This window comes from Ixodes scapularis, unplaced genomic scaffold, assembly GCF_016920785.2.
Source record: "Ixodes scapularis isolate PalLabHiFi unplaced genomic scaffold, ASM1692078v2 PGA_scaffold2__306_contigs__length_199485367, whole genome shotgun sequence".
In the NCBI taxonomy this organism is placed as follows: Eukaryota; Metazoa; Arthropoda; class Arachnida; order Ixodida; family Ixodidae; genus Ixodes; species Ixodes scapularis.
Window position 1 is genome coordinate 33,250,890 of NW_024609857.1, and position 72,089 is coordinate 33,322,978.

Consider the following 72,089-nt stretch of genomic DNA (forward strand, 5'->3'; position numbering starts at 1 on the left):
AGGAACGTTGCCGGCGAAGACCCATTAGTCGATCAAGCTGCAGCAGCAAAGACCGGGTCGCGCGCCAGCCGGGGCTGTACATACGGCTCTCTCCTTCGCGCTTTCCGCGACAGACAACGCGGGAACAAAGGCGGGAAGGCGTTAGTGAAGAACGACGAGCAATCGAAGAAACATTGATCAAGCCGCCGGCTGTGCTGGCAGACGCCGGCGTGGTGCACGGCTGACGCTCAGCGCTGTCCGACTATCTGCTGAGCCTGCGGTTTTTTCCCCCCGGGTCTCGGAGGCGGGGGGGTTCAGTCTACCCCCCCTGGCCTCGTTGTCACTTTCGCGACGCCTTGCTCGCTGTCTCCGCTGACGCACGCGAGGCGTATCCAGAGGCGCAGTCACATATTGGTCATATACACAAAAGACACAGTGCTCCCTGCCGACATCATGAGAGAAGTCTCTGCGCCTCAACCATGTGTTTGAAGCATGTTTGAAGCATGCATACGTATGCTTCGGTCGCGTCTGCGGACTGCCTTTTGCATGATGCATTAGCAGTGTTACCGTGCGCCTGAATGGGACCTTTTCTCAAAAGTGCACGCTACACCTAGTAACTTCTCCAATTATTGGAGCTCGCCATTCTTTCGGCTCACGCCCTTGGAGCAGGTGTTGGACACGAGAATAGCTTCGGCGCTTGGTCAGCGTTCGATGTGCGCTCGGATCCAATCACGTACACTTTCGTGCCCGAAAAACGGCGACCGCCCCCGCTGCTTAATTGTTTTTTTTTTTTTAAGCGACGGCGGTTATGCAGTGTGACGATCGCATTTTGTAGTTCGTAGATGATATATATTTCGCAAGAAAGGTGCAGCTAGCTCGAGCCTTCCCCAACATAAAAAGACAATGTAAGGCTCTCAGAACGATCGCATTTAACAAAACTAAAGTTACGCGTCACAGATCTAACTTCATATGCTATAGTTTGGCGTCGCTAAAGCAGATGGCAGCAATGTTAAATGACGCCAGCCTCCCATTCAACCCCCCCTCCCCCTCCCAAATAGGTCGTTAAAGTTGCGGATATTATAAGCCTTCTGATTTCGTCGAAACTTCCTAAAATGAGCTTGCGCAACACATCTGAACGCTATTCCTTCCTGAATGGAGCTTTAGGTGCCACGTTTAGATAAAAAAAAAAAAAAAAAACTCGTAAATAAGCGCAAAAAAAAAAAAAAAAAACGCAGCTACAAGAAAGTAGACAAACAAAGGCGCTTACCTACTTTCTTGTCCCAATGTTTTTCTTTTTTGTTTTTTTTTGTTTGTTTTTTTGTTTTTGCGCTCATTTGGGTGATTATAACGCAACTAGCCCACATTTTCACTTTAGATAAGGGAAAAATGGTTTCAAAATTTGAAACACCGGTTAACGTAATTACTAGGGTATATATTACGCATGATAAGATCACGTAATACGTGTACGCAGCGCAATGAAGTGAGTGCCAACACAACGATGATATATAATTCCGTTCTATTGACACAGTGCAGGACCGATTTACAAACTCTGCCTCCTCAAGTGGTGCCTTCGATTTGACCGTACTAAAACGTTTTGACGACAATCCTTCATGTCCTTGAAAAAGACGATGGAAACCGGCGATCGATTGTTCGTGTTAACTGTGTTGCACTATACGTACTGTCGATACATATAAAAAGAACTAAGGAAATGTTTTCCGGTACGACGATACAACAAACTTAGCTTCTTCATTTTTATCCTTCAGATGTTTCATGAAGCCACCGAAGAGAAAACGGTTGGGACATATACTTAAGGGATACCCGCGACAAACTTCATAAAGCCTGATTAGTCGCAAATCGAAATAAGTCATATAGGCCTCTCATAAGCGCTCGCTGCGCAAATGATGAACACGATAAACATACTTGCGACTAACGAACGTTACTGATGACTATGAACCTGCTAAGCCTATAACAAAACTCATAAAACTGAAAAAAAAATATGTCGTACCTATCTTACATTCCAACAAGATAAAGAGTCGTGAAATGAACTCAATGGCGCTCGTGAGCAGAAAAAATGAACACTAGGCAAAAGAATCGTTTTTTCCCTATCCCGTAGGACTTTAGCATCCGCTAAGAAAAACAACTAAAAGAAAACTATACTCCCTGCTTTAAATCTATTTACGCAGCCTTCTTTCTTTATTTCTTTTTATTTTAAGATACGAGAAAGAAGAAAGAACTGTGCACTGACAACGAAGCGCGAGTTCAACTCGTTACGCAAAACCGGGAAACTTTCGCTGCTTTTGGCGAAGGCGCGAGCTTCGAGCAGCGAGAAGACGTCGAAGAACGCCCGACCCCAAAAACAACACGGGACCGGCGCTGCGCGCGCAGACTGTTTAGTCATCTCACGTTGCACCTCTTCCAAACGTGCCTCCCCTAAAAGGCGCAGCGGGAATGAATTCGCTCGTCTTCTCAACTAGTATCGCGAGAGCTAAGAAACGAAGCAAAGGGCGCCAAATCAGATTCAGTCACGTCAAAAAAAAATGTTTTCGCAGATTAAAAAAAAAAAAAAAAAAAAAGAGTAACGAAAGATAGAAGGAAGAAAGTGCGCGTCAAATTTAAGACTTCCAAACGACGCAAAATCGGCGAACAAACTTTTCGAGCATACGCTGAACAAACTTTTCGAGCATACGCTGTTTACACGCATCCCCGCTCAAATTCGTATTGTCATTTGTTACACCTATAGCAAACTAAAATTTAAAAAAAAAAAAAAAAATTGCAAGAAAACTGACATAAGGCGGACGAAGGATGCATAAAAGCGACCCAAAAAACGAAAATAATTCGCGGCGTAATTTTAGTTTTGGGAGAGGGACTAGAAGCTCCCATCTGCCGCGCGTGTATATATATATATGAACTCTGTTTTTGCGGTTCTTCGCCAGGACTCTATACTCCGTTAACCTTAACCATGGACCGCAAAAAACGCTACGCGCTATTAGAGCCAATACAAAGGAGGCAAGAGTGTCACGTGGCTTTCGGGAAGGAGGCGCAACGATGCGCGGGCCGCTTAGTCACGTGACGCATTTGCGGTGCAGGATTCGATGGGATGTTGTTCGTAGCGTCAGCAGCGATCCATCGTATGCGGTCGAACGGAAAATAGGGGGCTAACACCGCCGCCGCCGCCGCCGCCGCAGCAGCAGCGCTTGGCCGAAGAAATATGTCTTTCGCAGTTCTTCGAGACACGCCCAGTCCAAGACGCCCTTTTCATTAGCGATGATTACGGTGCGCGGAGAAGAACGCAGCATCGTTTGAACGGTGGAGGGCTGTGCAGGGCCGCAGCATGCAATCGCGTAGACACGTAGTGGAAGCGTATGTCAATTGCGTTGGAACAAGTTGGAACAAGCGAAACAGAAGAACCGCGCACGTATTCCGGTAGCGGTTTGGAAATATGAGAAGAAATAGAAATAGTGACAATTTAATAATTGTTAAAAAGAATAAAAAAAAAAAAACGTTTCGTCGTCTGGAGAAGGAGAGAGGGAGAGAGACGGTGTAGTCGGCAACCGCGCGCTCGTTTTTCAATTCGGGCACATGGTCATTTTGCTCGCTGGAAAGAATAACCTCGCGGATTCTTGCCACTTCGGTTTGCTTCAGAAACAGTTCTTCGAAAGCGTACTTCTACGAAGTCACGCAGAAACACAAGAACAGGTTTCTTTTTTCTTTTGCTTCTGTTAGTTTGTTTTCGAAGGAACCATCGGGTTGAAATAGCCCGCGCATGTTACGTTGTGTGATATTTCGTATGTTATTTTTGCTGTCAAAGGATAACTAATCGGTTTCGACTAAAGTGGAAGCAAAGAGAGCCGATAAGTGAGGTTATTTATGGTCGGGATCCGAGCAGAGCCAACAGGCCCGACCGAGTCTATGCGGAAGCGGGAGTTACACATTTCCGGCCAACGCTTCCAACTGCTCGATCGATTGACACCTCTGGATGCAAGTTAAACGGGTGTCATCTAACTGCAGCTTTGTGCACTTATCTATACTTGGAATGTAGCCAGACTCAATGCTTAGACTTATGCTATACATTACACTCCAAGGTAACCGCACCCTTTCAATGTTCTCCGAGACAGAAATCGACAGTTTAATTTTCAATCAAACTGTTCTTACTAAAAAAAAAAAAAAAAAAAAGAAAACGTTTTGGGTTTTGGTTTGAAATGCAAGAGCTTAATTTAAATATAAAAAAAGTGCTACGGGAAATGATGCTCGATTTTTAAGTGTCAAGCACATGAGTTCTGTTGTCTCCAATCCTGCATGGAGAGATGGCAGGTGGTTCAGGTTAATGTATTTATTCAGTAACAATAGGAAGTTATCGGTAATCGTTTTCGCGATCGCGAAACCGTTCAGGGCACGAGCTTTAATACACGCTTTGGAGGAGCAGCGCGATCACTAGATGTCGTCTGCAAAGACACAATGTGCTAAAACTTCGTATATTAGGGCACACTCTACGCAGCAAGCCGTATCACTACACTCCGTGTCACTAGTTGCGTGCAGTACACGCGAAGGGAACGCCAGGCGAGGGGAGAAAGGGCAAGCACTAGGAAGGCTGGGGACGAGGAGAGAAAATTCCTCTCCTCTCTAACGTTCTTAGTACTCTCTTATCTCCCCTCGCCTTCCATTGCCCTCCTCTCTCATTCCGCCTTCGCACTGCTCGCCCTCTCTGTCTTCGCCTCGCGCTGCCTTCGACTGCACTGCACGCAACTTTTGACGCGGAGTATAGTAAGAATCGGGTAAGCGTTACACACCATGGTCCTCGGTCACTTGTATTATCGCGCAGGCCTGTTTAAATTTTTGTATTTTGTTTATTTTTTCTAAAATTGCATTCCGCTACAGAAAATGGTAGGTTTCCCTGTAGATTAGAGAACGTATTGCACCAGCATGCTTCGCGTGGCTTATCACACGAGTTCTTATAAATATATTTAACACGGCGGCATATCTAACGCGGCCGGCGACGATCAAGAATTTATTGCCATCACCGTGGAAACAATCACTCGCCCTGTCAGAACATTCACGTTTACACTATTCAAGAATGTAACGATCGGTACACGCGCGGCCTGGCGTTACACTTCGCAGCTATCGGGGACAGACTCGCCACTCCAAACTAAAATTCAAAAGTTGAAAATAACCTTCGCGAGGCTCAATCATACGCCTCCTCGCGTATATACGCAGAACTGTAACGTATCGACGAGTTTCTGGAAAGTTGAAACTGCAAAGCGATTTTCTATAGCGTTGTCCCGAATAGACTACCTCAAATCACGCACCCAGAATCCGCCCGACGCTCGGGCTAGATGGAACTTACCCCCAGAAGCGATTTCAAAAAGCGCACCTTACAATAGCGATACGCACGATCGCAGGCTTCCGTGTGCGCGAGTTTTCAATGCCGACCTCTCGATCAAAATAAATCCGGATCATGGTGTTTGGTAAACCTCAGTGAACACGCATGCGCTGTGAGAAAGCGTGGTGTTATAGTTTCGCGGCGCAGACAGTCCGTTTCACGGCGCCCAAATGTTGTCTCAATTGAAGGTCGGCGTCAATCTGTTTCGCGCAGAGTCGAAACAATAGAACTTGCCCTGTTCGTAAGAAACGCCGCGTTGGAGTCTCATGCCTCCCTGTGTCGAAAGTGCTTTCGCAGCGTACTTAAAAGACGATACGTCTAGTTTGAACAATGAAGTTGCCCGAGTGTTGCGAGACGCGAGTCGTCAGGTTGCCGCTACGACGACAAATGGAACGGAAGACAGCGAGCGCGCATGATGCTCGCTACGTGACTCCCTCGTCGTGGGAATAAGAACGTTTTGGCGAGATAAACAGTACCAATTCTCCATCCGTTTTTATTTTCTTTTTTTTTTCAGTACATGGGCAAGCGATAATCAGGTAAATGCAAACTGAACGACGTGTTTGAGCCCCCGAGTAATCGTCGCACTTCGGACCACACCAAACCGTTCACAAAAAAAAAAAAATAAATAAATAAATAAAAATACGTCAGCAGTGATTTTCATTTGTATCATCATCTCCGTTTATTTCTTACACTTAACGTTTGACTAAGGTTATCGAAAGGCGTGCATTTTCTGACGGAGAACTACGTGTTGCTCCGCGTTTGGAAGGGGGTGCAAAGTATAGGGAAGTTGATGTCACGAGGCTTGGTCAAGGAGGTGACGTCACGTACGTCAAAATAAAGGAGCCAACCAAGCAGCACCAAAAGTGCACCGTCACTGCATTTATTGTGTATCACCGCCTCAAGCACTCAATCACAAAAGAAAAAAGGATCACGGCGCATTCACTGTTTCTGATTTCCGGTGACATCACAATGAATCCCGTGACGATCCACTTTGGGCGCTGTTTGATTATTTCCGTCGTAGCGTCGGCTGCGCTAGAACTTGTGAAGCGGAGTTCATTTATTTATTTATTTATGAATATTGTGGACCCGGAGTCAGGTTGTTAGAGGAGTGATGATAACAAAACCATACAAGATACCAACATATATGACGAAATATACGCTCTTCAATCAGACACACACAAAAAAAAAAAATTAACATTGTGAGCGCAGTAACAACACACGAAGCAAAAAGAGCAATATTCGGGACTGCTCAGGAAAACGTTAACGTAAAATTTAATTACGAAAAAAAAAGATCTAAGTGCCAAAACATCAAATCATGCAAAAAAAAAAATAAACTAATAACCTTAGAAACACGACATCAGCACCAACTCGGTGCTACGATCGAAATAACAGTTCGGCATAGAAAGATGTTAAGACTCCGTCGACGGGTTGAGCAAATTCTTCGTAAAACCATCAACGCCATCACAATGGACACACGCTCTTTGGTAGGTTGTTCCAGTCTCGCTCTGGAAGTAATGAGTACTTGAAAATGTCATTCTTCGCCATTTCTACCGCCAGTTGCGGGCAGTGTCCTTTCCTTGGACGTTCTAGAATTGGCGGGGGGGATAAGATGTTAAGATGGTTAATGCTATACAAGTAATTTTTTAGCATAAAAATAAATTTTAATCTTGTAGTTTTCCACCTGCTGAAGAGGAGTGACAGATCGGAGATCACCCAGCATAGTTTAAAGGGAGGTGGTTCTCTTATACTAATATGAACCTCGCTGCCATGCTTTGAACTTTTTGTATTTTATAAATTTGCTATTGTCTAAAATGGTCCCATAGAAGTGAAGCACATTCCAAAGTAGGTCTTATTAGAGTTTCATTTGTAAGTAGTTTCGTTGCGAAGGGTGCCAACTTAAAGATGGCCTGAGGAGGTTTCCGAGATCAGCCTAAATATGGCGATATCTCACTCTGCGGGCTCTAAGCATCCTAGAAATCCCTAAATCATGACGATGCACGGCCAATTTCCCTATTCAAAAAGCAATCGAAGATCGAACACACCAAGGTTATCTCCGGTGATGGAAGAAGCGTTGTTCCGGCAGCCAGGACGACGTGTGACCAAGGAAAACGCGACATTTCGTCGAGATTTCGAAAGCTGTTATTACAAAATGTGTATGCTTTTGTATGTGATAAAAGCAAGTAAGAGTATTCGGAAATAATATCTCCGAGAAGAGGGAACATAATACTGCAATAATTGTCTCAAAAAGAACGCACTATGCGATTTTTTTTTTTTTTATTTATTTATTATTTTTTTTTTTTTTTTGCGGGAGTGATGTTTTTGGGTTGTCGGCGCTCGAGCGGGCGCCGCTCGCTAGGTTGAGTCGTAATCCGGGCTGTATGGGCAACGAGCCGCGCGCATTTGAGAAATCACTCCGCGGTTCCACCGGTCGGAGGCACGAGTATCCCTCGCTCGCTATTGGCTGACAGCGGTCCTGGTTTCGGAACATGCTCCTCCCCTTACCTGAGATGACCTCGGTGTGTTACGATCTTTGATGGCTTTTTTTTTTTTTTTTTTTCAATAGGGAAATCGGCCGCGTATTGTCATGATTTAGAGATTTCTACAATGCCTAGGGCGAGCAGAGCGAGTTAAAGGGGCCCTCCGGAGCGTTCTGCGATGGTTCATTTATGATGGTAACTCAATCTACAGGCCCTAAGGATCCTAAAAACCATAAAATTACGGTCATGCGCGGCGAATTTCCCTATTAAAATTGCTATCGAAATCCCCGGCACGCTCCCCTTTCTGAGATGACCCCTGAAAACGGGAGGGGCATCTCTTTACGCGTCAGCCACTAGCAAGCGAAGGATTCCGGCGTCACTGCGCGTCACCAACGCGGCCGACCGCCGACCCGCGGAGGAATCTCTCGAACACACGCGGACCGTCGTCAAGGAGCCCGGACTTGGTGCTCGGCAGTCGTCGTTCGTCGCACCGCACCGTCGCGCTGCTACTGCAATACGCAGTCGCATTCCCCAGATGACAAGGAAAAGTTTGACTCGTTGACGTGGAAGGATCGCAAAGCTGGCTTCGGAGTCGGGATCCACGGGAAGAAGGAACATGTGTCCCGCAAACGCACGCCTGCAGACGCCCCGGGAAGCAGACGAGCCGACGCGCCGACGCATCACACCCTAGCAACAAGCTTGCGGGGAGAAAACATAGTTCGCTGGTTTTGGAGCGATAATTGCGGGCTATGTTTCCCGCACCACAATCAGTTTACGTTTTTCTCAAACTATAATTTACAACAAGCTTAAAAAGTGTTGCAATAATAACGCTCGCATTCACCGCGAGATGCAGCATTTCCATTGGTCAAGTTTTAGCGATGGGCAGGGAATGGGGGATTGTCTTCCGAGCTAGCCGCTACACCCACTAAACTCTTAGCATACACTAGCCTTGTTAGACCAACACTAGAATATGCAAACATCGTTTGGTTTCCTTACATGAAGAATAATATAGCTAAGCTTGAAAATATACAGCGCAAAGCAGTAAGATTTATTTTGAACAAATACAGGCGCACCGACTCACCCACTGAACTTCTTAAAAAGTGTGGTCTTCTTACACTAGCCAACAGGGCAAAGCGACTTAGGCTTAAGTTCTTGTACTCTTTGCTGCATGATGCTTTCAAAATTGACAAATCCAAGTACGTCTCTTTTTCAAATACTAGACAGTCCAGGCACAAACATGGTAAAACCTTGACTGAATACTGCTTTAAAAATGACTGCTTCCGCTACTCTTTTTTTCCTTTAGCTACCAGAGAATGGAATCAACTAGATCCTGTCATTACTAACAGCACCTCCATCAAATCATTTCTATCTCGATTGGATGTTTTATTGCACAGTGATGTGTAATTATGAATGACTTTAATTGCATTTTTTTTCACGTGTGATTGAACAGTGGTTGTTTAATTTGGCTTTGGAAATGTATGTTAACCCATGTGTATTAATCTTAAAGGTATTTCTACTCCAATTTATATCCCAGTGTTCATTGTACAATTTACTTGCATTTTTTGTTGTAGATTTGATGAAATGTGAACGAGTGTGTACTTACTTTTGTGTGCTCGTTCCTGCGAAAATCCCTAAGGGATTGGCAGTATTTTCAAATAAATAAATAAATGAATAAATAAAATAGTCCCGATATATTTCTACTGCCATCTGCTTAATAAACGGTTTTGTAATCTAAAACATTGTATATAACAGCATAAACAGACGATCGCAGAAAGCTCCGGAGGGCCCCTTTAACGCCATATTTATGCGATCTCAGAAACCTCCTCAGGGCACCTTTAAGGTTGCGTTTTAAAAGCCATAGTTTGTTTTGAAATGTAGTGTGTCGCATCAATGTTCAACAAGTTCCTTTTTTTTTTTTTTTTTGACGCAGAATTACGGTTTTTTTTTTCTTTTTTTTTTGCTTTTGGAAGAGGGTGAGAAGTTGCGAGTCGATATCACGAAGACTTTGTCACGGAAGTAACGTCTCTCTCCCGTATAAGTCAGGAGACGTCCGCTCACGTGACGTCAATTGATTCACATGACCTGACGTCACGTGAGATTTGCACCAATTCAGTTTCCCCACTAAATTTTGCGAGGAAATTAATGTCAAGTGGCCATACGTAACGTGATCCATACACAAATTCGTTTTTCCCGCTAAATTTGGCGGGTCACGTGTCAGCAAAATTTTCGCAAACTTTAGCTGGAAAACTGAGCGACGTCAGGTTACGCCCTCTCATATCTCCCCCTTCCTCCTCCTCATTTCTAGTGTCACCCAAATGTAGTTCTACGGAAATTTATCCAGCATACTGCACCTATGCACCCACTTTTTTTTTTTTTTTTTTTCTGCATATCCTTCATTTATCTTTCACGTACTCCTTCAAATCCAAACTCCCCTTCCCCCGTGCAGAGTTACGCTCTGAGGAATTTGGAGCACCTGCTTTTCCCCAGAGCGAGTGCCAATCACTACAATCTGCGTTGGGACCACGGCGAACGATGAGGCAGAAGATGTGCCTAGAGTCCCTAGACCTCCCCCTCAAAAAGACACCGTCTCCATTGCAGTGATTGGCTCTTCCCCCAAATGGTTTGCGAGAAAATAGACGCACCCGATTTCTCATACCCTAGTTCCACTAGCGCTGTCAACTGGCATTACGTCAACGAGCATTAGCATTTCCCAACTGTCATTGGGCTCAACTAAATTGTCCGGTGTTACGCGGTACATAGGCCTAACAACACCAGCTGAGATCGCGTCAAGGGACACAGTTGAAACCGAAACGATAGCAAAACTGGTGTCTCATCACCTTTTTTTTTTCTTTCATTTTTAAGTGATGCAATTGAACTATATACACTTTTTATTCATTATAAGAATTAAAAAAATTGCTTTTCTTCTTTTTTAGAGTAAAGAAACAACAATGAGAACCAGGCACGTAGCCAGGATTTTGATTTGAGGGGGGGCTGCCCATGACTACATGCTGTATGAGGGGGAGGTAGGAGAGGAGGCCCCAGCAAAATGGAAGTTTTCAAGAAGGCCCGGGCCCCATGTCCCCGGCCTTCTTGATACTGTAAAAAAGTTTGCGAGCCCTTAATTTTCGCGAATTTCACGAATTGAAAAATTCGCGACATTTAAGGGCACGCAAAAGTTTTGGTATTTAAATGTTTCAATGCCGGTGTCTGGATTACGCAAAATTTAGTGGCCGCGATTTTGACCTCCGTGTCTGATTTGCGAAAAATAGGGGTCGCGAAAATAAAGGGTTTTACAGTAGCCACTTGAATGTCATGGAACTATTGTCAAAAGTGAGAAACACTGCCTATCCTATTGAAGGCTGAACAATTTCCGATATGCCGTTTACACACATTGTAGACATCCTAGAAAAAGTCAAAATTAGTTCCTTAAATTTTTTTAAGTGTTGGTTTTAGTTGGACGAATGGCAAATGTAATTGGTCTATCCAGTGGCAAAGCGATGGATCGCTTTAAATGTTCTCCACTGTTCAGTCGAGGCTATAAAGGACTCACGATTCGATTCGACATAATTTTCTCACACCGCTACAATTCTTACTTCCGTATATGTGCTTAAAAAAAGTTACAATTACGCTACCAATTAACTCGCTTAGGCGCTGTCGTAAAATTTTCGAATGACCTCTAAACTTTCACGACAATTTTGGAACCGGTGACGAAGACAAAGCCGCTTCTCTTTGACGACTTAATCGCCTCCGTAACTTAACTACCCGCGCGCACAAATCTTTGTGAGGAATGCAAGGACGACCGATATAATAGGTCGCTTGCTAAAAATAATTATCAGCTTGGATTTTTTTTCTTTAATATCGTAATGTGAGGTCTCCTTTCCTTACCTTGAGACCCCAAGCGTTCTGCGCATAAAATTGTTTGAAAAACGAGATGAGGAAAGGTAAAGGCGGCTAGCTTCAGGGAAGAACAAAAAGTGAAACATAAACAAAATATGTACACAAAAAGTGTGTTTTGTAACATTTCGGTTCCTCGGTCTCGAGAGTTGGTTTTGTCATCCCATTTTCAATCTAGATACCAAAACAGTAGGGGTTATGATTATAATTTCCGGGTTACCTAAATTATAAAGCAGACAATTACAAGGAGGAAGATATTTCTTTTATTGCTTAAGCCGAACACAACCTATTCGGTAGTAGCCACATCCAGTCATTACTCTGAAAAACAAAACAAAACAAATAGGCTTAATTTTCCCGGCGCTTATCTACCGCTATCTACCTTATCTACACCATTCATGAGAACCCGCTAAAAAAAACTAAAAATTACATTAGAAAAAAAAAAAGAAAAAGAAAACAAAACAAAAAACAGCAGGCTCGGGAGCCACGTCGAGCCATATAGCCGTTACACAATTAACAGCAGTCGCACGATTTGTTGCACGTTCGCCTCAACTCTGACGCCGCTTCTTAAACACCTCGAGTTATATGGCCCTTTGCTCCCACACACCCAAACGCGCCCGACCTCCCAAGACGAGGCAATTCCGAGATGGTTTTGTTGTAGGGTGCCCGGATTTCGGAGTGTTTCCAACTCCTCGATTGGTGGCACGTGATTTATGGGCCTCGTTCGCCACACGAGCTGCGAGAAGGTGACGAAAGAAGCGTGGATCGTCCACAGGGGTTTCCGTCACTCTCTTCCTCGCCACGCGACGACCCAGCGCATGCGCACTTCCGTCCAGACATCTACTTAACGCGTTACAGGTATAACCTACATTACTCGTACCTAGTTACTTTTTTTTATCCGTAACGTAGTAACGATCTATGTTACAAGAAAATAGCTCGCTCCTTTGAAATCGCAGTGAGCAGTAACGTACGTAGCCTCTCTATGAGTGAGCTACGAGTAGCGGCATTAAGTTACTCTTTCAGTAATGTGTAAACGTCTGCTTGCGACCAGTCAGAGTCAGACTCGTCCGCCATTAATTCGCTCTCCGTGGTTCGAGTTGGTCCCTCTCTTAGATCGAGGCTCTCTCAAGTTCGTTGTCTTCTAGTTTCCGTCTTCCCGTCGCTCCGCCGCTAACGTAATCCGACCCAACTTTCCGTGCGCTTCGGAAACGGAACTTCAAAGGCGTCGCACAGCCTTTGTGCCGGTCGTGGCTTTCCCGCGAGGCCTTTTTCGGTGAAGGCCCCCCCAAATGAGAGCGGCCTTCCCACGCCCATTACGACAGCCGAGAGATCACGAACGGTCCTGGGCAAGGCGTGAAGAAGAATGGCGCTCACGCTCGTAATTAACGGCATTTTTTTTTTCCCCCGACAACAAAAGCGGCGCGGCCAAACTTGGAGGAGACAATGGCGGCGGCTCGTAGTCACGTAAGCCTATACGGAGTGCAACTGTGGGAGAGGAGGAGATGGGCGTCTCTGCGCTTCTTGCGCGGAGGGTGCGGTGACGTCGGAGCGGAGACTGCTGATTCGAAGGATATATTGGTAGACACAAAAGGCTATCTGCCTTCGTCTCTAGCCGCTGTCTCGCTCTAATCAGAGCGAACAGGTCCGCCGTCTGCTCCTCGTGCAGATTGATGCCTCAACGTCTGGCGTTCGGACGCTTACGTCGTCTGCTAGTCGTAACAAGGACTGTCTTACATTTTCTACTGCTTTTTTTTTTAAATTCGCCTCATCGTTATGAATGGGAACATAACCTTCGACGAAGGGGAAAGCAGATACCTCGAAGGCCATGTTTTTTTTTTTTTGTTTTTTTTTGTTTTTTTTTGATTAATAATTACTAGACGCATCCGACGTACCAGGACCACGCTTTCCTGGAACCACCTTCCAGCGTCTGTGGGAACTTTATTTGATTACGCCACCTTTAAAACTGCCCTAATAACGTCACTATTTTAGTGTTTCAGGAACCCAAATTCACAATATCGCCTGCTCCGGACCAAGGAAAAGCTGCGAGGACGGTCTTTTTTTTTTTTTTTGACACACGTGACTACTTTCTTTCACCCCGCCTCATCTTGTCCTCTCCCCTCTGACAGCGGGCTATTAAACCATTGCCTGCCCTCCCACGCTTTGTGCCTGCCGCGCTCCAGATTGGGTTGAAGAGGAGCCGAAGCTGTTCGCGGCTTCAGAGGAGAAGACGCCGCGAAGCAGCAAATGCTTTAATTGTGAGAATCGGGGAGCTCACTCCTGTCGAAACGGGCAGCGAAAGCTTTCGCGGCCTGGCGGCGAAAATTCGAAACAGAGGAACGGCGCTGAATTGCGCACCATTGGAGTCACGAATACGAGCCGGCAGATATATAATCGTGCATCGCGAACACGTAGCTTCGCACACCCGGGTTCCTTGGCCAGATACACCAATTACGAGTCGAGGATTTTCCCGAGTCAAGGGCAGCCTTTCTGTCTATTGGGCCAATCAATCACTTAGAAATTGTCGCGGCACTATGAATGTACTCACAAAAATGTGCAACACACGCAAAAAAAAAAAAAAAAAAAAAAACGAGTTCACTTTGGAAGGATATGTGAGCATTTGAGAAAACTACCACGACTTTCTCTTTTTTTTTTCGTTGCTGCATTAAAAGTATAAGACGTTAATAGTTTCCGCAGGAAACTTGCAAAATTTAACAAAACTATATTGGTGGTTGCTTGCGGTAAATGCGTTCGTGTGACTGTTTCTTGTGTTTTTGGCTTTTGTTTTTTAGCATGCAACAATTTTCGCATATAAACCCGATTTTCTGCTCGTCTTGTGTGACACGATGCAAACGCACACACACACAAACACGCAAAATCGGTAATATATATATTTTTGTCACATCTAAGAGGGTGTGATTCTAAAATTCCAAATAGTAAAATGTACGCATTTTCGCCACGCCAACTTGATCAACAATATTTCATACGCCTCGACACTAACCAGTCGGTCTGAAATCCAACAGCGCTCTTTCCGATGTTGTGTGCGTGATTACGGCGCCCGGATCGGGCGTATTCGACTGGTATGATTAGCGTCCTATTCCACCCATGCACCGAATGCGCTCCCAGAGGAGCAACACATTACGTCACGGGAGCAGGTGTGTTACGCTGCCGGAGGTCGCTACACTAACAGTTGCAGAAATGCTGACAAAAGAAAAAAAAAAGGGAGTAATCGCGGAAGTCGCCATCATCTCTGCGTCCCGACTCGTGGCTGTCGAAGCCTCCATGAACTGTCCGACTACAAAAGCGACCTACCGCAGAACAGGCGTCAGCCCACATCTAGCTCCGCCGCTGTGCCACCACCATGAATCGCGGCAGGCAGAAGCATGACACTTCTAGACTACATCAGGGGGAAATCGAGGGACCGCTTTTGAGGGAGCGATGAACACACCCGTCGGGCTACGCTTTCCAGACATGTATAGCATGTTATGATATACCCTCTATGTGTCGCGCAGTCTATACCTGCAACGTCCGTCCGATCCATTGACTCGATTCCGTCTGAAAAGACTGAAGCTCAGCACGGGATCCCGCGCCGTGGATCTGCGGGCACGCCGCGGGAGACGCCCAACCTCTTGCTCGTCTCGCTGATCGCCAACTCGACGCGTTGTCTCGTGTGCCAACAAGTAACAACCGCCGTTTGATGCACTGCCCCCGCGTACGCCCATAAGTCTCGCCGTGAACGTTCGCGTCGAGCGCGTCCACGCCCCGGGGGCCGCGCCCCAACGTTTTGTTTTCGTCTTTGGGGCGAGCTGTTAGGTCGGCGGGCGTTGTGTCAGAAAGGGCGAGGAGCTCCCGATTAATGAGAGCGGAAGGGGTCGGCCCGGCGCAAGTGGTCCTCCGCAGACACCTCCCCAACGCTAATGCGTGGAATGGAACTCGGCAAGCTTGAGCGTAAGTTATTTTTCTCTTTTTTTTTTTTTTTCTCGTCTGGGGTAGCATAGACGTGTTAGAGCCTGTCACACACGGTCGGGGCTGAGGAAGCAGGCTGAGTCTAATGCTAAAGTTAAACGCAGGCTTAATAAGAAGTTAAGAACAATACGTGGTCAGTCATAAGTTGATATACCTTCCTGTACCTTCTTTCATCATATATGGGAGAGCGCAGACAAAGACTAGAATACGTGCAAACATGGACACACAAACTGAAATCGCAGTCACAGCGTATTCCGTGCGCTTGATTGGTTTAGCCGACAATGGCGCACGCATAGAAAGATAGGGAAAATCGCAACGTTGCTCCTTTGATGCTTGCTGCTTAATAAAATCTATTCGCTCGTAGCGTCGATTGTGCTCTGTCCCGTGGAGTATATACAATTTTCCAGCGGTCACCACCCGGATGATAAATGTCGAGTTGCTGTGCTGTTAATCGGGGTCTATTGGTTTATATCTGGGCAGTCAATTGCGTGGACGCATTGTGCGCGTCTGTATTTTCGGGGAGCGTTTATCGGAGAACCAATCATTCCAATCTAGCAAAGTACAGTGATTGGCGTTTCACGGGCTCAGTTCGTGCTTACCGTCACATCGCAGGCTCTGCTTTTTTTTTTTTTTTTTTTATTTCCGAAAGTATATTTTCGACCTCTTCATTCGACAATCTCCCCCGTGGATCGCTGTGATTGGCTCTCTTAATGCTTGGTGTGACAGACCACTGCCACCCAGAAGATAAGGCCTGCGCGCATGACGTCATCGTTAGTGGACTGGCGACACGCCCAAAAAGCGGCAAACACGCTCAAGCTTTACGAAAGACGACGCAAAGCGGCAGGCGCTGCGTCCGTCTTGGCGTCGCCGCGTGCCAGCGTCGCGCTCTCTGTGAGACGCTGCGAGACGCGTTGGCGGCGACGCCTGAAACGCGTGCTAGGCGGAGCTGCGTGGATCCACTACTGATGACGTCAGAGGGGGAAGACGCAGGCCTTTGTGTTTTGGGTGATATTGGATAGCGTCACTGACAGCTTTAAGAAACGCACGGCGTGGTTCATTGACCCTTCTTGCCTCTTGGTTTGGTCTTTGGCCTTCTTATCGACAGATATGCAGAAGTACCGATGTTTGACGGAGTAAACGCCCTTAACTGAAGGAAAGAGTCGTGAAGTTTCCGTAAGTATACTATTTCGTAGTTCTGCTAAGGTACGGATCCCAGCTCACTATATAGTACGCCCGTCTTTTACGATGGGAATAAACGAAACGCATAATCAAAAGCAATATTATGGCGGCGAAACGTTTGCTTGTAGACGCAACGACGATTAAAAATGACGTCAGTGGAACTGGCTCTGGTTGGGCTTTAGGATTCAGTTGTCGACGGCAGCCTGCGCTGAATTGTTACGTTGACAGGGCAGTCGATCTCTCTACCGATCGAGTAGAAGCCGCTTTCTGTGAAACCCACGCGAGATATTCCGGGATACAGAATGACAGCAGTGACTGTTCCACCCTTGAATCATTTATTCGCTGATTGTCTATACTCGTTGTCACACCAAGAAGAAAACAAAAAAGAAAAAAAAAGGAAAAAAAAAAGGAGAGAAGAAAGGAAGTTATGCGCATTATTCATTCGCTGCACAAAGTAGTTCTTACAAAGATTGAATTGTCGGAGGAAGAAACTGTGTTTTGGGCGTCTGAAACGTGTACGTCTGGATAAAACAACGGCAGGCTAATCTCGAATTCGACCCCATCATACTTTAATTAAATTCACCACACAAACAAAAAAATCAATAATGTTCCGGGCATATTTTTTTATTGCTGATGAGGTGAACAAGAGTATAGTTAGCTTGGCCACTCGTGCCCTGCCGAGCGTTTTTGTATTTTTCTCACCTCTAATTTCTTATTTTATTTTCCCACCTTTCTTTCCTTCTCTCTTTCTCTTTCTCTCTCTCACTCTCTAACTTTGTTTATTAAATTTCAAATGGAGAAATAAAAATCAAAGTCTGCGTGTAAGGTTTCCGCAATCTTAAGAAACGGGAAAACAACTACATAAATTTTTCCCACGAAGCGACTCCTCTCAATATATGTAGCCCACTCGATTTCATATAAAGACCAATGTAAGCCGCTGACCCTGATGTCTATTTCACTGCGTCATTGTAACGCGAGATCGTGAAAGTTTCATTATTTTTTGTGAGTGTGTATAGTCATGACTATTGTTATTTTTCTCATTATCACTTTTTTGGCCATATCTTAATCGACTGCAATCCACTTTCACTTGTACGTGTTTATTTTGATCTTTTTTTTTTTTTTTGTTAAATAAAATCTGGAGCGTTTCTTTTTAATTTCCCTTTATGTAATGCATTCTTTGGATGCCCTTGAGGTAAATAAAATAAAATTATGAAATAAATTGCGCAAGCAAGAAAAACAAAAACATAAAAGATACCAACGGGACACAACACATTCCACCGAAACAATGCGGTGTTCCTCACGGATTACTCTATATTGTCTACGTACAAAAGAAGAAAAAAAATCGCTCACTCGTACAATTGCTCACCGTTTTACCCACATACACTGCGGCTGCTGCTAAAAAGAAAGAAAAAAAGAAAGAAATGAATGCCCAATCTAGGAGTTTCCCAGAAATCCCGGCGACACGAAGGAAAGAGAGAGAGATCCACGACACCGACCGCCACGCCGATTTAGCCGCACAAATCCTCCCGGAAGATTGCTGCGACTCCCGCTGAAGAACCAGCAACGCACCGAGTGTTGCAACACGGGAGCCTAAAGCCCCACACGGGCTTCTTTTCCTACCCGCGAGCCGCCACCCCGTCGGAGAGAGGAAACATAGAAGTAAGTATACGAGCAAAAAGAAAGCAGTCTCTAATTCTGTCTGGGGTCGTTTCGCTGGCCGGGCTCCTCGATTCCTAATCCAATACACTCGGGCGGCACTCGGCGTGGGCTCCCGGAACAAATGAAGCCGTAGCAATAATTAAACAGATGGTTAGAGGGACGGCAAAGCACGGCTGTTCGTCCATGCCCCCGATGGGAACCCTTTCGTTTGATTGAGGCGTAACGCCCCCGCACAGCTATCTGCTGGCTGCTGTGTGTCAGGTAGCCGTCGCATCTGCAGGGTTCCCGAGCGCTGCGTGTAACAATGGGAAACGTGGTGTTTCCGTTGATACGCTAATAAAAATAAATGTTCGGCCGTCTTTGTGTCTTCTCTTTGTGTGGTGCTCAACAAGACGCAACGGTCTAAGGCATGACAAAAAAAGGGGAATAAAGAAAGTAATTATCTTGGCCGTACTTTGTGGATCACGCGTGAACATAATGCAAGCTGAGTCGCGGTGACTTCGAGAGAGTGGTCTTTTCGTATAGATAGATCGTACGCTGCGCAGAGCCGTATATTGAGAGAGTTTGGTCAATGGAAGGGGAGGAGAAGAGGCATGGCGTGCCCAAGACGCAGATAGAAGGCGTGACGTGCTCTCTTAGAAGCCGAAAATAATTCCCTAGCGGTGGTGGCGAGAAACAATTTTAATAAGCGCGTAAGAGTTACATGGAGTAACTCTTCATGATTGAAACTATAGTGCACGTGATGTTTCGACTATGATCATGCAAAAAGATTTAAGAATCGAATGTGCCGCTCGAACTCTCTTTTGCTCGGTCGCAGTCTGACCGCTTGGACGGTACCTTCCCGACCCTCGGCGCCAGGCGTACGGATCACGTCGATCGCTATCCTAGAATTTGATTTTGCATGACCTTGACCGAAAAATTACGTGCACCTTATTTTCAGTCAGCGAGAGTTACTCCAACGAGCTCATTATTTTGTTTCTCGCGACCACCGCCAGGGCATTATTCGCGGCTTCTGGCTGGCCACATTCGAATCTGTGAAGACGCCCTGGAACACGACCAGCCCGCTCCCGGCCAATGGCGCTTCCTCATTTTACTCCTATACTAGAGTCCCTGGAATACTGGCTAGTCTGCCGTCCGCGCTCCTCTCCCTATGGGGCGAGGTGTCGCGCCGATGATGACGGCGTAGAGGGCGCTGCGGAGAATCGGCGTGCTGTCAAACCGGTCGCGCCAGCCACGCCGGCCACGCTCCACGCGTAGTTTTGCAGGTAGAATGGCTGATATGGCTGGCGTTTTTGGTCACTTCGTAGATCTCAACGCATGATGTCGGGGAGAAAGCGACAGTCCCGCGACAGCACTTGCTTCGTGCCTGGCTGCAGGAGTGGATACCGCTCGTGCAAAGAAAAGTTTTCGCTGTTTAGAACTCCACAAAACTCCGCGAGGCTGCAAGAGTGGGCGTGCAAAATCAAGCGTGATGACAGAACCCTCGGCGAAGCCAGCGTCGTGTGTGAGAGACACTTTGAGCCCCAGTTCATCGAACGAACCTTCAAGAACGTCGTTCAAGGGCAAGTCATTGAGCTACCACGTAGTGTGCCGCAGCTGACGAAGGACGCTGTGCCGAGCGTGTTTCCGGACGCGCCCAAGTACTTCTCGAAGCCAGTGCCTAAAAAAAGAAAGGAACGTAACCTGTGTGATCAGGTGCCACTGCCACTTGTCAAGAGGCACTGCGTGGATGTAGAAATGCAACCTGATGCTGACCTGCCCATTAGTGATGCTTCTCGGGACACTGCTCTCATTCGCGAGTGCCTTGATCTGCTGCCTGCACCTCCGTGGACTAAGATCAACCTCGACGGCAACACAGATCAAATAACCTTTGCTCATTGCCATTTGAGTGAGGAAGGTGCTCTAGGTGTTTTGCACGTGAGCCGTCGCATTGTGCTTGATTTTGCTGCGCCACAGGGCTCAACTCCAAAAGCAACAGTCTATCTTCGTGGAAAGGAAATCAAAAATCAAAGTATAAGCAGCGCAAATGACGTCAAAGTCTTGTTGCACGAGATCGGAAGCATGAAGCTGTGCCCTGGCTATGGTCTGAAACCTATGACAAAAACTTTTGTTTGTTTCAATGGGTGCTACTTTTCAGCAAAATGCTCTCTGATTTCTGAATCGCCCTGCTTGGCGTGCAAGTATATGCGTAAACTGAGCCAAAATGCAGCCTCCAGGAAGAAAAGAATCATCAAAGCAAAAAAATCAGCTTCGAAGAGCCGTGCTTTACGGGTACTGAAGAGGAAATTGGCAAAAGCACAGAGTGCTGTTGAGAGCATGAAAAACGAGAACGAGCAGCTGTCGAAAACAGACTTTCAACAAAGGATGAGTGCTCTGCCTTCGAAACAGCAGCTTGCTGTTACAGCTTGCTTTGAAGCTGCCAGACGTAAGTCGGCAAAGGGCATGCAGTACACGAACGAGTGGCTTCTTGAATGCATATTAATGCGCATGAAGAGTCCGAGACTCTATGAACACATTAGACGACACAAGATACTTGCCCTGCCTGGACGGACGTGCCTGCAAAAGCGGATTCTTGGTTTCAAAGGCGGCTTCGGTTTTAACCAAAAAAATATTTGAAGCCCTTTCTGAGAAGACGAAATGTATGGACAAGTTTGCATGCCATGGAGGCATTGTGTTTGATGAGATGAAGATTTCAGAGCACTTGGATGTCAAGTCAACTGGTGAGAACCTGTTCTTAAGTTGTGGCTCTTCACTGCTATAGTGTTTGTCTCTGCTGTGTACTTTATATGCACATTTGTTTTGCATTTCTAGGCGACTTAGAGGGATTCGTTGACCTCGCACAGTTTACTCCAGAATCACAGAAGGGGCAAGTTTGCGATCATGGGATGGTTGTTCTGTTCCAACCTTTCCAAGGTAAGCGATTCCATTCTGCTATTGCATTTATTGTGCTGCATTGCAGGCGTGAAACAAAACTTTTATTTATTGTCTTTTGGCTTCTTTCCTTAGGTCAGTGGACACAGGTCCTTGGTGTGTTTGCTTCACGTGGAAATGTTAAAGCTGACACCTTGGCCAAAATCATTGTCGAGGCAACAATCCTATGTGAAAAAGCCGGTCTTTTTGTAGACTTTGTCACCTGCGATGGAGCGAGCTGCAACAGGTCAATGTGGAGGATCTTTGGCATACGAGGTAATTCTAGGGATCAAATGCACTATTTTCTGCCTTCACCAGTCACTACAGTGCAGCTAAAGTTGGTTTCTATTAATTTAGGTACAGCGAAAGGAACAAGGTGCAAGACCCCACACCCTGTGAGACAAGCGCACCATCTCCACTTCCTGTCCGATTTTCCCCACTTGCTAAAAAATGTGAGGAACGCCTTCATAGCAAAGGGCTTCAACACTCCAGAGGGTCGCGCACATATTCGCCCTATCCAAGAAGCTTGGAAAATTGACAGCAAGACTGTTTCTTTGAAAGTAATGCCTTCCATTACTCGGGTTCATGTGAGCCCCAACTCTTTCGAAAAAATGAGGGTTGCGCCAGCTTTTCAGTTATTTGGTGACGAAGTCGTCAAAGGACTTTTTCTTTACCGCACGAAGCTGGAAGCTGCATGTGGCTCAATAGAACCAACAGAAAGTTTTGTCAAGAGGATAAACAAAGTTATCAGGGTAATGTCCTCGCGATTCCCAAAGGCAGCCTTGTACGCTAGCTCGCCAAACTACCAGTTTCTTAAAAAGTTCCTGGAGTACCTGAGAAAGTGGGAAAGCCACGCGAAATCTACTGTGGGTGGCTTTCTGAGTTCTAGCACAGCAGAAGGGCTACATGTGACAATTGAAAGCACGCTACATCTGCTTGACTACATCAACACAATCGGGTTTAAATATATAATGACAGCGAATTTGAGCCAGGACAGGCTTGAGAACCTGTTTGGCGTCGTTCGACAGTCATCTGGTGCAAACGATCACCCTACTGCTGCCCAGTTCTTAATCACAGTCAATGCACTCGCATTTTACAATCTAGCCAGGCCACCCAAGTCAGGCAACTGCTCTCCAGAACTGATCAGCTCTCTCATTTCAAACGTTGGATCAGAGTTGCACAAGGAGCGAGCGATAGACATTTTGGACGGGCTGATCGACAAAGGAAAACTTAATGACGCAGAAGAAGCACTCAGCTCTTGCACGCCGTCAGACCACAGTGCTTACGTAACAGAAAAAAGCAATGACTTGCTTATTTACTACATTGCTGGATATGTAGTCAGAAAGACAGTGAACAAGACTTCATGTGAGGTTTGTGTATCCTTCCTGCAAACTGACCAGTACACCGCCATGGAAGAGGATCAGGCTTCGTCATTTACAGCCCACTTCGACAATGGAGGTCTGATGTACCCATCTGGCCCCTTTAGAAACCTTATAACTCTCCTTGAAGATAGTTTCACAACTTATTTCAGCTTACACAAGCTCCACTCCAGGAGCATTAAGGACTTCTTTTCCTTCTTGGTGAAAGTGGAGTTTCCCACATTAGGTTGTCTAGCACATGAACACACCATAACAACAGGTGTAATAAAGTATTATGTACTTCTGCGTTTTCGATTTTACACGAAGGCGCTCAACAATGACAGGATGGCGAAACAGGAGCGTATGAAGCTACTGAAAGAAAGGAGGCTGAAGTAAGATGAAAGCGTGTATTATAAGTAGGGTTCTGCGTTTTCGGAGTTTATTCATTTTTTTTCCCTCGAAAGTGGGAGTGTTTTTGTTTTATTTTTCGGGGCTTAATTTTCTTTTACCGATTTGGTGTTTTTTTGTGTAAATTGGTTAAGTCATAACCAATTTACACAAAAAACACCGAATCTACAAAAAAAAAAAAAAATACCCCCCTCCCAAAAAAGAAAAAGATATTTTGAGATAAAAAAAAAATTAACTCCGAAAAGGCAAAACCCTAATTATAAGCAAGTGTTTTGTTTGTTGTTGTTTTTTTTCCTGAAGCTACAAATAAGCTGCTTTAATGGTGACTCTGTGTTCGTTGTGGTATGTAGTCTGGAAAAAAGAACAGCCACTGTGTGTCTGTAATAAACCGTTAGAAGCTATGGTGTGTTTTTACTGGGATATTTTTACGAGAACCTGTTATGTTGCACAGATAACAGTAATGCCAGTGCTGTTAAGTGCACTGTACAACTATAATTGATCTCATCATAATGGCAAAAAGTTTTCCACTAGAGCGGCGGCAACGCAGGCCACTTTTACTCAGTCAAATGCAAACGCGCGCAAAACTAAAAACTCGCTGCTCCTCAGCTGCGCCCGTCGAACCCGTCGGTAGCACGCCGACTGCTTGCAGCGCCACCGCATCTTTCATCCCGGAAAAGACGCGCCGCGGCCGGCGGACGGCAGACTAGCCAGTATTCCAGGGACTCTACCTATACTTCCCAATTGTGGGGATTGTGATCCCTCAACATTCTGTCGCGTCAGCGTTTTGGCGCGCCGTGGCGGCCGCGCCGACGTAGCGAGAGGTGGCGCTGCTTACCACTGTGAGTGGCTTCCTCCTCTCCCCGTTGGGGCGATTTCCGTAACGGACCCCCGCAGAAAGGAGATCGACGTGTCGCTCCTTGATTGGCCACTTCGCCCCCGCCGTTATCTTAAAACCAGCGGACAGCAGTCTCGCTTCTCTCTTCTTCCTGGGATTCGGCGGCGGCGACAACGGGGAACCTTCCGGCGCACCGGTGAGCGTTTAGCCCGTCCTTTGTACATTTGTGAGCGACCGTTCGGCCGTGGGCGATCTCCACACCGACGGCGTTCACCAGCTTATAGCCGCTGTGTTGTTGTTATTTTGTTTCATTGTAAATAAACAGTTTATCACCGTTACCAACGTGACTGGTGTCTGTTTGCGCTCAACGAGCAGCATGCCACGCGAGTGCGAACCCGCTTCGCGGTAGAGCGTCTCGCCGCGAACGTGGTACTCCCAAAGGCAGTGGCCCTAAGGTGAACCACACAATAAATGGCCAAACTCTCTCAATATGTGGCTCAGACGCTGCGGTATGCCGGTCCTGCGGGCGCGTGCACTCGGTTGGCGATCAAACTTCAAAGTGACGCGTCACGAGCCCCGGAAACTCGAGGCTCATATATATATATACGGACTACAAAAAAAAGTATAATATTTGGCACTTTCGAATGCTTGCAGGGACTGCACCAAATTGACGGTCGCTTGTTGCTGCCGCATAACAGTGTTTAAATGCCGGATACACACTGCTCATACATACGTGACACAAAATACTCGGCGTGCGCTGCAGATATGACGTCACAGTTATCTGCGGACACGCCCGTGCACGTGACCAATGTTAGAGGACCGTCCTAGAGGGAGAAAAAGACACACGTCTTGGTATCGGTGTGAGTGTGACTGGCATTAAGAGCCCCCCACGTGTGGACTCCTCGGTCCTCCAGTGGAGTGTTGTACCAGGCAGGCGTCATAGATACGCTGTTGTAACCTGCAAACATCCGGAATTTTTTTTTTTTTTTTTAGTTTCTGTTGATTGTTTAGGGCGGTTCGCATATCGAGTCAACCGTTAATGAAACCACTCGGTGTTCCTTGTGTAGATGGGGTACAGATTTTCTCACCATTTGCGCCCCCAAAAAGGGTCGAGAAACGTGGCTATATATTTGAGCCTGGACTATCTCTGTGTATACACGAGACGGGGAATGAGTTTGTGTCTGAATTTGGTGAGCCAAGTATCTTTTGTTGAGTGCAATGTCCCACAGCCGCGCGACATAGAAATAGGGAGTTTTAGGATAGGGGGCCAAAGCTTGGGGGCCCCAACGAAACAGGGGCTTACCACTGCGCATGTGCAGAACATAAACTCCGTTTGGGGTTTTGGGTGGGTGCTCACCCCCAACGCAGAATTCGAGAAATAGCCTGGGCCCCCTATTGCTTGGGGCCGGGTTCCGTTGGCAAACATGGCGTCGCCCTTTCCGCTCGCTTCGGAACAAATTCGTCATGGTCGCTGCAGTATTAGCCCATTTCAATGCCAATGAATAGTGCAACCGGCTTTCGCTTTGCTTTATCTGGCTCAAGTCACAAAGAATGAGCGGTAAGCTCACTCCATTTCCAAGATCGTCCCTGATTCTGGCCGTTCCTAAGCCTAAACAGACAGGGCAACTGTTGACATGGCAACGTATTGAAACTCAGTGGCTCCGAGTGGATTTCGTTTGTGGCAAAATACCTGCAGCTTGAAAACAAGTATTTCGAGGCTTCAAAGTCGCTCCAGCTCAGATCTAAATAGAGCAGCTGCTCGCGCAGTATGCTCGCTCGCGTTCGGCTCAGTTTCGGCATAGTTGAAGGCCTGAATCTTCGGCGACAGACGGTCAAAGCACACACGAACGCCCAATAAATCGGAGAACGAGCGCCAAATTAGAACGCGCTGCGGATTGGATTGTTTTAGCTGAATACAGCCAACAACATTAAAGGAGCGACGCAACAATTTTTGTACTTTGCGCAAATACCGCTTAAAACGGATCCATAACGCTAATGACCTATGAAACACACGTTCGTTCTTTACCCCACCCAACAGAAGTCCCAGAAAAAAATTTAAAGGGAAGCTGAAACACTTCTTGAAAAAAACGAGTTAGAGGTGAATTCTGGCGTATTTTTATCCCGTGAATCTGAATATCACTTTTGTTTTCCCTGAAGATGCAACTAAAAGCGAGAAAAAGCGAAAAAACATTCGACCAATCGTGACGTCATACTAGGATCTTCGGGCCGCCAAGCGCGTGTCGCTCGTGTGGGCAGCGCGTGCAACGGCAAGCTTGCCAGGTATATTTCCCCGCACTGACACCAGTCGTGACGGCTCTTTCTGACCTTTCTGAAAATAGCAAGAGTGCGCGTGCATAGCTTTGACAGGCGCTGATGATGCGCGAGAGCAGAGATTCCGAAAGCTCCTAGTGTGACGTCACGCCCCGGGAAGGAGGGGCTTCGGCGGTACTTTAAAAATTAATTTCTGAAGCCTCCGTGCACCAAACTGAAAAATAATCTTGATATTCTTGATCCTGGAGGTAGAATGAAGGCCATTGAAATGTTTTTTTCTCAAATAGAGAACCGCTTCAGTTTCCCTTTAAGAAAAACGAGCAGCGTTCACCCCCTCAACTCGCAGCCAGAACAAGCGGCCACGTGATCTGAAGCCGATTATATGCCGCCAGTGTTGATCATAGCCACGCGCTGGGGTTGGCAAAGCGCAGGACACGCGCTGAGTTCCAGACATTGTTATGGCTCGGCTGTTGTCGTCGTTGCAGCGATTGGACAAGGGTCACAACCCGAATGCTTTTCGAGCTAGCAATTGTCACGAGCCCAAGTCGAGTGCCCACGCAATGCTCGGGTCCAATCTATGAACCTCATTCAAATATCGTCACTTGGGTGTACTGCGATCCCCGAGTTACGTCATCAAATTTTGCAAAGGAGAGATTGAATGAAAATGATCGCTTTTGTCCTTGAAATTACACCGCAACAAAGGAGTTTCTTGGCCAATGGCGTTGCGTCTGAGTATCCTTGAGTCCCAGGTGTGCCAGTAAGTTCGTATAGAGAAAAAAACATTCCAATTGAATATCGTTGCATAGCTCCTTTAACACTGATTTCAGATTGTCTCTTTTTTTAGCCGGCTTGAGATTTACCTTACCTATTATTCGTAAACAAAAAGTACGTGCTAAGCTCCTATTTTTTTTACGTTTATTGATATTTTTCTTTTGTGATTATTACGCTCGTTAGCCTCATTGGCCCTGCAAGCGGGAAACGTAAGCGCGCTGCGCCGCGTTAAGAAACCTTCTATAAGCCGTTTACAACAACCTTGTTGCGTTTGGGCCCCCCAATTTCTTAGGGGAACTCAAGTGTTGGGGCCCGCTATTGGGGAGGAGGACAGACCGTGACGCCCCAAGCGGTTAACCTAACAACTACACGGATGGGGACAACAAATACAATGACGCAGCGTTCGGCCGACATAACCGAACGCGGCGTCAGCGTTCGGCTGGAGTTCGTGTTCTCCGGCGAGGGGGAGGAGGGGCTGTTTTGTTTCCACTATGGCCTGCATGAACAATGCAGCATGCACGATCCCAGCTCAGCACAAAAGCCGAAGTGGGTCAAGCTCGCATTCTCTGAGGAGAGATCCGGCACTTAACGTCGCTTCGTCGATTGTTAGTATTTTTTACATTAAACTGCGCCCCGCGCTCTATTGTAGAAGATGACAGGGCCGTGCCCATAAGGCCTGTCGGCATGTGCACAGGCCTTGTGTTGAGTAAACACCAAGCGTGGGGAAAACAAACGGGTCAGAGCGCCCCCTATAGTTCGATCTCCTGCCCAATTCTTAAACTCGCCAATGTCGTCCGCGTACGGGTTGGCAAAATTCGTGCAAGTTATCAGTGCGATGCTTCTAAAACTTTGGGTCCGTGGACGAAGGTGTTTCTACTTAACCATAATTTGCGCGAATCCTTAGAATAATATTTTTTTTTACTGCGCGATCTAGTTTCTTGTTTCAAACGAAAAAAAAAATTAAAAAAATAAACTACTGTTTTGCAAAACAAAAAGAAAAAAAAAACTTGAGTAAAGAACAGATTACGAACAACGCCGCGTCGGTCCATCTCAGTCGCTGAAATTTCTCTTCGCGTAGTTATATCATAATTTATTTTCGGACTTTATTACAACGGCTACGTATCCTCACATTCTGTCACTTGTCTATTCCTTTCGCGGCAAGACGAAAAAGAAATCATAGTCGGAGCATGTTTATCGCAAACAGATTTCTCGAGTATTTGGGGCACGGTACGTGCACAGCCCTGATACCTTTATTGTCGCTTCCTATTCTGGACGACAGCAGTATTGTCCTAATATGTCGATGATGATTGTGGCATCAGATAAGGCCATTGTGGCTCGCCAGTCTTACTCTTACTTCCGGTGGGGTTGTGATAAATAGGTTGACTAAGCATTTTGCTATCGTTTTAATTTTACAGTGCGCGCACAGTTTGTAGCATTAGGAAGGCAGTGCCAACATCTTCATCGGTTTACATATATTAGGGAAAACGAAGAAAAAACATATTTCGAAGTAGAGTTTCATAAAGTAACCCCAACAAGAAGTGATATAGGTTAACCTAAAAAAATGGCGCTCACACAGTGGACATTTTTTTATCATTTTACGATTTTTTTTATATCTGTTTAAGCATATTTGCGCAGAAAGAAATAAGGTTTTCCATGCACGAGACGAAGACAAAATTAACGAAGTAAGAATTACACGTTCTATACAACAAAATAGATCACCGAGTGTTTTAATATATAAAAAGAACATTAAAATAAAGGCATAATTGAGAGATCAACGTTAAAATTTCAAAAAGCGATAAAAAAATAAGAAAAAAAAAAACTTCGCTACGCTCCGCGGGACCAGTTTTCAACTTTGATAAATTACCTGCCACGTGCGCTGCTTTGAATCTCAGTCTAAAACGCGGAATATCTCGCACGCATGAGCGTAATACGCGACAGGACACATTTTCCTACCTTGTTCGAGAAAAATTACTGGAATTAACGTAATCATAATTGAGTGGGCGAAATCGTCCGTTCAGCCCTAATTCGTCCACATTTTACAATTTCTCGCTTGCACAAAAAAAAAAAAAAAAAATAATAATAATAATAAAACGATGCACACAAGGGCGAAACAAAAAAAAAGACTATTAATAAATTAATAATCCACGTGTATTTCTTGGTGCATGGCCGAGCGGCTTATGAAATTAGCATCGTACGGTACTTGAACATATACCGTATAATTTTATAACGCCTCACATAAAGGAGAAGTAATAAACCAATTTTGCGGCAAATTTCATCCGACCAGATGCACCAAGTTAAAGCGGAAATTTGAACGTTGCGAAAATACCAAAGTGGCCGAACAGACATCTAAAAAGCGCGAAGATGCAGCCTGATATGCGGTTCAACGACTTCGCAGATACAGAGCGGCATTTTTGCGAGCGCAGTGTGCTACTGCGAACTGGGGTTCTCAATTCATGACGCACTCATGTTTTCTGGCTTCTTTAAACTCGCATCAAAAACTTATTTCGTCCAGGACATTCATTCACCGGTTTCTTTTTTTTTTTTTCTTTTTTTTTTTTTTACCTTAGAGGTTTTATTTAAAGTGCTGATTCCGTCTTAACTAAGTATTTAAAGGTGAAACCTTGGCGGTTTTTGCTGTTTTAAAATTTATGTCACATGTCGCTTAACACCTTACTCTAACCAATGCGATAGAAATTTTATCTATCTACTTCTAAAGTCACGAAGTTGATTACCAGCGACGTTCTCGTTCCTCTCAAAGTCAACGGGCTAGCCGCGTTTAGCATTGTTCAGTAGCGGCGTTCCGACAGAAAAGCCTGGCGCCTTAGCTCGACACTTACCTGGATATTCACGGGACCAGTTTTGGACATTCCGCCGACTGAGTGTCCCTTCAGGCTAGCGAGAACACGGAGAGGGAGGACGACACATCTGCGTGATTGGCGGCGTGTCGGCAGCCCTTGCGGCTGGGCCCGGCGTGGCCTTTCCTCGGTTCACGCCAAACGCCGTCTACGCCCTCGAAGAAAATCGCCGGGCATCCCCCAAAAACTGATGAGCCCACAATAATCGAAACTGTGTGAAAAAAAAGACAAAAAAAAATCAATTTATTTCGTGCTCTTTGTTTGAGAAAACGAAAAACACAGAGTAAGTTTTTTTTTTTTTTTTTTGTCTTTTTTTTTTTTTTGATCGTGAATTCGGGTAGAAAATTATTTTTATCTTCAGTTGATTGGGTCGAGGACACATGAGCAACGCTATATTTAAACTGATAAGTTCCTTGAGAGGGAAGAAGGGAGGAAGTGGCCGAGTGGGTTCACCTCCTTGGTTCGATCCCCACCACCCCCGCCCGCTACGATTTGAAGGGGTTTGTTCCGGCACGCGTTCGTGTAATCACTACAGCGTGAGGCACGTTAAAAATCCCAGGTTAACGGTTGTACTACACTGGCTAAATTGCTCATCTACAGCTGAGAGACCGATTACCCGTTGAGGCGTCTCCATCAAGGCTGTATTAAACATACAAAGCAAGCCTCTTTTTTTTTTTAAGAGGGATGAGGCGCGGTGTATCCTTCGCCACTTTTACTTGCTGCAGTTATCAGACATATCGCAGAAGTGGAGGAATACACCAACATGAAGGGTAAACTTAAGGTGAAACTTAAATGTAAGCTGCAGGGGCGACGTTTGCAACCCACAGCAAGGCGAGAGGATTATATCTCAAAAGGTCACTTCAACGCCAAGCAAATCTCTGTTTAGCGCAGCTGTGACTATTCTGAACGAGCAAATGAGGTCGTTCGAACACAGACTTTTTTTTTTTCGCCACCCTAGTCTGAGTATAATTTGCCAATTTACCCCACAGTGTAAGAGGAATAAGTAAAAAAATAAGAGAGAGAAAAAAAAACAGGCGATCAACGCATAAACTTGGCACTAATAGACAAAAAACGATATCCCGTACTCACGCGTTCCCAAATTTCTATACGACTTTCTAAACGACTTCCGACAGCCAACAAACACAAAAAAGTAAACACACACACACACACACACACACACACACACACATTCGGTGCCGCGTCAGCGCCTAGCTCGGAGCAGAAAAAGGACACGCTATATACAAACCGCTTAATCCCAAAGTTTCCCCGTAAAAATATTTAAAAAAGGAGGCATTTTACGGGGCCCTACGTATACACACACGTATATAATCGTATATACGACCGCTTTGCGGTGCAACCAGAGCCGTAGCCACCGCGGTCGCTGGCATTATTTATTTTTTTCGGGCTAGATCGTTTTATTCGACGTGGATTGTGCGACGTGCGGGCGCAAAGTAGATACAAGGACAGAGGGCCGCGTTACACATTCGCGGTGCTTGCCCCGCATGCGTTCGAACGGGAGCCTCAAAGTGGGAAGAACGTATACAGGCGGGGAACGCATTTGGCCCGGTGTAGGCGCCCGTTTATGGAGCCATAAACGGTGCACGGCTCATTCAACGCTGCGCCCAAGTATCGCCCGGTCGCTTGTCCTTTTCGCGTAACCTAGGCATATAACAGATAAGCGTCGACCGAGAAAATAATCGTAATAATAAAAAAAAAGAAATAGAGCGGCTATACCTGGTGGTTGCAATAACGGTGGAGCTGTTACTGAGCAAGAATTTATGTTAATAGCGGTCGTGGAGGTTTTTGGATAGCATCGATATTAAATTTTTTTTTCTCTTTAACTACCCGGTTAAAGCGTGGCGCAATGTCTTTTATTATATAATATGTAGTGGCATACCGATTCGCTGTCTCGTCAGTGTTTCACCACGGAAAAGCAAAACTGCGATATTGGATCGCAGGCGCAATGCTTTCGTTTTTGTTGTGTGTGTGTGTGTGTGTGCGTGTGCGTGTTTGAAAAAGTAGAGCAATCAAACTGTGGTAGTTATGAACTACTTTCTTTTTTTGTCACTGCCAAATTACAGTGTGACGCGCTCGAATGAAAACAAAAGAAGAAACGATGGAGAAAGAACGCAATAAAAGTAGGGCCACCGAGTCACTAAGACACCCTAGCAACTTTAATCGAGCTACGCGTAGGAAAGTCCCGTAGTTGACCTCGCATTCCTGAGAGCTCTCATTCTTAATGAATTATAATCTGGGCGTCCGATATCCCAAAACAAAGCAAGCGGTAGAGCGAACTTGAAACATCGAGCGGCCTTCTCATTCCAGCCTCACTTGGAATGTAACCCGACTCTTGTTCCCACGCGTGTCGCCGTCCGTGAGCCGGCGATTACGCAACTCGGAATCCGGCAATTACATCCGAGGAAAACAACACGGGAGCATGAAACGGAATCTCAGGAAAAGATAGAGAGACCGGTTGCGCTCCAACACGTACACAACTCAATCCAGATACGTACCAAGTGCAGTCGTGAAAGTCTGCTCCGCGGCAGTTAAGCCGGCGCAACAGACACATATCTCAACGGAGTCGTACCAGGAACGTTAAAGCGGGAGCGAATTTCTTGCCCCAGCGGAAAGTAAGTTTCCTGGAAGTTGGCGCAAGCGGTGCTTTTGGACCCAGAAAAAAAAAGAACGACAACAAGAACAATGGAGGTCTCCTCTACAATCTGACCGGGTCATAACAATTGAGAAACGATTTGACCTCGCCCCACCCTCCCCGCACTTGAAAACAGAGACTCTTTCGAGCCCGCTTCGCGGCTGGTTCGCTTCTCCGGGAACGGCAATTAGAGAAAAACGGTTTCCCAGAGCCCAACTCACACACACACACACACACATGTACAAACTAAGGCTTAGGGCGCACGCGCGCGCGCGCGCCGGCGCATACTCGACGCGGAGACAATTAAAGGGTCATCCATTATCAGTCCCGAAGCTCGCCACACAGACGGCGTTTCCGTCAAAGGCGGACATTAGCCGAGACGGGGAACATAATGGTCGCGCACGCATTCCAAATCGACCAGAACAGAAGAACCCCATCACCGGACAGTCTCAATTATCAAAATCCGTTTCCATCACTTCTTCCACCTCCTCATCCTCTGCCCATCCCTCCTTCCCCTCGTCGAGAACGAGACGGGAAAATGAGACCGTACCATCCTCCCCTTCCTTTCCTTACCCCTCCTCCTCCAGTCGGCGCGTTCTAACTGGTGTGACCGTTCCCTCTCCTCTAAACTCTGATCTCTGCCGGGGAGCCCGTTATGAACGGTACGGCAGTAACATCGAGTAAAACAATCGAAAGAACGCCGAGCTCTACGAACGTGATCCTCTCCGACTGAGTACTATAATTAGCCGCCCACCCTGTTCGCGTTTTCAGGGACGTCAAACGGCAGTTCGGGCCCCCGTTGCTAAACGCACTCAAAGAGCGAAAGTCGAAACGCACATTTCACGTTCTGGAATGTTCCTCGCTTGCACAAGCGGCAGCACCTGGTAAAGCTATCAGTGGCAGCAACAACGGTGGAGGGGGGGGGGGGGGGGGTCTATGACGTGAAAGGCATAGTAAGGGCCCCGGGTGCCGGATGGTCTAGCTACGCCACTGAAAGCTTTTCATTACATATATTATCCAGTCTTCTACCTGATCACTGTGCTAGTTTAAGTGAAACAACGCCCGTGTAAACGATTGATGACACCCAAACTTTATGAAAAACACGGTTGCTGCTGCTTTACAAAACTGCAGGCTCTGATTGATTCATACCCTACATAATATTAAAAGTTAAAAGAAAAAAATACGGAATTTAGTTTATAGTTACTGCGGCTTATTTTGTTCCCGCTTCTTGCTTTCTGATTCGTTCTTCTGCGTTCTCGTCGGCGAACGGCGTAATCTCATTGCCTGAGGATCGATGATGCAAGGAACTCGCCACGCCCCAGGTTACTTTGGCTGTCAGAGACTAGAGCCACGGGGACGCAAAAGGAAATCTGACGGACACTGAAAGGAGCGTAAGGCTCGTCTCGTTCGCCGCAGAGCGTCGATCGCGTCGCCCACTGCCGATGGCGAGCTGCGCGCAAAAACGGACCAAGGCGCACCTCTTCGCCAAGTTCGCAGGGAACGAAGCAGTAACAAGAATGCTGCGGCAACCAGGAGGAAATCGAGAGAAAGCGCAAGAAACGAAACAATGCCCACGAGAACGGAAGCCGCGGCCCCTGTTATTATGTTAGTTGCTCTCTCGCTCTCTCTCTCTCTCTCTCTCTCTCTCTCTCGCTCTACGTCCAGCCCAGAAGACTTTCGATCGAAATGGCAGACAAAGACAGGCCCGTTCTCTCCCTCGAAGCTCGCACCAGTAGCAAGCCAGGTGAATTCGTTGCTGCGGGGAAAAAGAAAAAAAAAAAAAAAAATAACTCAGTGGGTTTTGCAGGGAGGTTTGTCTGGGCTCCGGCCCGCTGAAACATGCCGACAGGGCGAAGAAAGACAGGAAAGGAACTTCGCCGGGCCATGAATTACGGAAGAATCGTTCTGTTATTTACCGTGCTCAACTCGAGAGAGGGGCGGGGTATAAACGCCTATGAGACTAAGACAGTAAAAAAATATTAGTAAGACGGTTTCAAAAGCATACCGCTTCCTACATCTGCACTGTCCTTCGCTCTTGAGCAACTTATTTAGCGAGTTTTGGAAGGCAGACGAAGTTATGGAGTTGCGTACGCCATCGTGGGAGGCACGGACACATGACTGCTCTATAGTGTTTGAAATCGTTTTTCTAGCCTCAGTATATCGCTGCAAACAAACGTAAAGCGAACGTGCATGGAGTCGAGCTTCCGCGAACAACTCGCGAGGGGAAGGATGCGCATCTTATGACGCGTTTACACTTGCGGACTCGCGGACGAATCCGCTCTGCAGCGGCGAGCGGATCTTGGAGTCGGGTGACGAAATCGAATCGTCGATGGCGGAAAATCTAAATATGGGTCCCGGACCAATCTGATTTTCCGCCACCGAAGATCGAATGTCGCCACCCGGCTCCAGAAACCGCTCATCGCCGGCGCGGATTCGCGGGCGGATCCGCGCAGGCGGAAAGCGGATTTCGGAGCCGGGTGGCGAAATCGACTGGTCAATTGCGGAAAATCGGGAAATGGGTCCCGATCTGATTCAGATTTTTCGCCGGTGATAAGTCGATTTCGCTAAACGGCTCCAAAATCCACTTTCCGCTTGCGCGGATCCGCACGTGAATCCGCAAGTGTAAACGCGCCGTTAGGCATCGCAAACCGCGGCACGGGAAAATATTAGTCGCAGCAGTAATGCTGCATTCAAACTAACGTTCGCATCGCAACCGCGAAGCGGATCCTCTCGTTTTCATCCTCAAATGCACGTAAAACTGCACTGAATCTTTAAGCAACCGCGTTCGCAACCGCTTCGCAAATTCGGTTCGACTGCCAGTGCGAATGAGGCATAAGGAAGATTCCGTGTCTTGCGTAGTGCAAATCTCTACACGAGAAACGACTAGTCTCGGCAGTAATGATCATTCGAAAAGGGCGGGAGGAGAGATGGGGCCTTTATTTATTTGAATAACGTCTCTTTCTATTGTTCTTCTCTTTTTTTTTTTTTTTTTTTTTTATGCGGCGGGGGGAATATTGTGCCGGCCTTGCGGCACGTTTCTCGCAGAAGTTCAACGCCGAGTCGGGATAATTTTATTTTTATAGAAACAATTTAAGGCGGCAAGGAAATGTAGAGCTTCTAAGCTGTTAGAGGAATAATTCATTGTTTAAGTACATGCTTTGCTTCGTTTTCTGGATAGTAATTTATACGAAGATGCACGACTGCGAAGAGCGGTATTTGTAATAAAAAGCGAAGCAAAAAAAGGTAAAGGTACGTGCCGGGGAGTTACATCACCAAGTTCATTTTAATCGATTTTATTTTTTGGAGCAGGAATTAGGGCTTCGCTCGATAGCCTCGCAACCCCTACTTTGGAGAAAGCGGAATTTTTACAAGTAATGCATTGGAATTTTATGCTGCAGAATTCCGCTTTATTCCTATTTATTTTCGGATTGTTCCGTTGACTGGTTCCTAGGAGAGTGGTTACTTTTTAAAACAAACAAACAACAACATTGGATAGAGAAGGAGAATGAAAAAAAAAAAAGACGTTTACAAATCTTTGTAATGTGAAATTAGAGCGCAGCCCTTGAGGAGGAGGAGGGGAGGGTACGGAGGGAAGGGTCAACACCTCCTAAAAGAGGAAGCCGTAGCGTTCTTCTCGTGACGTCACGAAGGAAGGCCATCGGGGGCACGCGTCGAAGCGAAGGCAACGCGTGTGGATTGACCGTCGTAACGCGCTTTTAGTCGCACACGCGTGTTTTATTAGCTAAAGTGAAAGCTGCACATAGCAAGGGATCTAGAAAACACTTTATTACACGGGCAAAATATAACACCGCTAAATAAGCGGTATGAAATGGCACGAGGTAGGCGTATAAGAGAAAACATTGAGTAACGATATTATTGCTGGAGGAATGCATATTTCACGCAGAAATACTTCGACAAAATGGCGAGACACGCAGTGATTGGATACAGCAAAACAGATCACAGTTAAAAATCAGAAAGACGTAGTCAACGCGGACACGGCTAAAAGGGTCACTTACGATCATGTAAGCGATGTTATTGCGTGCAGTCACTGAAGTCTCGCATCATACCTCAGCGACGTGGCAAAAGTAATACAATTTCGATCGAATGACATTATGGGGTCGACAGACCAGCTTGCGGCGCTCGTATAATCACTCAAGACCGCGAGCTGATTAAGTCCCATATCATTAATTGAAAATACATTAACTTTTCCGTGTAACAGGGGTACCAAACTTACTCTTTAGTCAACTAATTTACTTCTCCCTATAGGCTCGAGGTGCCTTAGAACAAAATATAACTTATTTTGTGTACAATTATACTATTACCTTAATACAGTTTAAGACTCTAGTATAAACCCGGTAAAGGCAACAAAATAACATTAGTATAAATAAACACATAAGCACAAACAACGCACTGTGTATAATCACACAAACTTGTTATTCCCCTTCCGGTGAAAACTAGAAAATTGCCACGCATATTTACAAATGCCGACTCAACCGCACACGGATAACGACGAACAAGATGGCATTCTTTCACGAAAAACAAAACCGAAAGAACAACCCGACTGCAGCACTTTACTCGCGTCCCACATGACCAAGAAAGCCCGTAAATAAATTGTTTCTCACCTGTCGATTGTATCCATACGTCCCACAATATCTGACATGAAAACATTTGAACACGAACTCCAAGAAGTCTCTCTCTCTGTCGAGAGAGAGGTCATCGACCAGTGTCATCGTTGACTAGTTGTCACACACGTCACTCAAACCGTAGCAGGACTTGTTTCGCGAATCAATGATAGTATCAAACGAACACACACACACACAAAAAAAAAAAAAAAAAAAGCTACTTGACACTGCAGTGACGACCAAGAAACGGCGGGAAGATTGATCAAAAGAACCACACACACACGCACGAGCAGCGGCAGAAGTGTGGTAAGCTTAAAGCGCGAAACACATGTACGACGAAACCGTCCGATCCGACGTGCGGACTGCCGGAATGACCTTGGGGGGAGAGGGTTTTCGTAGCATCGGAGAGCGTTGAAAACCCTCGCCTCCGGCCGTCGTATTGCGCGGTCGGACGTCGGATCGGACGGTTTCGTCGTACATGTGTTTCGCCCTTAACGTCGTCGACCCATCTCTTGCTCTTGTGTACTCCCTGCAGCGATGACTGGATTTTTTTCCGTTCCCTTCCCTTCTAAAAGTCTCAGCGTTCCTTTTAAGACAGTCAGCAGCTCACACACAACGTAAATTTACCGGAATTGGAGCCCGTACGAGGGAAGAAAACGTAGCAGCGGACCGGTCCATTCGAAAAGTGTGGGGAGCTGCGGTACTGCACGCAGTCCCGCGGTTACGGGGATAATCATAAATATAAAATTGATACTTTTAACCTTGATAGCGCGTTATATATTACGTTTATATTATATGTATATAATAATTTGTACAAGACTGCGCTTTTAAAACATACATTAATGTCGGATGAACGCTCACGAACACCACTGCGCCACTCGACAAGAAACGTTTTTTTTTCACGTCGACGCCAGAAATTGTCTCACGTAATTGCGCCATGGACTTCCTTCTCCGACATTGTGACGTAACCACTCAGAGCGCTAAGGCCTTCTCTTCTAGGAGGTGCTGGAAGGGTATGGAAGGGTGTGCCCGTCCTTCTCCTCCGTACCCTCTCCTTCTTCCCTCCTCGTCTCCTATCCTCCCCCTCCTCCACCAATTCAGTTTTTCCGCTAAATTTATCGGGGAAAATGACGTCACATGACTTGGTGTCACGTCACCTATGAACAAATTCAGTTTCTCCGCTAAATTTTTCCGCTAAATCTAGCAGAGAAACTGAATTTGTCAGCTAAATCTAGCTAAAAAGCTGAATTTCCCCGATAAATTTAGCGGGGAATTGAATTGGTGTTGAGGTCACGTAGCGGTGAATTGAATTGGCGTTGAGGTCACGTGACGTCAATTTTCCCGCTAAATTTAGCGCGGTTACTCCGACGCCGCTCAACCCGGAAACGGGCGCCTAAGAGCTGCGCTCCAAAATGCACGAGCGGAGGCTCGTTGCTTTGGAAAATGCTTACAGTGCCTGCGCTCGTGGAAACAAAGCCCTTTCGCAAAACTAAGCTGTCGCACAGTGCTGTAGGCGTTACCGATAAAAAGTATAACCAAATACGCTACTCGTTACTTGTAAATGAAAGGAACGCTTTAGCGATCTGCGTCACCTCAATATAAAAGGAACGCGTTACCGTTACCGATAAAAAGTACGGCAAGTTACTTTTGTGTTACTTTATTTAATTCTGAACTAAAACGTTTTACTGTTTTGACGATACAGGTGTGTCATATTTCAAGAAGCATTATTTTCATGCAGACAGTGAATATAATTACTTTATATTTTTTGCGGTTTCACCGAAGTACTCCCAAGAAAAAACGCAAAAAAGAAGAAATTAAAGACGTTTACAATTCTCTGTAATGCCCAATTAGAGCGCAGCTCTAGGGAAGGAGAGGAGGGTATGCCCCTCCTCCCCCACCGTACCCTCCCCTCCTTCTCGTTTGCTGCCCTCCCATATAGCGGAACATTTTCGCTAAATTTTCCGCTAAATTTAGCGGAAATTTCCCTGCTAACTTTAGCGGGGAAACTGAATTGGTGTTGAAGTCACGTAAGGCCAACTTCCTCTCTAAATTCAGCGGGGGAACTTCACCCGCTATATTTAGCGGGGAAATTTTCCCACTAAATTTAGCAAAAATATAAATTTAACGGAAAAATATTAGCGCGGAAATTTTCTATAATGCAACGCGCGCAGTTACGCCGACGTCGCTCAACCCGGAACCAGGCGCCTAAGAGCGGCGCTCTAAAACACAAAAACTATAACATTTACATGTCCTGGTGCCTAAAAACCCGAAAAACATTGGATATTGGGAAGAAGTAACAAGTAACGTAACCACATTACACGTTACGTGAAATAAGTAACGTAAGTACGTTACTCGTTACTGTTTTGAAAAACGTAACGAGTACGTTACCACGTTACCGGAAAAAGTAACGCGTTGCCGGTAACGCCATTACTTGTAACGCGTTACCCGCAACACTGCTCGGAACTCCATTGCTCTTTTGCTACCAGAATTTTTTTTTATTTATTTATAAAGTGGATAAAAGGCCTTTGCACACTAGTAACCCTTCGTTCCAGCATTCGCAAATCTAACGGCGTGCGTTTGATCCCCTTTTCTTTCTAAGTTTCCCATTTCGGTCGCCAGGTGCTGCTAGGTTGCGCTGCGCACTGACGGACGGTAGCTTCTTTTCACTTCTCTCCTTTACACCTTTTTCCGCTGGGTGGCGTCGACTCCTCTGGTGTTGCGAACACGTCGTTTCTTCAGCTTCACTCGGTAAAAAACTGGAAGGTATACGGCGGCCCATGCAGTCAATCAGAGGGACGGAGGGAAGCTCATATGAACGCTCTCCACCGCATGAGTGCACTCCAGGAATGAGATGTCAAAAGTGCCTCGCACCGGCGCTCTGATTATCTCGATGGGGCCGTTGCTCTCGCCATTTATGCTGAAACTCGTACAGTAACGAGGTGCGTCACAAATGTCCACGAGACGTGTTGCTAGGCCTTTTCTAAAGCCGCAGGATCGCATTGTTCGTATACTTAAAGTTACACTGCAATAATTTTTATTAACTGCACAGATGGGACACATATTTCTTTTTTCGTAATTTTCTCACGAAAATAAAAAAAAAATTCGCGCAATGTTTACGCTCTTAGACGCGATTTAGGTGGAGGTCACGGTCATCTCTAAGCCCCACCCACAAATCAGTTGCCACGTCCATTACAACCGGATTGGCTTGGCTGCTCGTGCGAACACGCTAACAAGCCTGGTGTCTCGCTTCCCCGTCATCTGGCGCGTCTAGTCTGGCGTCTGGCAACGCCTGCTATAGTTATGCGAACGGACGCGCGGCAGCCTCCGGCATCGTCTGCTATTTCACCACCGTCTATCGTCGCCTGCCATGCCCGATCGATGCGGACATGAACGCTGCCCGTCGGCGTCCGTTTTCACCTTCGTCCGTGTGCTATATTCCGCTCCCGTCTACAAACTTCTACGACGCTCGCGAGATTCGACTCTAAAAGCGGCGTTCTATAGCGTTTCATCATACGCGGGCGACGGTCCAATACAAGCGTCTGTCAGCGTCTATCGATATGCGGTAAAAACCGACCAAGAGGACTTGAAAGCAAGCAACAAAATAAATATGCTGTCACTTCAGCTTTTATGTTCTTTTACTTTTTTCGCATGGCATCTGCGAGCAAGGTGAGAGAACGTCGTGACGCACAATTAAAACGTGACGTAAACTTATTCGCTTCGGCAGGCCAGGTGGGTTGCAAACCTTGAGAGCCACTTGCCTTTCAAAGCGAAATGACGGGAACTTACCTAGACTATAGATACGAGCCGAGCGCCCGATTGCCGCTTTTACGGGAACCAACATCTTTATTAAGCATCAACACGCGCAAAGAAAGAAATCAAGCCAGATCGATCAAAACGCTATGTATGCTTAGGCCAGTCCCCTTTAAGAAAACAATCATCTGCACAGCGCTTCCGAGGGTGCCTACGTGCGACAGTTGTTTGCTGCAAACCATGTCGGTTGATGAGATCTTGCTCTAAACACCTCTGCGAACTCAAAACGACCCGTACTCATAAAAATTGACGAGCTCAACGAGCTACTCTCATTCAGCACCACGCAACGGCGCTCCGCAGACGCTGGCAGCCATGTTTGTTATGGTTCCAAACCAAAGCGAAAGAAGCAATCTCAGAATACGTTTGAAAACAATAATGACTATCTTGATAATTTACCTCTTAAGCATAAAAGTATAGTCGATCAAAATACTATTACGGCACGGAGATACAAATTTATAACCAACCTTTCACACGCCAACCATCTCTCCAGCCAATGAGAGATGTAAGTACCTTGCAAGCACGGGGCGGGGCTTAGCGAGCTGCGACATCCACATTCGGCACTTAAATTGCGTCTAGTAACGTAAATATTGCTAAAGAGATTTTTTTGTGAACCTTTTTTGATATACGTGTAAAGTATAAAAAAAAAACTTTTTTTTTTTTTTTTTATTGCAGTGTCGGCATATTGACACACTCATTTAATCGTTTTGGTTCTTACTTCTTTCGAACCCAAAAGCCTGAAAAGCAGTCGCTTGGCGATTTCCATATAAAACTAGAACCTCATTATAAATATAAATATTAAAACTACAAGCTGGGCGTATTTAAGCAATAATAAATAAACACGCCCGCTGCCTTCAATAAAACGTTTAAGAGATAGCGTTCATCGCGGGTTCACCTGGCCCAGTGATTAGAGTCACAAAATAGTCAGACAAGAAATGCATTGCATTCAGTTTGACGCTGCGGTGGCTGCCCTGATTTACGCCTACCGTCCTAAACAAACAAACAAACACAAAATCGCATCAAAGTCAAAGCGCCCGGTGCCACAGCGCGGTTCGCCGAGAATGCCGAGCTCCGAGCCGCCGAGTCTTTCTGCTGACCGACTCGATAACGCACGGCCGCCGGCCGCCATTCGGGCCGCAAAAGTTGCGGCAGTTATACCCGGCCGCGAATCGCAACAAAACGTCGCAAAACTTGGCTCGGGGTAAATCCGCGGCGGGCTCGCGGGAGATTTACGGACAGCGGCGGCGAGATCCACGCTGGGAGCGAGGAGCGGGAGAACTGCACAAGAACGCGAGATGAAAACAAAATTCAAAAGTGAAAAACTGCAATACCCTATACCAAACTGCGAAGGTCATAAATCAAGGCCAATCCCGATGAAACAGAAAGACACATCAGCGGTTCTCCCCCTCCCGAAACTACCAGCTTTCGCGAAATTTCGGACACAGCGCCTCCTTGCAGAGCGTAGCAGTTTCAAATGGATGGATCCAGCTGGATCGAGCCAAACCGTTAGCTCGGCCGTCCGACTCGAGCCGAGTCAATGGAAGCTGGAATCGACGGAAGCCAAATCTTAGAATGGAAGTGGGGGAGGCTCTCTTTGATGGCTTCTTTAGTGCGTCCCCGTCGTCGTAGCCGGCGTTCGTTATGGGCGAGCTCTGCGCGCATCGTTCTGCTGATACCAGAAGTTCTGTCCGCTACCACATAGATTCTCCTTAGATGCGTGATCCTTACAAGCGGTTTTATCTCACGTGGAAACGCATAAAAATCAGTTTTTTTATATCTTTTGTTGCTGGCTTTTATGAGCGTGCATACTAGTCTTCACAAATTCAGACCACTAGAAATTCGTAAATTCTGCTGACTCATTTTATCAACCCGCCTGTATATTGTAATGTTTTTTTTTTGTCGCAGGGTGAACAATAAAAATCAACATTTTAGATCGCGATTTAATTCATAAGTTGTATCGTGATTTAAATCGGGCAAGTATTAGTATGATAATATAAATCAAACTTTTTCCGCAAAATATAATCCCGAAAATACTTTTTTCATATATATATATATATATATATATATATATATATATATATATATATATATATATATATTTACTGGCCGAGCCCTGGAGCAATTCTCCCCGCGAGCTCCAGCATGAGACACACACCGCCCGTGCAGGCGGTGCGCTGTTGTAGATGGTAATGATAGTGTGGATGTTGATGGTGATGAAGTTGCGCTGTTACAATATCCTCCCCGTAGAGGAAGATGGAGGCCTCCTGGCCGACCTTTAGGTTGGTGATGAAGTTGCGCCATGGTCGGAGCGCTGGACGAAGGGCTTCATCCGGGATACATGAACGTTTTGTAGCGCCCGGCAGCGCCGATCGGTTGACGGCGTTAGCGGGGTCACGGAGTAATTGACTGGAGATGTTTGATGAAGGACAGTATATGGTCCGAGATATTTGTGGAGAAGTTTCTCGGAGAGCCCTGGCGTGCGTACGGGTGTCCAAACCAAGACAAGGTCACCTGGATGGTATGTTACGGAAGTGCGATCTTGGTCGTAACGCTGCTTTTGTTGTTGTCGGTTGTCATTGGTGCGAAGGCGAGCAAGTTGACGGCATTCTTCGGCTCGGCAAACTGTTTCTGCTACGAAGGAGTTTTGAAAGTTGCTGTCAGTGTACGGAAAAAGGCTGTCTATGGTGCAGGACACTTCCCGACCGTAAACAAGAAAGAACGGAGAGAATCCCGTTGTCAATTGGATAGAAGTGTTGTAGGCGAAGCTGAGGAAGGGAAGAATGAAGTGCCAATTCTTATGGTCGTTGGAGATATACATGCTAAGCATTTGTGATAGGGTTCGATTGAACCGTTCGGTAAGACCGTTTGTTTGCGGGTGGTACGTGGATGTGAATTGGTGAATAACCCTAGAAGCAGCAAGAACCTCTTTTACGAGAGCGGACAAAAACGCGGTGCCACGGTCGCTGAGGAGATATCGTGGCGCACCATGGCGTAAAACTATGTTGGTAAGAAAAAACTGTGCAATTTCTTGTGCAGTACCTGAGATGAGAGGAGCCATCTCGACATACCTCGTGAGGTGGTCTATGGCTACCACGATCCACCGGTGGCCAGCCGAACTCTTCGGTAGTGGTCCATAAAGGTCGATACCGACTCGGTCGAAAGGCCTCTCGGGACAAGGTAGGGGCATCAACTGTCCATCTGACGCGTGTCGCGACGGTTTGCGGTGTTGGCAAGGAACGCACGATTGCACATACTTCTCGGTCGTCCGATACATGCCTGGCCAGAAGTAACGGGACCGGAGGCGGGCGTAGGTCTTGTAAGTGCCCAGGTGACCCGCTGTGGGATGGTCATGGAAAGTTGCGAGGACGGTATGTCGTAACTGTTTCGGGATTACAAGTAGGTGCCGGGCTACGTTTGTCAGGTAGAAAATGACGTTAGAGAGCTTTAGATGGTCGTCCCAGCGGTTGTGACGACTAGCTCGCTCGAAGGAACCAATCCAGTCGCTCACGTCGTCGGCTCCGACACCAGCGAAAACGCTGGGGTCGCGTTGGCGGGACGTCACAGTCAAGGCAGGTACCGGTGGAGTGCCGGTTGTCTGAGTTGCGCTGGTAGTCATCGTTGCGCTGTCCGAGGAAACCACGGGGTTGGATTTGGCAGCGGTGACGGTTATGTTGCGGTGACGAAGCTCCAGGATTTCAAATGAGGAGAGGGGCGGGAAGACCGTTGCCGACCTCCACCATGTGTAAGAAAGACAAAGTGGAGATAAAAAAGACCGGCTTTACTGGCCGAGCCCTGGAGCAATTCTCCCCGCGAGCTCCAGCATGAGACACACACCGCCCGTGCAGGCGGTGCGCTGTTGTAGATGGTAATGATAGTGTGGATGTTGATGGTGATGAAGTTGCGCTGTTACAATATATATATATATATATATATATATATATATATATATATATACTTTTTTTACTTTAAATTAAATAATTATTAAACAAGAAATATTTATATAAGGACAAACACGAAAAAAAAAATTGGCTGCATGATTTGGTCATTTTGCTCATCCAGATCAAAACGGGCAGGGGGGAAGGGGGGGGGGGGGGGGGGAGGAGGAGGTTCGAGCCCCACACCCTGCCCGTTTGGATCTGGATGAGCATCGCTTGCGGTAGTGCATCACTATTGCGTTAAAGGGATGCTGAACCGAAATCTGGATTCCACAAAACACGGTGGCAAAAGCGTGCAACGGGATGCTGCTAGAAACACCAAAACATCACTCATTCAGCGATATCTCGAACGGATGACCATATTTTTCTAAAACAAGGAGGCGCATTTGACAGATATGTCGACGTCTTGTTTCTCCGAGAAGAGTCGAGGAGAGGGAACGGCCTCGCGGTCTTCTCCGCCTCGCCGCCTTGAGGGGGCGAAGCGAAGAGAGGAAGACACGAGATGTGTTGGACGGCCACGCGCCTCGTCGGCCTAGTTCCATCTGGGCTTTTTTTCCCAAAAATACGGCCGTCCATTTGAGATATCGTCTTACGAGTAGTGTTGTAGGGATGGTAGCGTCGCGCCTACAGCTCCTGCATTGTTTTCTGAAATCCAAATTTCGGTTCACGATATCTCTAAAGACCCCAGGTTAACAGTCGTACTGCACTGGCAGTATTGCTCATCTACAGTGTAAACCAGTGTAGCCCGATCCTGCAGACTGGCCTTACGCTGTATAAACACTAGACGTTTAATTTGACTTTTTGCTAGACGCGTTTAAATGCGGTAGCTTTATAGGGTGGGCGGTGCTCGTAGTTCAGGTGGTACCTAGGGCAGGGTTCTGTATAGAAACCGATTACGTCAAACCATTGCCTCTTTGTGACGCTGCGCGCGTTTCCCTTCGACGCCAACCGGATAGAAAGCCTTTGCGCGAATGTTTTAAGTCACCAAGGGAGGAAAGCGCGCTCTCCTGACCTTTCCACTCCTCGTTAAGCGCGCTCTTTCTACACCACCTGTTTCTGCTCCTTCCGTTCCTGCATGCTGGGCTCGTTGGTTAGACAGCAGCGCACTCGGCTTCCACGCCGGTGACCAGGGTCCAACCCCTAACATCAATTGCCGTTTTTTTTTTGTTTTTTTTTTTTAAGATTGTTTAGCGGTTACGGAGCAGGATTTAGCAGGAGCGTCCCATTCCTGCTAAATCCTGAAGTTGGTTGGCCCTATAGACGCTTTACACACGCGCCATATTACAGCCGCCATTGCTGACTTTCTCTTGTCTTACCTAGATGCCGAGCTACTGAAACGGTAGTTGACGATCCTCTACAAAGTCCGATGCTTTAGAAAAGGACAAAGTTGATTCTAATGTGGCAATAACCTGGCCTGCTATGGTAATGATGAAGTGAAATAAACGAAATACGAGGAAACAAAAACTGACGGTCAGTTATGGCGGCGTCCATGCACAGCTGCTGCAAAGCGTCTATAAAGCTGCCGCTTTAAAAGTACTGTTCTCAGCAAATCGAAGCGTTCAACTCGATTTCTTCCACTTCGTTCGCCAGCTATGTAACGTCTTATTGCGACAAAATTTGCACGCAAAAGAAACAAAAAAAATTTAGAAAAGCAATGTCGTTTAACAACGAGTCAGAACAGAAATCAGAACACACCGAGAAAAAAATTCGCATCTCGATTCAGACACGACAAGAAGACCAACAATGACAGGCACCTACAATGTTGGACAGTATGGTAGCCCTTATTGCTGGTGACGACGACTCAATCAAACCAATTCTAAAAATCACGAGCCGCATGCCTGAAAACAAGCGAACTAGCCAAGATTTACGAGTTTGACGATTCAGCAAATATTTCTTTTTCTATCTTTCGCGAATTTTCTCACACTTCACTTTTCCTGCCAGTTACGACAACGTTAAGAAATGACGAGAAAGTAACACTCTCAATATAAAGTAACGCATCTCTTTAGGTTCCCTAGTGAATAATGCCCTCATGTTTTATAAGCGAATAACAAGTAAATTTGCCTATTTTGTTTTTATTTAAAATGAAAGCACCTACCGATTTTTTCTTCTTCTTTTCTTTTAGGGCAGTGTATTTGCATTACGACATCCTGAGATACCACCGAGCCTCTTTGTTGAATAGCCGTGTAGAAAACAGGCGGCGACCGTGAATCTGACGTGCTTCGACTTCAAGTGTGATGGCGTCGTTCTGAACCACGCCCGAAAGGTGCAACAATTATATCTGTAGAAAAAAAAAAAAAAAAAAAGATAACGTACTGCCGAACCGTATACCTTAGTTCACGAAAGCTATCTCGGATCACACCTTGGAGTGCTTCCTGCTTCTGAAATTCCCTGACCTGCTACGCCTCTCAGACAAACGAGGAGGCCGGGGTCCCCTCCCCTTTTTTTCTTCCGTATTAATTCGGTTACAAGCGCACGTCGATCATTTTGCAATCGATGAATCACGAGAAAAAGGCTGCTTCATGATAGAACGTCTCCTCCCAACGTCAAGGCTTCCTGACGCTCCGATGCTTCGCTTTCGTCATTTTGTGCCGAGTTTGGAGAAGCGAGCTTCCAACTGAAACTTAATGAAGCGGTGAATAACGCTTTAGCGCGGATTATACAATACTTGCTTTTACTTTTAAGTCCGGACGCGGCCGAAGCCACGAGCTGATGGGGCCAATCAAACGGTGTCAAAAGCGCTTAAGTTACGTATACAAAAACATGCCGAACACCATGGGGTTGCGGTTCGGACGCTATTTAATTGGTTTTATCAGCTTGTAGTGTAGGCTGCGTTCGGACATGGAGGGCCCATGAAATGATTTTTATAAATTCGCTAAATACTACTTAGAATCACTCTCTAGCGCTAATAAAGAACAAAACTTGCCTACGTCTCTTTTTTAGCCGTAGCAGTGTCCAAAACAACTAGAGGCCGCGTGGCATGGTGCCTATCCTATGCCGCCAACGTTAATCACATATAACGCGCTGGGGTTGGCAAAGTAGAAAACGCGCGCCTGGCTCCGAGCATTGTTAGAGTTCGGCCGTCCGCATCACCGCAGTGGTTGGACACAAGCTGAAAGAAATAGTCCCCTGCTATCCTCGCAATTTCTCCGCGACAAAGAAGCTTCTGAACCAGCGGCGGCCTGTGCGAGTATGCTTGGGCCAGACTATAGGACCCGTACGTCTCTGCAAAGTCATGAACATTCCAACTAGATATCGTTTTATGAGTACAGACTCGCCCAATCGAGCGCACAGAGTTGCGCACCAACACAGAAGCACAAGGAAACAAAACTCAACGGCGAGACCAGCGCACGATACACAAGAATGGGGCGCCCGCAGCACCCGCGCGAGGGCAGGGACAGCAGCGTATAGTGCGCGTGCGCACCGGTCGTTTTGTCTGGTTTTACCGCTAGAAGGCAGGAGCGTCGTGTTTTTTTTTTCTTTTGTTTCGTGTTTCTGCATGTTTTAAACATATTTCTCTCTATTTTCCATCTTTCTCGCTAAAATCTAAAAAAAAAGCACGCTCTTTTGGAAGAATAACGATTCTTTACGAAGTTAAACACGTAATTTAGCTTCCATAAAATATATATATATTTTTTTTAAATCCTGACAGCTCTGGCCGACATTGCCCATCACAATATGGTTACCGGCGACGTCTCCGGCCACTCGTTTTCAACACACTGTGTCGCCACTGGACGTCGAGCTGTTTTTGACTGATCGAATTGAAATATATCATGCGCTAATATTTCGTGGTATACCACTTGTTCCCCGAGTAGCCCGAACCCCTAATGAGGTAATAACAAAAATAGGGCAGAAGCTGAAATGTCACGAGAGGGCCCCTTCCTCGAGTCGCAACTATCGAGCGATATTCGATTATTCGTTAGACGTTTTCTGTAGCCTTGACCCGGGCGAGTAGTTAAAGAAACGGTCAAAGAAACGTACAAAGAACACAATGGGTTAACAACTATATAGGCACAATTTATACAGGGTGTCACACAAAAATATTTACAGAGATTTTTTTTTTTTTTTTTTTACCGCAAAAATAAGTTAGGCATTTCCGAACGCTCACTCAAAGGTAGTGCTAGAGGTCACAACTAGATGGCAGATTTTCAGCCCGATGCGATACCTTATTCAAAAGTTATAAGTGATTTTCTGAAAATTTCAATGGGAAAATGGCGGCCAACAGAGTTTTCGAATACATGGGGCTCTATGGCACTAGAAACCGAAAACAGGCGAAAATGGGCTCCATTTTTTCATTGAAATATTCAGAAAATCCCTTATAACTTTTGAATAAGGTATCGGATCGGGCTTAAACTTTGGCATCTGGTTGTGACCTCTGGCGCTACCTCTGGGCGGAGAATGAGCGTTCGACGATGACTAGTTTATTTTTGCGGTAAAAAAAAACTGTAAATTTTGTTGTGTGACAACCTGTACTTGCTGAAAGCAGTATTGGGAAGGAGATTGAACCGTCGCGCCTTTAGTAGCTAAATTGACAACTACACCGATGGAGACAACAACATCAGAGATGATTTGTTTGTGTTGCGACGCAGCGCTTTGTCCACGTAATCCAACGTTGCGTCATCATGTGGCTGACGCTCGTGTCCAATCAGTAAAGCCACTCGCTGATACAAAAACAAAAAAAGAACTTAAAAGATTGGTTAGCAGAGAGTTTTGTTTTCTCTGCGGAACACAACACTTTAACATTCCTTGTTTTGCCATTACAAATTACAACCCTTGTTCCTGCCGGAGCAGCTGCGTCATCTCCACCTCACATATTAATAGAAAGTTGGTGGCTACTGTTCGATTCCATGACTTCCCATTCTTTCGTGGCAGTTTCCTTCAACTTCATCGGCGGTTCCGCCCGTCCTCCCGAGGTCCCATTAGGACAAATTAGCCCTGCACATAGACTCACGTAACGAGGTCTCGCGGAAGCAAATTATCCCGCCCAAAACGAGCGCTCTTTTTTCCTGTTCTGACGCCCACCGCGGGCTCGAAAATGCCTGGGCAGTGCCACGCGTGCGGCGTCCTTCACCCGTACGACTTGAGTGAAAGGCATAACTCAGAGCAGACATCGCGAAACGCGAGCCCCGCCCGATGCCTTTTAAGGGCAGCCACAGGACTCGCAACCTACGGCAAGACAAATGCCAGGGACAACGGAAACCGAAAGTGGATGTCGAAATGAATATAGCCTAAAAAAATAGGTAGGCAGTTTAACCCTAAGACAAGACAAATAAAACAACGGATATATTTTGCCGTGTTGTTTGTTCATTTCTTTTCTTTGTCTCGGGCTTTAAATGGGTGGCGTTTCCTTACCAGCTCCTAACCACTTATAGCAGACGATGGTCGGAAAATATCGCCGGCTGTTGCTGGCTTTCGTGTGCGCGTCCACGCAATAGACGCGGCGTTGCTATGGTGACGCTGCCCAAAGCAGACGGACTTTCTTGCGAAGGAGGCGGCAGTGTGGCGGCGTGCTTAACGCAAATGGCTGATTTTCTCCAGAGCCTAATATGTTTACGAGTCTTAAACGAAAGGGAAGTTTTTGCTCGAGATTTGGGCCCAGTTGTTTTTAGACAACATGGGGCCAAACTATGCGCCGCGCCACCAATTTAACGAAGTTTCTGACACGTGTGCTGGCGGCTATCGCCACTACACATGTGCGTTTACCATCAGGATTCAGGAACTGGGCAGAGCATACAAAAGCATGCACAAAAACCAAATGTTTTTATGGAGGTGGTTTTTAGGCATGCGCACTGTTGAACAGCCATCGCCACAGCCTTGCCCTGATGTCAGACTGACGTAAATGGCCTGCGCACGGTTTATTTTTTTTTTCTCCTTTGCCATGGATAATTTATTCTACAACTCCACGGACATCTTCGCAATCTCAGTCCGAATCACACTTATCCTCCCCTTGAACGACAGCACTTGCGATGAAAGATAAGGGAGGAAGCAAAAGATATGTAGATGCACACTGTCTGAAAATAAACCCTAACAAAACTAAAGCCTTTTTTTTCTTCATTTTTTTAGACTTCGAAATAAATTAAATTATGGACAAACAGACTTCTTGACAGCCAGAAAATAGAATTTGAAAGAGAAATATCTTTGGGCGCTTATTTCTTCCGAACACCGCACATGCATGGGGACATTCGTGTCATTCACGTCCGTACAAAAATTAAAAAAATAAACGGCCTGATGAATAAACATAAATACAACCTACCGTCTACTATTAAAGAAACAAAAAAAAAAAAGTTTCGCAAGGCTTTAGTTATGTTTCACCTTACTTAATTATTGCCATCTAATATGGGGAACAACTACAAACTAAATCAAACTTAACCTTTTTCGTACAAAAAAAAATATAAATTAGAATAATAGCTAATCTCAAAGGGAACGAAAGCACAGCAAACTATTTTCAGCAGTTGCGCATCTCAAATATATTTTGTTTTGTACAAGTTCAAACTTCAAACTCACCGCCCCCCTCCCCTTTCCCCCTTTACAGATCTGCTCTACTTACAAACAACGTCTTGGAACTTGAAATTTTGATTCTGAGCAAGCATTTCACACTTCATAATACACGACATACAGAATAAATTAGAATAGTTTATTTCGGGTTCTCTTCCAAAATACACTTTCCAGAATCGTCTCACTTAAGCACATATGTGCTCGTGTGAATTGTGTGCATAATTATGCTTGAAGCATAATTTGTCCCGACATCTCGCACAACGTATGGCCATCAATTAATAAAACACAATCTACCTGAGTTTCTAAACGAGTTACTACAATATCAGGTCATACCTGAAGCTGGCACAAAGTCACAAATCATTTCCCTCTTTACGAAGTTCACAGTCACTAACGCATTTCAACCAACTTAGCTTTGGCTTGACAAATGCTTTGTTTTATTATACGTATTATAGTTCTTTTTGGCTGATTTGTTTGCATTTTTAGATGCGCACCACTGCTCCCCTGTTTTAAAATAATTACTCCGATTGCAGAAATATACGATCCCATCGCCCTCGTTTGGGCAGGACACGCAGTGTAAAAAAGGAGTGCGGAAGTGTCCGGATTCGAGCCCTTATTAATCACGGGCCGTGGACGCCCCCGCACTCGAGGACCGTGTGAGATGCACGACGCAGGTCAGCCCGCTCATTACGTTGTCGTCGTGGCCGATCTAGAGCACCCTTTGTATGCCGCGCGCCGCTTCGCCACCGTAGAGTTTGGGGACGGCCGACGAAGGGCCAAAAGACCGTGTCACATAAAACCAACCGTCGGTGAACTATTAGAGGGTTTTAGTCGACCGCCGTACCGGAGTCCTACAATACGCAAGCTTCGTACTGCGGGCCCAGCGACGAGTCCCCTCTAACAACGTGAAGCTGTGGCGTACGGACTACCAAACGTCTCTATGCCACGAGCAAGTCTATGCGGCGAGCAAGTGGAAAGAGGTGGGAGGAGCTTCCACTTTACTCTCAGTCGGTCGCGGAAGAAACGTGTCTTATATGACGTGGTTGTTCACCAAAACACAATGTACGGATGCCCCCACTGGTGATGCGAGTTTTCGTGGCCGTGGCGGTGTGATACAAATTACATGCCGACCTGCCTCCTGTAAGCATTTATAGCTGACCCACGCTACCACTACACTCCGTTTCTGTAAGCTGTAACGTAATGTGTTGGCGGCTGTCTGGCCCCGAAAACGCGGCAATTTGACCCTTTTCTTTGCTGAACGACAGTTGAAAAATACGGTTTCATTTGAGAAGGATATCTAGGAAAATTATTTAACCACCGAAACACGACGCAACATTATAAAGACGTAGCGACCCTCCGCTCCTAAAGCACACGAAATCCGCAAAAATAACGCAATATAGTTTTCTTTTTCCAGGACTGCAAATGACACGCCAGCTGGATAGTGCAAAATAAAATACGAACTCTGTATTGCTTTTGACAGAAAATTCACCTTACTCTTCAATCAATTTCTAACTCGCAAGTTTACGCACGTGTTTCCATATGTGAAAACTATACACAGTTGCCGACGACTCAAGAGACGAACGGAGAGGCGAGAGAATTTATTATTGTTCCGTAGCCAAAGACACTATGGAATTCCTCAAGCTGTGCGCTGACCTGGCCGTCAGCGCACAGCTTTTGCAGCGGCGAAGACCCGAAACGTGGTTTTCAAACCCGACCAGAAAAGGAGCTTAAGGTCGAGGAACGCGAGGAGCACGAGCGGACATTCCATCGCTCGGGAGCACGGCCTCCGAGATCGCGAAGCGCGCGAACGCTGTGTGTTTCGGCGTCTCGCCGCAGCGGGGCGCCCGTCACCTGACTCTCCTCTCATCCGTTGTCTGCCGCTCTACCTTTTCAATTTCGGCGGCCGCGTCTCGTGGCGACCTGCCAGGCTTTGTCAGCATAGAGGAGGCTATGACGTACCTTGCGTTATGTTTTCCTTCACCTGGAACGGAATTTAAGAAATAAATTAGAACAACTAAAGAGGGTGACCGCCCCAGAGTGGTGGACTTATGGCTAGAATTTGTTCAACCTAACTCCTCATTTTTTTTTTTTTTTTTGCTTTTAGATACAGCGAAGAAAAAATATATTTACTTTCTTTTCTTGAAGTCGCACAGTTTTTCTTTTAATTTTTTCGCCGGCGTATGGTCATTTATTTCCGCGGCGGAATGGACCGATAATTTCTGGGAGAACGCATATAGAACCCAAGCGTCTTGCACTTTCTTCGGAATGATGAAACTTCCTGCCAAATAATCATAATAATCGCGGCAAGAAATACCACTTAAGTGATATTTTCCAGGGAAGAAACGCGCTGCGACTGCCGGATATATATGAACATCTGGGACGGTTTGTGTGGTAGGCCCCTACTTATTTAAGTACTTATATATGCATTTGCTTAGTTTTTAATCTTCTCGGTCGTTTGATATCGAGGGCCGTCAGTATTTGTTCTTCTCATTTAGCAAACTCATTTATTACAGATATCTCGGCTGTACTGCAAGAGTCCACTTTCATAACTTAAAATAATTGTGTCTCGTTTTTTCTCGCTTTCTTCTTTTTAAAGAAAGACGAAAATGGCGGCGATTATGAAAATCGAACTCGCGACCATATCGAGTTTTTAACTTCATGAAATACGTCTCGTTTGTCTTTTGAAAGCTTTAGCAAACCTTTCGGAACTTTGAACTGTTTTCGCAGTTTATCGCTGCACCAAAATAACGACTGCCTCGCTTCGCCGCGAAAGCCCTTTTTGATGGATATTTGAGGAGGCAAAGAAGAGCAAAACACGGGAAAAGGATCGTTCCATAAATCCCGACTTCTATCAGATGAAATTTTTTCTTTCAACCCTGCCCCCAAAACGCGACTTCTTCGTCTCTCTCTCTCTCTCTCTATCTCCTGCCCCCCCCCCCCCCCCCCCCATACCTCCCCACGTTTTCGTCTTGTTGGTTCTGGTACTGCGAAGATATTTCATTAATGATTTGGGAAAGTTATGGACATAGAGAAGAATTTAAAAAAACTATATGATCGCCCAGCTCGGGAGTAAAGCGACTTCTGAATATGTCTTGTCCGCCGACAAGGTCAGGACTCTTATAGCCGGAATATAAAATTGTTTAAAGAGATAAGAAGACTGACGTATAATGCAAGGTATGCGATGCAAATACTACGCCCAATATTGCAATCGCACCATCCAAAACCATTATGCATGATCGAGCAACACGTTCATAACAATATAAGTACACCGTAAATACAATTGCTATTATATCAATTCAGATAGTTAGCGAAGAACACCAAAGTTCGACACCTAGGATGGTAGATTAAATTATCACGTACCACTAGGAAGCTCTACTATTTAAAAAAAGCTGAAGAGGTTCTTGAAAAAAAAAAAAGAGTTAGGGATGAACTCTAGAGTATTTTTATCCCGCAAATCTGAATATCACATTCGTTTTCCCCGAAGACGTAACAAAACGAGAGAAAACACGAAAAACCACCGACCAGTCGTTATGTCATAAAAGGGTATTTCGGCCGCCAAGCGCGTGTCGGTCGTGGGGGCAGCGCGTGCAATTGCAAGCTTGCCAGGTGTATTACCGGCGAGATGTTTCGGTGGCGCCCTCGTTTTGTTACCTTTCGTGACGTCATTACCTTAGGAATAACAATTTCGATGGTGTTTTGTAATGGGCATGGTGGAAGCAATACTGGTGGAAGCCTGAAATCATACCGCTCTCAACGCAACACTGCCAACGCCGTCAAAATTGAAGTTCTTAGATTCCTCTTATTTCCGTCGATGAGACATCTTTTGTTGACGTCGTAATCAGCATTCGGCCAATTGTGGGGGGCCGACCACAGCGACGCTTTCGATCGCTCACGTCACCAATTCCCCCACACTGACACCAGTCGTGACTTCTTTTCCTGACCTTTTTTAAGATAACAAGAGTGCGCGTGCATAGGTTTGGTTGGCGCTGAAAATACGCGAGTGGAGACCCCGGAAACTTCCTTCCATGACGTAACGGTAACGCGTTCCTTTTATTTTGAGGTAACGCAGGTCGGTAACGCGTTCCTTTTATTTGCAAGAAACGAGTAACGCATTTGGTGACTACTTTTTATTTTTTTGGTAACGCCTACAACATTGGTTTACACCAATGAATGTTCCCCTTCGTTTTTGCTTAATAACTTCAACGGGTAAAAAACGGTTTATACTTCGTTGTGGCATAAGTAGGCAAAGACCGAACACTCGGCCGGCCCCCTCGAGCAAAGCAGATTGACGGAGCAAAACACGTGGCCTGGTAATACGCTTTTTGGGGTCGAAATTTGGCTCTTCTCTGGAATTTTAGAGCCTTAAAAATTCCGAAGAAGCCTATATATAGGTAGAGCCAAACTAATTCGTCAAACAAGTGCCGAAGTTGGGCTTCACTGCGGGTAGTTTGGGTGTCATCTAACACCTCTCGGCATAAATTGTAAGAAAAGAAAAAAAAAGCAGACAAGAAAAGGCAGAGATTGGTTGCTTGGTTTATGTTGTAAAAACTTTGGGCCTAAATTGCCAAACAAGTGCCAGACGTAGGCTTCGATGCTGGTTTAGTTTGGCTGTCATCTAGCATTTGTGGCTCAAGTTCGTGGCACTTTGGCATTAAAGGAGCTGTGCAACGATTTTAGTGCTCTGCTTACATAATTTGGGAGTTGGTGTCTCGATCTTTCTGAAGTAAAAAACAAAAACCGTCTTGTCTGCATATCCTAGTTTTTATCTCAAAAATTGACAAAGATTGAGGTTTTCGGCACCTCTCAACTCCTTCACCATCTTCCGAGTCACGTGCGCTGTGACGTCAATGGGGAACGCGCGGGGTTCGGGTGAAGCTCTCTCTCTAGAGCCATCAGTGAGCAGCGAGAACTCACCCGCTCGCGACCACGTGACCACGCGCTTGCGCAGCCAGCGCGATCAACATGGCGAAAGGAGGAAAGTCTCATCCGGGTCCGGCCATACCCGTCTGGCCGTGCCCCGTCCCCCTCCGACTTCTGGCGGCTGTTCGCGGTAGCAGATAGAGCTGACGGTTTTGTGGCCCTCGCATAGATGGCAGCACTAAAACTTTCTATAATAAAAGTTTTGTCGATGATACCAGCTTTTTAACACATTTATATGTATGTTGGAACGACACGATTTATAGAAAAGTTACCTTTTATCCAGCCAGGTATTTGCACAACTTCCTATCTTTTTACAAGTCCCCCCCTTGACGTCATGCCGCGTGGTTCTCATGGCCACCACTCGCGGCTGCACGTCGGGAAATATTCTAACTTTTGCCTCACGATAGCGCGGCGGAATTGCAACATTTCGAAGGATGGAGGTGTGTTTTCTGTCCTTTGTGACAAGATACAGAATGTCAAAAGTAGAAGATGCCAATTTTTTCAACGTTAAAATTGTTGCACAGCTCCTTTAATGTGGTGAGTCAAAAAAAAAAAAAAAAAAAGCCACAGAAAGCGTGAAAAAAAATGAAGTACTCTGTTACCAACTAACGCCTTGGAGCAAAACAGTATTAGGCCGAAGTTAGGCCCCCAAAATTACCAAGCTTGTGTCCAAGTCACGCACGTAGCAAAAAAAGGGGGGGGGGGGGGGGGCATGGGGCTTGGGCCCCCCTGAAATCTTCGATTTTGCTGACACCTCCTCTCCCCCTCCCCCTCATACAGCATTTTGTCGTGGGCGGACCCCCCCCCCCCCCCCCCCCCCCCCCCCGAAGCAAAATCCTGGCTACGTGCCTGGTCCAAGTTGAGCGCTTTTCTGCACTCCCGTGATACGCTGTGTCACGTGTGCGCTCTGAGGTTCTGATTGGCTCGCTGGGGCCGTACAGCTTTCGCTGTTTGCAAAGTCGGGGTAATACAGATTCTAGTAGACAAGTACGCTTATGAGGATGCGCGATTATGGTACATAATACATACCAATCACCTACGAATCACACAAAATGGCCCTGTTCATATAAGCCCGACCCGCGGTCTATCAAATTTTACTCCAACCGAATACGGAATAACGCAGTTCCGAAAATGGCTTTCAAACAATTTGATCAAATCGGATGTTGAACAAAACACTAAAAGATTTTTCAGCGTAAAAAAAAAAAATCTTGTGATTTTAACAGTTTCCGAGAACAGATATCATCATCATATATATAGAAAATATACAACAAATAAATTGTAGAATCTTACCCAACCGACCATACGTTTTATATGTTATGTATTTTTTGTGCAATCTAAAACAACATTGTAATAGAAACGGAAATCACGAGCATACCAGAACGTCGCTCGCCTTTCCGTTTTGGTCAGCCGCAAGGAACTTACGAATTCAGTTCAGATTGTGTGCGCTGGCCGTGAACCGATTCAGACTCTAATCCAAATCTTGTCCAACAAAGAAAGAAAACTGCATAAACAAATGATAATAAAGAAAGAGCGTTAGAAAAAAGAAAAAAAAGAGACGCCGGTCGTACAAGAAAGAGAGGAGAAAAGGCCCCCAGTATTTGTTTTGTGTGTGGAATATATATTTTTTGATCCCCGCTACATTTTTAGTTTCCGACCTCTGCCGGCCCGTGTCGAAATTTATTTTACGCCGCTCTGTCTGGAGTTTGATTGGAGACGAAGATAAGCAGACTGAGAAGAAACAGACTGGAGGAATTCTCTGGCTACACCGACCGGCGCAAGACAAATGCCAGGCAGGGAAAAGCGAGCGCACCTTTCCGCTCGCTCTCTCTTCTCTTGCTTTCGGCCGCCGTGTTTCGCATAATTAACGACGCAGCACCTGGAATGTATCATGAGCTTTATCTGATTAGAACTGGACGTCAGCTCAAAGGAGTGGGCTGCTGAGTAAACCAAGATCGTTTCGCACAGCCGGTCAGGGTTCACCCGCAAAGCCAACCTTTATCTGTGCTAAAAGCTAAGAAAAAAAATAAAAAAAACCTCCCGAAGGTATATTCGTTAGTGGGACACCCACACTGCAGTCCATGCGCCCCCCCCCCCCCCCTCACACACACACACACACAAAAACACACAAAAATCAGCGACAATTAAGGGGGAAACAAGGCAGCGTCAACTCAACTATAGCGGGTCATTCCGACATTTCGATCAATAATCAATTGAAACCGACCAAGCATAAATATGTGTTCAAGGACTAAAATGACCTCAGCGTCGCGGTGTAGCCGACATCGACCTAGCGTTTTATTTTCTTACTACTCCTAAAGATGACGAACTAAATGATGTGGACTGTTTGTAATCGAAAGGCAATGCTTGACCGGCTCTTATTCGTAACAAAGTAATGGATACCCACCAGCGGTCATTCGATAATGCTAACGACGGTTGGACAGGTGCCTGTGTTAAATTCAAGCCTCAATCTTCTAATGTTACGTTATTTCACATATGAACACGCATGGGAGTACAGGTTCTTGCCCTGAATAGATAGTGAAGTAAAATTTGAGTTTGCGGTCAATTGACGATAAATATTTGTTGAAGGCATGCTTCGAGTGTTGCGGCTGAAGCGGAATTCATAGCAGCAGAAGCAGGAACTGATGAGACAGTTATAGCACCGACGTCTTTTAACAATAGTGACCAAATTTGGGAGCAGGCGCAGCGCGGCGCGTGCATGGGCCTCGTCGTCACGTGATACATTCCCGGCGCTGGATTGGCTGGGACTGCTCGTAGCGTCCATTCAAGTCCAACGTTGTTGATTCTCTCAAACTTCAAAAAAACATTCACACACCCCAATCTTTTTTTTTTTTTTTTTTTGCCAGGCGATTTATTATGGTGTCAGCTAGAAGACCCCAACCAATATTTTGCTAATGCGTCATGAATAATTTTAATAAAGTCAAAATACGCAACTGCTCGAAACCGAAACTGGACTGCGGAGTAAGAAGAAAGTTACCTAACGTCACGTGACTGTGAACCTTTTTTTTTTTTTTTTTTTTTTTTTTTTTTCACTCACGTATTTGCAGCTTTTTAGAATACACAAAAAACGGGTATCATATTTTTTGTCTATTTTTAGTATTGAGTGTGTGCCTTCAATAACCCACGACTTTGATAATCTTTGGTGGTTATGTCGAAACCATAGAAAATGGCACGTGACCACGGAGAAGAGGGTGAGCGCAACTCAAACAGGCCAATTCTCGATCGGCGGTTTTCGGGTGCAAAAAAAAAAACGAATATCGAGCCGCAAATTGTGTTCTCTGGGTAGTTGGCTCTCATATGTCATGTGCAAATAAAAACCTCGGCGAGCATAAATTCCCTGTCAGTGTCCCTTTAAGTTGTTGCTCCTTGGCGTGCTCAGTTTTATTTGCCTTCTTGCGTATCAATGAAAGAGATTTTAGTTATTTTACTGTGTCGCATACATGAGCTGCTCGTAACACGTTCATATCGATGCTTAAAATTTCAGAGTTGAAGCACCTAACACTCTAAATAATCTGAAAAAAAAAAAGTTGCACAGCTATACTCGTTTTTACCCCAAGAACCGTAGTAAAAAAAGTTACTAATTTCCCCCTTTATGTAGAGAATTAAGACGTGTAGGCGCATTTTAGGTTAGATATATGTTATATTATCAAGACGTACACGCTTCAAACGTCAAAAACATCGCTTCTGCCTTCGACAACCAAACACCGCAAGAGCTACACTCTAAAAAAAAAGGGTGTCAAAAGGTGTATTCTTACACCCTTTGTCCCATTTAATACACCCCCAAACTTCAATTCGACGTACAGCGCCGTAGAGTCAAACAGACCGCCCGAAATTTTACGAGGAGCTTGATAGCCGTGTGGTACAACTTATTAAGATAGCTAATGTACGTTTTACTGACAACAAGAAAAATAATCGGGGTTTTCTTGGCCCTATTGTAAAAACTCTGTGTTTTCTTTATGTGGTCTTTGATACGTACTTTTGCTATTTGAAATGTTGTACCACACGGCTACCAAGCCCCTCGTAAAATTTCGGGCCGTCTGTTCGACTGTAGGGCGCTGTACGTCGAATTGAAGTTTGGGGGTGTATTATATGGGACAAAGGGTGTAACGATACACCTTTTGACACCCTTTTTTCTTGAGAGTGACTATACTCGTTTTCACCTCAAGAAAAAAAAAAGAAAAAAAAGGGGAAGTTTTGCGCATTGTTTATACGCGAAGTATACTTCGCGTGGCGTATAAACAATGCGCAAAACTTCCCTTTTTTTTCTTTTTTTTTTTTTTTTTGAGGTGAAAACGAGTATAGTCACGTACAGTACAGCATCGTTAAAATCCGAACACAAAGACCAAATCTCGAAACGTGTTTTGGGGTGCGTTCTTTCTGGAATGGTTAACGCCTTATATAAGCACTTAACCCGTCTAAAGAAGCGAATAATGCATTTAGTTTGCGCGGAAGTGAAAGACAAGTGCGAGAAATGCAGCAGAACCATATGCCTTTGAAGGCTATGGCAGAACTTACTCGTTTTTAGGACTATTTACCGTCGTGTGTGGACAGTGCAAAGTCCCCCAAAAACAAATATAAAAAAAAAAAAATAACAACGCAGGCCGAGAGGTTGGCTGCACGCTTTTCACCCCTAAGCTGACAGTGCAGTGCGAGCTACCCATTTGCCGGATCAATAAACCGCCTCTTTCATCACCCGACTCCGCTCTCTACGCGTGGCTCTATGGACGGGAACGTGATCACGTGGCTAAAGAGAGACGCATGATTGGCCCAATGAGCCCGTAGGCTCCACCGCACTGTCAGCCTGTACTGGGGGTGAACGGAGGATAGCCCTTACGCCTCGAAAACCTGCCGAAGTGCGTATATGCGGAAGAAACCGCCGCAGCGCGAATCTAGCGCCCATAGTTCCGCCCACGGTAAACGAACTTTACGAGCGCATAAACGCTTTTACGACTTCGACGCCCGTAAGCCTTCGCCGCGCTCCGCAGTGACTCATCAAATTTCATGGCCGCACGCTCGCGGCGCACAAAAGAGGAACTCCGCGGAGGCTTTCACGCTTCTCCGAGGAAATAAATATACGAAAGAAGAGAGAATGCTTTCCGGAGGCTTTCGCTGCTGCCTTTCGGCGCCTGTACGTATTCCCCGCGTGCAGGACGTCCCAATGCCAAGGTCGTATCTTTCGATTGGAGCTTGAACGTTCGACTTGTCACACTCGTTGAGAACGGGTCATAATTTGTCCGGCAGTAAAACGGTCGTCATCGAGTTCTCTTGATCTCATCCGCCTGGCTGTGCCGATTCGAAAAGAGCTCGTGGTGGTATACCTGGCACAATACGTTTAGGGAAAAGCAACAAAAAAAAAAAAATCGTCCGAAATCGGGTTTCTCGTTAGAAGTAATATACAACACGTGGCACTAATACGATATATTCTAGTAGCGATTTTTAAGTAAATAAAAAAAGGGGGCGGACCCTTTCAAAAGATGACCCACGTCACTAAAAGGGCCAGTTGCATCAACGTTGCTTTCCTTCACCCAAAGCGGCTCTTTCCCAAGTCGGCTTGCGTCCTAAACCTAGCTTGGCTGGCTAAGCACGGGTTTAATTTCCGGTTGCACCAACATTAACTCGGGTTTACAGACGCGCGCCTAGCTAAACGCCGGATTTGCGTAGGGAATGTAGGGACAGACAGAGCGAACTAGGGAACGCTCAAAGGGACGAAGACGATTGGCGGAGAGGAATCACGTGATGTAAACAAAGTTTTTGCCATGGTAGTCGGCGCCGGTGGCTGTTTTTTGCTGTGTTTCTTCGGTGAGTAACGAATGAAACGTTTCCAAATTCAATCATTTTTACGCTGACCTCTCAAACACAGGAGTCGAAGATTGAAATAAACAGAAGACTCTTTACTCATGTAATTGTGTGTTTATAATTGAATGAATGCAGAATATTTTTACGGTGAATGCAGTTTTCGTGCTCACACTTTAAAGAAGCCATGAAAGGGGGGGTTTCACCGAACGCGAGGACACCCTACTCGCTACATCGCTGAAGACTGGCACAACATTATCGAGAATAAGAAAGCACGTAAGATGACTATGAAGGCCAAGAATCATGTCTGAGATCGATGACGTTCCAAACAGTGCCGAGCTCGCCATGGCAGCTGCGAAAGTGCCCCGGAAAACGTCGAATTGAAGGCGTCCACAGATCAGATCGCGAGGTAGGGGTCCTTGCGTCGACCGCACTCGTTGCTCTCAGCAAGGTGACAGAACTGCGCTGTACCATCGTTGAATATCTGCTGCAAATCTTCAACAATGTTGTGTTTTCTTTTCTTTTTCTTTTCCATTTACACATGAAGATACTGAGATGCGACATTTATGTTCGAACATTTATGGATCTGCTCCAAGTACCTAATTGTTCGACGCACCGAATAATGATGTGTGTGTGTTTTTATGCAGCCGGAAGTTAGCGTCTGGTGTCTCAGCTGTAGGTGAGCCATTTAGCCAGTGCAGCACAATCGCTAGCCTGGGGTCTTTAAAGTGGCCCACGCAGTAGTGATGCACGACCGCACGCCGATACGATGCTCGTCCAGATCGAAACGGGCAGAGAGAAGGATTGAATCCAGCATCTCTGAGCTAGGGTGCCTCAATGTCCTTCTGTGTAGGGTGATGCCACCCTTTGTAGTACCTGATGCCGACAGCACGCGCTCACGGGGAAAATACAAAGAAATCAACGAAAACAAAATGTCGCCATAGCACAGTCAACGCCACAAACGCGTGCAGGGCCACGCTCTTTCACGCGCTTCTTAACAAAAAATAGATGTAAAAGTGTGAGACAAAATGGCGAGATGCCACCACCCTAAGCAAAGCGCACATGAAGGCACCCTACTCTGAGCCTGTCTCTAGCTTCTATAGCGCGAGATTTCGCTCCAAGTGCTCCGAGCTGATGTGTGCTAGCCCACTCAGTCAGCAACCCCCTTCGACGCACCGACAGAAACAAATATATAGCAAACATTTAGTTCATTGTTTGACGTTTAAGATCATCTTATTTTTATTTTTTTTAATTGATGCCTTGTTGGTGTATAAACCAAGTCGGAGTTGTCAAAAGTATAGACATCGATCATAATAACTCTGTTTTTTCAAAGATAAGCCAGGCGATGCAAAAAAAGGTGTCAGAAGACTACCCAGTCAATATTTTCCTACACAGAACGTATATTTTTAATAAAGTCAAAAAACGCAACTGCTCAAAACTGAAACCGAAACACGAGCACGGAGTTAATGGCCACGGCACGTGGACTATTCGCCACGATCAAACAAATATGGCGGCTGAGAACGGGTCGCGTCGGCTCGGCCGGGCCGCCTGAGCGGGTGGCGCATTCAATTTAACAGACTTACTTTTGTTTAATGCCCAGTTTTATAGATATTTGAACTGCGACAGTTAAGTGTAGCCGATGCACATAAACTTGCAGAGTTTATGAGCACCGGCCTTCCTGGTGTTTTTTTTTTTTTTTTTTGTGCTTTTCATGTCAAACTTTTGTTTGGGAGATTTCGTTTAAAACCGAAGCTATGGGCTCCGGAGAGACGGTGATAGACTGTAATCAGTTTTGATCAGCTAAGAAAAGCGGCGATGACTACAGAATTGTTCCACCGAGAGACTTTTTCAGCTAACTCGCATGCCTCGATTCTGTGACTTATTTTAGAAATCGAGCTTTTGTGCGTATCCGCGTTTAAGAAACAGCCCCAGTCGTCAGCTCAGTCAACAACACAGGCTGCAGGATAATTACGAAAATAAAGCAAGCGCTTCTAAAGCCAAGGAGCATGTTAACCCGTTGGCGCCCCACTAAGCAGCTGATGCTCGTATTTCAATTCAGGTTTTAGTAGCAATCGAGAAGTCATTTTGACGAATATGCGGGTTATGCATTATATTAAGTACTATGTCCCACTAAAGCGATATTAGTATAATCTTCGGGTTGAAATATTAGCTTTGTTGGCGAGCTATTAGGTGAACTGCTGAATAAAATTATATTTGACAGACAGAGAGATACTACTTAAACTCAGCCAAATGGTTCTAGCCGGCATCACGGAGACGAATGCGGACAAACTGAAGAGTGTCTTCATCGGAGATCCACGCAGAACTTCTCTGCACTGAATTTGACTTGAGAACCTGAACAATGTAAACGTATATCGCTGCTGGCTTTGACGGCGGTATAATATAATTCTTGGAGTCGCGATAGATCATACTGTCGTGACAGCTTCTAACTTTGCGAGACGCGTCCCCCACCTTTTGAAAGCAGACAATTCCCCGCATTAATCGTATGCAGCGAGCAGGTTTTCCGGAATCAAGTAATTGCGAAACCAGCCTAACTCCCTCGGTGTGGTCCAGATGCTTTTTCGGTGAAAAGCAGCCAAGAAGAATAGCCAACGCACCGACCGGTGTGGGTGGCTCAATCTTGAACAGTGATATACACCCCCCCCCCCCCCCCCCTTCCGCCCCCAAGTTTTTCTGAAGGCACCACCTTAATTCGCAACGATTCCTCTATATTCTCAATGCCCCCCCCCTCCCCCCAAATCAAACCTTCCAATTCACTCGACTGCGTGACTGCAACATTGGTGTTGCACTCATGCAGCACTCAGGCAAACTTAAGGAATATTCGGACCTTCGTCAAATTACATTGTTCGCCACCGCGCCGGCAACACGTGTCCACGAAAGCCGCCAGAGACGCGGAGAGGCTCAAAGCGACTTGTTCCGGCTGGTTCCCGGTTTTCCCGCTTGGTGGCGTCCGTTTTGCTGGAGTCTCGAATAGTTCGTTGCAGCTCAAGAAGGTAGGGCGAGGGGAAGGAAGGCTGGGGAGGAAGAAGCAGACGGCACGCTGGAGGGGAAGGGGAATTAAGAATCTCCTCCTTCTCCAGCGTTCCCCCTGCTTCTCTCTCCCCCCCCCCCCCCCCCCCCGCCTTCCTTTCCTTCCCCCTACCCTCTTGAGTTCCAACGGAATATTGGCGACGAGGTGTTTTGGTGACGCCACCTCACGGGCGCCCTCCTGTGGCGGAGATGGTAGGATGCGAGCAGACGACGCGCTATGTCAAAGCACGGAGTGGTTATCTTAGTTCGCCTCTATGCCAACAAAAATAAATTACTTATTTTAAAAACGCGTCTGACGTTTTTGTGAGTGACCTTTGTAACGAATAACGGCGGCTCGAAGTTGCTTTTTAGTTTAAAAATGAAACTTAAAAATATTCAAAAACTAGCCTGGAGCTTCACATTACAGATTGCGCGGCGTGTGTCCTCGCTATTCACAGCCTCTCTATTTTTTTATTTTTTATTTGTTGAGGCTGTTGTTGAAAAGCTTTTGCATTAAGCAGAGTAAATGATATGCTGTCATTTTAGCTGTGCACGCGCGCACAGTGTGTTGCAAAGGGCCGCACATTTGTTTTGGCTGCATTGAGCTTACCGATAGCGACGTCAGCAGTGGCGTAGGCAGTAATTTTTCTTGGGGCGTTCCGTTCGGAATGAAACTTTGGCATCTGGTTGTGACCCCTAACGCTACCTTTGGGCGGAGAATGGGCGTTCGGCGATGCCTAGTATATTTTTGCAATAAAAAAAATAAAAAAAACTGAATTTTTTTTTTTTTTGCACTCTGTACTTTTTGCCGGGTGGCGGTCAAGTCGCGATAGTCGTCCACGCGATTGTATATATATAGAAAAAAACAAAAAAAAAAAAAAACAGAAAGGAAGTTTACGTTCTCCATTTTCAATTTCACTTTTCTCGTCATAATGGGGAGGGAGCAACGGCGGGAACGGCAACGAGGATGTCAGGGGCGGCGGCGGGTGGCAAACGCCACCGATGTACATCATGCATAAATGTGTTCGTACCATTATTCAAAATTCTGTGTCGCGTCTGTGTCGTGCGCTAAACAGCTTCGCTCGCCATCCACCTTCACATAGTGAAATGGCTCATGATTTTTTCCCTTCGTTTTCCCGGCCGATAGCATGATTTCCCGGCCGATTGCATGATTTCCCGACCGATGGCATGATTTCCCGACCGATTGCATGATTGCTTGACGTTTGCGCCATGCAATCATGCAATCGGTCAGTGTGGTTCGACCTCGTCATGTAGTCACGCTTCGAAACAGCGATTCGGGGCAATGGTTAGCAGTTCGAAAACATGCAAATGATGGGGATAACGAGTGAAAACCAGCATTTATTTTCTCCGAATGTCACACAAATGTCGACGGGAAAACGAAAAATCGCAATATCGTGGCCGTCGAAGCTAGCTGCTTGGCAGGTTTGCCGGAGTGGTACCAAGTGACTCGGGTGATTCCGCCGGAACGTTTCGATGAAATCGATGCACTCGATGTTCTACAGCGACCTCTTTCTGACAGGTGACAGTGTGCTGCTATCGTGATAGTATAGACTTTCACGTTGTCTCAAGAAACTGACACTGAAGAGAGCGGACGATGCCTAAATTACGCAATGTACGCGTTCGAAATTGTAGCTCACTTTACAGGGCCCACACAAACAATACAGAATTCAGTCCTATTTTCATCACATACTGCTACTATCGTCTACAAGCTGAGACATCCCAGTTGAAGATCTCTGCCCGGCTAAATAGTTACGTTTCACTGGGTCCACCGTTCCCGTAAGCAGTCTTATGTAAGTTATTCTTAGAAAGTAATCATTACAGATACAGATAGTTTATCAAAATTTCTTTAAGTTGCAGTTACAGTTACTTAAATATAAAAGTAACTCGCTACAGTTACAGTTGCTTCCTCATAGTAACATACAAAACAAAACTTACAAAAACAAAGATCATGGCGGCACTGCGCAACACTGAGCTAGATTTCAGACGCCATGTTCTTCCCAAAAGTGGCGCGCGGCACGTGTCTCGAGCATTTCCATGAATGGCGCCACTTTTCTCAAGATACAGGGGCTTTAATCGGCAGTAGGGTCAGTATGGGGCGTGGTTATGCGCGTGCTCCGCGTGCACGAGCACGCGCGGCTGCACGGGCAGGATGCAGCGATTTTCTGCAGCCCTGTCGACTGCAGCGCCGCGATTGCTGTCTACGCGCGCAGCCTCACAAGCTCCCTTTGCCGAGCCGCGCCGGTCCAAACACTACCCCGTATTCTAGTACACTGTACTCGTACGACGGAAAGTGACGACGAAGATGGCGGAAGAACAGGCGTGCAGAAAGCCACAATAAGTAATATTTTCTTTTCCATTTTTACATTCCCTAAATACTCCCAGAGGGGTATGATATTTTCTTAAATTGTTTCCAAGATACCGAAGATGTTAAATTCGCCCAAAACGTTCTTTCCCCGGTGCATACTTTTGGTGTATACTATCAAAGTGCCCATGTGCGCACTATATTGAGAACGCCAGAGACCAGCGCAGTTGGCATATTTTGCAAGAGTTAGAATATAGGTGGTATCTGGGATCCAAAGAAGAAACGGAAAAGAACAGATGATTTTCGCGAACTTTTCTTCGAGTGTTTCGGAGGCGTTAGCAAGAGCTGGTGCAAGAGGCCAGCAACAAAAGCGTGGAAGGCCATCTTCTTCTCCTCTTCAGCACTCAAACGTTTAAGCTGTTTCAATCGAAACACCGTGGATGATGTTTGATACAATCGGATGGGTAACAAACCTCAGGAATACCGAAAGCAGCAATTCTGCAGTCTTGAAGTATGCAAAGAAAAAAACTACTTGCGGAAAGTACAACGTTCATCTTTGCTTATCTAAAGGATTCAGTGACTTCATACTTATCTAACCAGCGGTTTCTTCTTTTTTTTTTTTTGTATGGTTATTGACTTGTTTCAAAATTGGCTCAACGTATACCGATGGACACCACGGCTGTACCGCAAAGCTACGAAGTCGAGTGCATCGAACAAAATACTTAGATGTGGACGTGAGATGAACCGGGTGCACACAAAGAGTCGCGGGGATGGCAGAACGCGTCATATACTCGAGTGCGCGGGCCCGAAGCTGCAAATGGCGTGCGGCGGGAACATGGCGGTGGCGATGGGTTTCCGGGACGCCGACGAGGACGAAGCCGAAGCCGAGCAGCGAACCAGGGGAAGGAGGGGGGGGGGGGGGGGGGGGGGGGGGGGTTTGCACACCGACCGCACCAGTTGGAGCAATAAAACGAAGACTGAGGTTCTGGTGGAAAGCGAAGCAAGCTGGAGAGAATCAAGGAACAGAATACGACTGACCAGATCCAGCGCCCTAGTAGTTGAGATCCCCCGAAGCAAAGGGGTTAGCCCTAAATCCGAATTCGAATGGTGCAAAGTGGGCAGTAAACCACGTTCCCAACAGAATGCAAGACATTTGAAGATGGCAAATAAATGCTTGAAAGCCCATTCACTGAGAAGCAGGAAAAAATGAAAGACGTTTACAAATTTCTGTAATCCGAAACTATACTCTGTTTCACCTTATGATGTACCGCAGGAAAGGCTACAAGCGCGAGCTCCTTGCTCCAGGGCACATCTCGGCGGCACAAGCTCTTGCGCGTTAAGAGCAACTCCCAACGGTGTAAGCTCGCGCTTCTAGCCTTCTCTGCGGTACAACATAAGGTGAAATGGAGTATAGAGCGCAGCTCTTGAGGAGGAGGAAGGGAGGGTACGGAGGGGAGGGTATGCCCCTTCTCCTCCTCCGTACCCTCTCCTTCTCCTCATCCTCCTCTGTTCCTCCCCTCGTCCTCCTCCTTTCCTCCTCCTCTCCTCCTGCCTTGTTCATGGGTGATGTGACACGATGTCGTGACGTCATTTTCCCCTCTAAATATAGCGGCGAAACTGAATTGGTGTTGAGCTCACGCGATGTCAATTTCCCCGCTAAATTTAGCGGGAATTTGGCGGAAACTTTTCCCCGCTACCTATAGCGGGAAATTTTCACGCTAACTTTAGCGGGGAAACGTCCCATAATGCAGCGCGCGCAGTTACGCCGACGCTGACGCCGACACCGCTCAAACCGGAAACGGGCGCCTAAAAGCTGAGCTCTAAAACGACGTTCGACATGCTCTGTTAAGGACAGTGTAGGAGACGAGGGTGGAAGACGAAAGGGTGGAGGGCACATGGCTGGCCGTCGGCCGAAGAGACACGACGTGGCGGCGGACAGAGCGTGCGGCGAGAGGCTGGGGCCAAGCGGGAACGACGGAGCCGGTCTGGCCCATGGCGAACCCCGGAGCGGTCCACCAGCGAGGTTTGGGACAGGACCGTTGGGCACGGCGAGCTCTGGCCATACCGGCCCGGGCTATTACGATCTCGGAGTTGTTCCGCAGCGAGACTCGGGCTGTGATAGCCCGGTACAGCTAGCCTACGCAGGCTGGTGTGGAAGAGACGATCCGCAGGCCTGGACACGGACTCCATCTGCGAGCTCTGAACGATGGGCAACAACAACCAGGGCCGGCGGGCGGACGGGCAAGTGGGAAGTACAGTAAACTCATTTGCTCTCTTCTCGTTGTGTTGTGTCGGTCCTTGGGAGACGAGCAAAGCACAGGCCGATCGGGCGTCGAATATTATAGAACAGAACAAAACAAAACTTCCTGCGCGACCTGAAAGTCTGTACCATTCATGACGTCACACTACTGGAAGGCGCGCCAAAATTTGAATGTTGGTTTAGGCATCATCTTCATTTGCGGTTTTCTCAATAGCTATTTTGGATTTCGAGACAACAAATAGCATACCACAAAGACTTAAGTCCGAATTTAAAAAAAAAAAAAAAAAAAAAAAAAACAGTTTATTTGTGTAACACACGCGCGCACACACACCTAAAAAAAAACAGCCGGAGTATTTTTTTTTTTTATTAAATAATAATTCCAAGCCTTCCGGGCTCGCCCTGCCACTGTCCATCTCTGTCCTCGTTTATTGCTCGCTGTATCACCATCATTTCCACACGGACTAGCCATTGTTCTCAGTTAACCACGAGCTCCAAATGAGCATCACGTCATTTTCACAAAAGCGCAGTTTTTTGTACCATGTTGAAAAATAAACTATGAGGCCAAACTTCGTTTTTACCTTTGTTGCACCCGCTGAGCACTGGTGTCCTAGTTTGAGCATATAGTGCCACCTTTCATATCGACCAAATATAAAACCGTGAATTGTGACACTTTTGTTGTTTTTTCTTTGGTCATGAAGAATCTAAATAATGTGGGGAAAAAATCACTACATAAGGAAAAATCTCGGGTCGAACTGATCACCTTCTCTGCATCCTCGCCTCTCCTCTTTAACAGTCAGCCTGATTCAAGTTCTCCAAAGGACGTCAACCGACGCACGAAAGGGGATCGGAAGAAACTCTGGCCTGTCAGGTTTTAGCACAGGGCAACAGACTATACAGGAAGCCTGCATCGTACACCCGCAATTCACCGTCAGAATTGCAAATAACTCGGGAAACTACTGCCTAAGTAACAGATTAACAGACCAAGAATACCCAAACCGGCTTCGGAATGTCCATCTCTTTGCCCCCTATGCAGCTAATCATCCATGTACGTCTAGGGATATAATGCTCAGTTTCGGCTGCTGAGCCCCCTCTCCCCGCGTCCTGTGCCGACCGGGGACCCGGCCTACCCTAACCCTTAAGCCCAGTGTCCCCAACGCCTCTAGTGACCCCTGCCGCAAATGCGTTCTTCATGGGGCCGCGGCGTTTCTTCTGCTTTGGCTTTTTCCCGCCTCCCTCTTCCCTTCGGGAAAGACTCGGCAAGAGCGACAGCTATACTTCATTTCCCCGTAACTTGGCAAAGAGCAAAAGCTACGGCCCATTTCGAGCCAATCAGAGCGCCGGAGGCGAAGCTCCCGACAGCTCTCCTCTCAAACGTCGCTTTTATCTCCGCAGAAGATAAGCTCCTCACTCAAAATTCGTACAAACGCACGGCTTTTCTCCCACTCCCGCCCATGGCTTTGACAGCCCTGCGCGCAACTAGTGAGATATAGTATAGTCACGTGTCCACCTCCGATGCGCTGATTGGCTCGCTGGGACCGTAGCTCTAGCCATCTGCCAAGTTACGGTGAGAGGCGTATATAGTAGGGGCGCCATCTCGTGGCCAAAAAGAGAAGGAGAACGGAGTGAGTGATCGATTGCAGCGGCGGCAGTAGCAGTGTGGAACGAGGTGAGACGAGGCATCTCCGACGGATCCCAAAGAAGTGGGGAGGAAGGCTTGACGCGCGGGAGGGGAAGTGGTTAATTGGGCTGAGAGAGCCTGCACTGGTTCCCGGAAGGACGACCGGCGGCTCCCCTTCAAGAAACCAAGGGGCTGGGACTCGGGGTCCTCTTGAGCCGCATGTAGACGAGCCGAGGGAAACTGGATGTGCAGGGAAAGGAATACAAGTCCACCGGGGGCTACGGCTGAGACCTCGCGCTCCGACGGACGGCCTTATCGACACGCTCCATGTCTCCGCGCGTGCCGCCATGGATCTGATCATTGTGTACAGAGCAGACGACGGCTACGTATTAGTTTCTTTATTATCTTCTTTTTTTTTTAGCTCGAGATATCGATGCACAACTACGGAACAAATGGAGAGCCCTCAATATTTACAGCTCAGGACGCCTGTATCGACTTTGTTTAGTTTTTTGTGTACGCCAGCGTGCAGGCAGAGTGCTGAGAGGGGAGAGAAGAGGTGGGCCAACTGGGGGGGACGGCGCGTTGGCGCGTCGGAGACCTTTGTAACTGAAGGGCATGGATGTTTGCTCATTTCATTTGGGCTACTCCTGCACTTACGAATGATAAAGTAGGTTTTCCCTTTTATCGTGTTGTTATA

At 46.3% G+C, this 72,089-nt stretch overlaps 1 protein-coding gene and 1 long non-coding RNA gene across 2 annotated transcripts in view; one reads left to right on the top strand and one right to left on the bottom strand.

Moving 5' to 3' along the window:
• The window catches only part of LOC120845395, an 800-nt gene extending 478 nt beyond the window's left edge, over positions 1-322 (bottom strand). The window contains exon 1 of the long non-coding RNA XR_005716639.1: positions 1-322. This exon is cut by the window's left edge and continues 72 nt beyond it. This is a non-coding gene — a long non-coding RNA (uncharacterized LOC120845395).
• A 19,403-nt stretch (positions 323-19,725) lies between these two features.
• Positions 19,726-23,592, top strand: LOC121836715. Its single transcript, XM_042291788.1, has 3 exons — positions 19,726-21,245; positions 21,337-21,438; positions 21,532-23,592. Exons 1-3 carry the CDS (start codon positions 21,032-21,034, stop codon positions 23,187-23,189), a joined length of 1,974 nt encoding a protein of 657 aa, XP_042147722.1. The 5' UTR covers positions 19,726-21,031; the 3' UTR covers positions 23,190-23,592.
• The last annotated feature ends 48,497 nt before the right edge of the window (positions 23,593-72,089 follow it).

Coding starts and splice junctions, on each gene's coding strand:
- LOC121836715 (XM_042291788.1), top strand. CDS start 21,032: ATGAACACATTAGACGACACAAGATACTTGCCCTGCCTGGACGGACGT. Junction 21,246..21,336: donor CTTGGATGTCAAGTCAACTG/GTGAGAACCTGT, acceptor TTGCATTTCTAG/GCGACTTAGAGGGATTCGTT. Junction 21,439..21,531: donor TCTGTTCCAACCTTTCCAAG/GTAAGCGATTCC, acceptor TTCTTTCCTTAG/GTCAGTGGACACAGGTCCTT.